General features: G+C 44.2%; 1 protein-coding gene and 1 long non-coding RNA gene across 2 annotated transcripts; one reads left to right on the top strand and one right to left on the bottom strand.

The window, feature by feature from the left end:
• Nucleotides 1–27,643: 27,643 nt before the first annotated feature.
• On the bottom strand, nt 27,644–31,722 carry LOC148703688 (uncharacterized). Its single transcript, XR_015977069.2, has 2 exons — nt 31,090–31,722; nt 27,644–30,051 (listed from the first exon to the last, which is right to left on the bottom strand). It is a non-coding gene; the product is annotated as an uncharacterized LOC148703688 (long non-coding RNA).
• A 24,909-nt stretch (nt 31,723–56,631) lies between these two features.
• Nucleotides 56,632–71,767, top strand: LOC103721286 (small ribosomal subunit protein uS8my-like). Its single transcript, XM_008811430.5, has 3 exons — nt 56,632–56,933; nt 67,142–67,302; nt 71,509–71,767. The coding sequence occupies exons 1-3, from the start codon at nt 56,804–56,806 to the stop codon at nt 71,605–71,607; spliced, it is 390 nt and encodes a 129-aa protein (XP_008809652.2). The 5' UTR covers nt 56,632–56,803; the 3' UTR covers nt 71,608–71,767.
• The last annotated feature ends 322 nt before the right edge of the window (nt 71,768–72,089 follow it).

The raw sequence follows: 72,089 nt of genomic DNA, 5'->3' as shown, positions 1-72,089 counted from the left end.
AGATAAAAATCAAGCTAATGCCTTAAAAGGGCATTTTGAGGCTACTGAAATCTGTATACAAGCCAGCAAAGACGTCCAGTAAGGTCATTAACAAGAATGGCAAGAAAGTGTTTGTGCTACTTTGACTTGCCAGGTTTGAGCATCAATTTCCACTCATGGCAAAGAAAGATACATAGGGTACAATGCTAGGTTACCACCTTATCATACAAGCTTGGCAGAGTCTTAAGGGGTTACAATGTTAGGTTTTGGAACTAAGGAAGGGACTTATCCAAGAGAGAGGGAATATCCATGTGATGCCTTTCCAATCCTCGCTGTCGATAAAGATTTGGAGAATTTTCATTAGAACTAATGCCATTCTTTTATGATTACCATTGAGTATATAGGTATTATATACTGAGATTTGAAATCATATCAGATGTATCAAATGACAACAAAATTTTCTCCATGTTGAACCTAAGAAACCAAAATTATCAAAATTAACTGAAAAACAAGGACAAACAAACTCTCTCGAGGACTCGCAAGTGTGCGACAATCATTCTATCTCACAGGGTTGGTGATAAGAACCTTAATGTGCATGATGAACAAAGTCTGTGAATTTTCATTGAAAAATTAGGATCTAACGCTTTGATGATAACTACATTGGTAATGATAGTTGGGACGGTCATTTGACATATCAAGCACACCTAAGTACGTATCCATGAATAATGTTCTAACCTTTTGGGTATATATAGATGGGATCAAGGCCGATTCTACTAGTACAATATGCTATCTCCACCTTTATATCTTTGACAATTTTTATCCACTTGCACTCACATTGAATGTCATGTATCCTATAACAGGCATGTTTGCAATTAATACATTTTCCTAGTTAGCATTGTTGGATTTTGACCCACAAGACTAAACGCGGGTGGTTGCTAGTTGGTTATAGTAACCACTTACAGAGAAGTTTACGTTGGTTATCCTTGATGGAAGGATAATTTCATGGGTCTCACTTTCTGCCTAAAACGTGAACACAAAATCGGTCATCATCACCGGGTGTTTGAATAGAGGTCAAGAAGGAGAAAAGAAGCGTTGATCATTCAAAAAATCCATGGATTCAGGTACACTACCCTTCATGGTTCTGTTTATGATCCTATTTACAGCATCTTACATGTGGTACTCAGAACCTGGTTCATTCTAGAACCAGATCACAGTAAAAGGATAGAACTAGATCATAGTGGAAGGCCTATTATTTGACATTCCATCAAGCCATGGACAATCCTCCACGGCCGCAGGGACAAGGCAATGGTTGCTTGGCCGGCTGTCACAAGGTCGGACCATCCCAATGCCGGATATGGCTGGCATATGGCACCGAGAGCCGACACGGGATCCAGCGTCGACTCTCGGCCATGGCTTCCATCCCATCCCAATGCCGAATCTAGCTGGTATATGGCGCCGAGAGCCATCAAAGGATCCGACGTAGCCGCCGGCCATAGCCTCCATCACACACTTCATAGATTATAAAAAAAAAAAACTTACGGGATAATCGTCATCGGGTGGCGGATTCCTGCGAGTGGCGATCACCGTCGGGCGGCAAATTCCTGCGAGTGGCGATCACTGTCGGGCGGCAGATTCCTGCGGGTGGCTCAATCGCCCGGGCAGTTGCCGTCGGCCGGCGTTGCATCCGGCGGCAAACGGCATGAACGCCGATCGCCGCTCCTAAGGGCCGACAGGTTTGGTTCGGCGGAACCCCAACCCACCAGCGTTGCCCCTGGTGGCATGCGACCGCCGGTGGGCTCGCCATCGAGCGGCAAGTTCATCGGAGGCAGGCGGCGCGCTCGCCGCCTGGTGATTATGACCGCTAAAAGAGGAGGAAGACGGGTTGGCCCGACCTGTCTTCAGTTCTTTTAAAAAAAAAATTAATTTATGGCATAACGGGTCCGGGTTTTGGGTTTCGACCCTAACCCGTAATTGTTAACCCGTCTGCATTTAAAAAAGGCATAATGGGTTCGGGTTTTTGGGTTTCGACCCGGAACCCAAATTCATTTGGCCAATAAAAAAGAAACTTTTAGTTAAACCCTTCTGAACATTTTATTTATGCAAACAGTCCTTACAGGGCTGTTAGAAGAAGTAATTATTTTAATTCCGTCCCTGTTAAATGGTACCCTTATCCATCAGTCCTTCCAGGGTTGTTAAAAGAAGAAAATGTTTCTGTGAAGCCCCTGTGAAACATTTTATTTATGTTGACATCTTTTCAGGGCTATAAAAATCAAAACTTATTTTGATTTAGTCCCTGTAAACATATTATTTGTGCAGATGTCCTCAAATATTTTAATTTAGTCCCTGTCAAACATATTATTTATGCAGAGGTCCTCAAAATATTTTAATTTAGTCCTCGTATAATATATTATTTATGCAGAGGTCCTTGTAGGGTAATGTGATAAAAAAATTTTGTCATTTATTCTACATTTTTATATATTTGATAGCATGATATGACACATATACTGATTGTGTAGATTAGTAAAATATTAGATACAAGTTTTATTTTATTTTGTCATATTATGAATTGTCAATAATGTGCAATATCATTATTTCAATTTGATGTCTATATTATGAAATAGTTTGGTAGTTGCCAAAGTCACCCAACTAGAATGTTTAATAGACATCAAGTCATTAAATGGTCTAATCCTAGGTATTAAGATAGTGACTTTGCAAATTATGACTTACAGCTTTTCAATTATGAGATATTATGGATTGGCCCAAAAGTGCACCACTTTCAAATGATTGATTTGCTGAGTTAGGATAATTAATGAGTATCCATGATTTAATAGGTATTGGATGCTCAAAGGCAACAGATCTATTTGAATTTTGGACCTATATCATTAATTATTCCTAGATGAATTGAAAATCAACATAATAGTAATTTAGTATTTCATAATTACTCCCAAAGGTGTATTATGGTAACACTATTTATGTTATTCATCATTATTGCTAACTCAAAGTGTTAATATTGTAAGTATTTTCTTATTGTCGATTTTCTTATTGTAGTATCTATTCCTGTTTCGCTTTATTCACAAGCTTCATCTGTTATGATCTTTAATGGAACTAATTTCTCAGAGTGGAATGAACAAGTCCAGTTTCACCTAGGTGTTCTGGATCTTGATTTAGCACTCCGATCTAAGAAACCGGTTGACATTACTGATTTGAGCAGCTCGGAAGAAAGATCTTTTTATAAGACTTGGGCAAGATTGAATAAATTGAGCATTATGTTTATGTGGATGAGTATAGCGAACAATATCAAGTCAACGCTTCCTGAATGTGACAGTGCTCAAATATTATTGAAAACTGTGGAAGAACGTTTCCAATCTGTTGATAAGTCTTTGGCTGGGATATTAATGGCTAAGCTTACCACCATGAAATTTGATGGTACTCGTGGGATGCATGAGCATATCCTTGAAATGACAAATATAGCTGCTAAGCTGAAGGCTCTTGGGATGGATATGAATGAATTTTTTTTAATTCAATTTATTTTGAACTCCTTGCCTCCTCAATTTGGATCATTTCAAATTCACTATAACACTATTAAGGATAAGTGGAATGTGAATGAATTGACCAGTATGCTTGTTCAAAAGGAGACAAGACTTAAGCAACATAGACATCATTCTGTCAATCTTGTAAGTCATGGAGCCAAGAAGAAATGGAAGAAGCCAAGAAAGGGCATGAAGAGTGGACCATCCAAGGGTAAAGAGCCTCATCATGATACCGAAGTTCATAAGAAGAAACAAAATAAAGATAGATGTCATTTTTGCAAGAAATTGGGACATTATCAAAAGGACTGCCATAAACGCAAGGCATGGTTTGAAAAGAAAGAAATTCCTTACAACCTAGATGCAAGATCCAATTGAGAGTTTATAGTTTTGGGGAATGGAGTCAGAATTTCTATAATAGCTGTTGGAACCTATCGTTTGTTTTTAAATACTGGTTTTCATTTAGATTTGCTTCAGACTCTTTATGTTCCTTCTATTTCTAGAAATTTAATTTCTATTTCTAAACTTGATGTTGAAGGATATTTATTTAAAATTGGAAATGGTAGTTTACGTCTTTTCAAAGACAATGTCTTCTTTGGTTATGGTATCTTGTGTGATAGCTTATATAAAGTAAATCTTGATAATCACTTTGCTGAAACTCTTATGACCTTGCATCGTAATATTGGAATTAAACGAAATCTGATAAATGAAAGATCTTCTAACTTGTGGCATAAAAGATTGGGTCATATATCTAAAGAAAGGTTAGAGAGATTAGTAAAGGATGGAATTTTGTCAAATTTAGACTTTACTAATCTCAATATGTGTGTGGACTGCGTTAAGAGAAAGCAAACCAGACACACAAAGAAAGTTGCCACAAGAAGTGAAAAACTTCTTGAAATTATCCACACAGACATTTGTGGGCCTTTGACTCCCCATCATTTGGTAGAGAGAAGTATTTTATCAACTTTATTGATGATTTTTCACGTTATGGTTATATCTATTTGTTGCATGAAAAATCTCAGACAGTGGATGTTCTAGAGGTATACATTACCGAGTTTGAAAGAAAGTTAGATAGAAAGATGAAAATTGTCAGGTCTGATAGAGGTGGTGAATATTATGGTAGGTATGATAAAACAAGACACCACCCTGGCCTATTTGTTAAACTCTTAGAAAAGCAGGCATACGTGCCCAGTACACTATGCCGGGAACGCCACAGCAGAATGGAGTAGCTGAAAGGCGTAATCGTACACTTATGGATATGGTTAGGAATATATTGAGTAATTTTCCATTACCCATATCATTATGGATGAAAGCCCTTAAGACCGTTGTATACGTATTAAATTGGGTTTCTAGTAAGGCAGTTCCAAAAACTCCTTTTGAGTTATGGACAGGAAAGAAAACTGAGTTTAAGACACCTGCATGTTTGGGGTTGTCCAGTGGAGGCCAGAATTTATAATCCACATGAAAAGAAATTGGATTTTAGAATGATTAGTAGATACTTTATTGGCTATTCCGAAAAATCCAAAGGATATAGGATTTACTGTCCTAACCATAGTACGAGAATTATAGAGACCGGTAATGTCAAATTCATTGAGATTGGTGGAACCAGTGAGAGTGATAAACCACAAAATGTAGAAATTCAAGAGTTAGGGTGCAAGTCCCTTTACCCATGACTTCTAAGAAAATTATTGTTCCTACAATTGTCACACAACTTAATAATAATGAACAACAAATTAATGATCAAACACTCCATGATGAAGTTATCACCACTGAACAAGTTGTAGAAGAATCACAAGGGATGACATTAAGGAATCTCAAAGAGAAATAGGATCTGCCATTCCAAATGATTATATGGTTTATCTACAAGAATTTGATTTTGATATAAGGACAAGAAAAGATCCGATTTCTTTTAAACAAGCCATAGAAAGTATTGATTCTACTAAATAGGTTGAAGCTATGAAAGATGAGTTGAAATAAATGAATCAGAATGAAGTCTGGGATGTCGTTGATTTGCCCGAAGGTTGTAAAATAGTTGGGTGTAAGTGGGTCTTTAAGACCAGCTCGACTCAAAGGGTAATGTTGAGCGACATAAAGCCAGACTGGTGGCCAAAAGTTTCACTCAGAAAGAAGGCGTTGATTATAAAGAGACCTTTTCTCCTGTATTTAAAAATGACTCATTTAGAATCATTATGGCTTTGGTTGCACATTATGATTTAGAGTTGCACCAAATGGACGTGAAAACTGCTTTTTTGAATGGGAGTTTAGATGAAGAAGTCTATATGGACTAGCCTGAAGGTTTCTCATTAAAGAAAAAGAACACATGGTTTGCAAATTAAAGAAGTCAATATATGGTCTTAAACAAGCTTCTCGGCAACGGTATCGCAAGTTCAATGATACCATCACTTCCTTCGGTATTAAGAAAAATATTGTTGATCGATGTATATACCTGAAGGTCAGTAGGAGCAAGTTTATCTTTTTGGTCCTATATGTTGATGACATATTGCTTGCCAGTAGTGATATTGGCTTATTGTATGAAACTAAGATTTTTCTCTCAAAGAACTTTGAAATGAAAGATATGAATGAGGCAACCTACGTGATACACATTGAAATATTCCATGATTGATTATGTGGATTGTTAGGGTTGTCTCAAAAGGCATATATAGACAGAGTTCTAGAGAGATTTGGTATGGAGAACTGTTCAGGCAGTGTTGTTCCAATTCAGAAAGAAAATAAATTTAGTCTCATGTAATGCCCACAGAATGAATTGGAACGTAAGTAGATGGAAAATATACCTTATGCTTCTGCAGTTGGTAGCTTGATGTACGCTCAGACCTGTACCAGACCGGACATCAATTTTGCAGTTGGAATGCTAGGTAGATACCAAAGTAATCCAGGGATGGATCACTGGAAAACTGCAAAGAAGGTGATGAGATACTTGTAAAGAACAAATAATTACATGCTTACATATAGAAAGTCAGATAGCCTTGAGGTGATTGGCTATTCGAATTCATACTTTGCTGGATGTGTGGATAGTAGAAAGTCAACATTTGGCTATTTGTTCCTATTAGCTGGAGGAGCAATCTCATGGAAAAGTGCCAAACAGACAAGCATTGCTTCGTCCACCATGGAAGCAGAATTTGTGGTATGCTTTGAGGCCACGGTTCATAGTTTGTGGCTGCGTAACTTTATCTCGGGACTTGGGATTGTCGACTCTATTGCCAGGCCACTGAGAATCTTTTGTGATAATACTGTAGCCGTTCATTTCTCCAGAAATGACAAATATTCTAATAGTGCCAAACACATTGAGCTTAAATATTTTGTTGTCAAGGAGGAAGTTCAGAAACAAAATGTGTCTATAGAAAATATGAGGACAGAGCTCATGATTGCAAATCCTTTGACAAAAGGTTTACAACCGAAGACCTTTAAAGAGCATGTTGAAAGAATGGGTCTTTGTTGTAACCCATGATGTTAATTGAAGATTGTATTATGTTTATTTCTTTGACACTTAGATATAATTGATTATGTTTCTGATTTTTCTCTTCTTCAAATATATGTACATGTATGAGTTTGAATGTATGATTACAGAAATTGACTATAACAAAGACATAATATTTGACCATTAAAGACACTTCTCATTTATGGACTGTGGTTAAATAATTTGCTAGATTGTGGTACTTGGAAGGAACTATGTCATTATGTTGATATGGAACTGCCTTGACTCGCATTAATAAGTTGTTTAATTATGGTATTATGATGACCCAATTAACTATGGATTGGAATGAGACGCGCCTAATGTTTATATCATTCTAACCAAATTATGGTCATATGGGCTAAGTGGGAGAATGTTGGATTTTGACCCACATGACTAAACGTGGGTGGTTACTAGTTGGTTATAGTAACCACTAACAGAAAAGTTTACGCTAGTTATCCTTGATGGAAGGATAATTTCATGGGTCTCACCCTTTGCCTAAAACGTGAACACAAAATCGGTCTCCATCACCGGGTGTTTGAACAGGGATCAAGAGGGAGAAAAGAAGTGTTGATCGTTAAGAAAATCCATGGATCCAAGTACGCTACCCTTCATGGTTCTATTTATGATCCTATTTACAGCATCTTACAAGCATTTTCCCCACTAAATAACCACACAATCCACACTAGCAGGCTTGTTTTGGATTAGTACATTAAATTTATATAGATTAAATCAGGAGTTGCATTAATCTATTATTAATCACCTATCCATGTCTTTAACCAATGATCAACTCATTTACCATGCTTGAAGTTGTACGCTCCTTTGAGGCATTACTTTTGTGGCTATAATGTCACGCCCCGAACCAAGCATTTGGGTCCGAAAAGCAACATGGCCATACAATCCCGAAGGGAGAGCCCTAAAAGTTATGCAAGGCTTGAAAATTTATCACAACCTCAATATTCGTAAACAAAAATGATCTTAATACATAACGAACAATAAAACTGATTCAATTATAGAATTTAATCATCCAACTAGTATAAGTAATGCTCTATTTATTTTTTTCCTTTCACCTGTGATCTTAATCATAGCTAAGTACTACGCAACCTGCAACTCTAAAAAAGAGAAAGAGGAAGGAGGTTGTGAGTTTTACAATCCAGTAAGAATCCTGAACCACTATACTATAAGTAATAAGAAAATAATCAATTAGCAATATAAAGTGAAGATCGTATCAACACTCAAAAAGCTCCTACAAATAACATGCACATAAGTTCTCATTAGTAAGAATATGTTTCTTATTAATTTTATTTCTATGTTACTTATTGATTAACTTCTGGCTTTGGACTAACCAACTTATGACTCAGTTCAAGACTGACATAATACCACGCATAAGCTTGGGGTGGCTATCCCCATGTGTCAACCCATGGCGCTATAAATATTCCAAGGAAAAGTGATAGTCAGTTTTAAGACCACGCAATAGCACGTATTTTGTAGGATAGTAATTGTGGGTATCGATCCACAGAGATTAGGGTACAGTTGTTTTCTTAAAAAAAAATTTGAAAAAGAGAGTTTGTGAAGACTATTAAACAAAGCAACTTGTTGCCCAGAGATGGTCACCCAAGAGGGGGGTGAATTGGGTGTTTTAAACTTTTTGTCTAATTAAAAAAAACAAAACACACAAGTGTATATGCTAAAGTGAAGATAAAGCTATAAGCACAGTCAATCGCAAACATGAAGATTTATAGTGGTTCGGAGCTTCCACTGCTCCTACATCCACTCCCCAAATACCTTTGGAAATTTCACTATAATCCGCGATTACAGTCCGGTAGTTTTGCGAGTGCACTACCCAACTCGTTGTTTTACACCGGGCTAACAACGAACCCTACAATCCCCCAATTTCACCTAGGCTTGGGATGCCTTTCCCTTGTTCCAAGTCCCTTGACTGGAACAAGCACAATAATGAAATGTTTTACAAAGATTTAAAAGCTCTTAATGAAGCAAATATAACAATGAGAAATATCAAAACCCGGAAGAACCCTTTTGCCGTTGGAAGCGTGGGTAATGGTGGCTCTTCCGATGTGGATCGCGTTGGCTTAAATGTGAGCTTTGAATGCCGAGTGGGAGTGAGTAGTTGAGCACGAAATCAGATGGGAAAGCTTGAAAGCACTTGATTTCTTCTTTTGAAAGCACTAACTTCCTTGAACCTCTTTCTCTTTCTTCTCTCTTGAATGATCTTGTGTTTGGTTGGTGAGAAGTTGTTGGAAGGCACTTAAAAGCTCCCTTTTATAGCCCAAAAAGCAATAGATCCGTTAGACACAAAAATATGACCGTTTGAAATTCAAATTTACCTGCAAAAGTGTGTCAGTCGTGTTCCAGGCGCTCCGGAGACGTCTCCGCTTCAACGCGAGACGTCTCGGCTGTATAAAATTTCTTTTGGCGTTGTTTGGAGTCGACTCGGCGCTTTACGGGGACGTCTCTGAAGAAGAACCGCTTGAATGCTTGTTTTTCTGTTATTCTGAGAGAGTCGGCTCGGCACTTTTACGGGCACGTCTCGGGATGTTTATGCTTTATGCATGGGGACGACTCCGCGACGTCGGGGACGACTCCGCCGTTTTATCAATGAAAAACACGTCCTCTGGAATCCCCTGAGAGAGTCGACTCCACGCTCTCTGGGGACGACTCGGGAAGTTCGCTTTTTACTCGTGGGGACGACTCTGCGTCCTTCGGAGACGACTCGCGCGCATCCCTTGAAATCGGCCTTTCTGCCGTCTCTGAGAGAGTCGACTCCGCAGAGTCAGGAGTCGACTCCGACCCTGCGAGACGCCTCGCCAGGTGCCGGGGACGTCTCCAGACGTGCCAATTCTTCCTGTTCGTGCCAGAGACGTCTCTGGGACAACCCGGAGACGTCTCGGCTGTCCCTGATCTGTTTTCTTCATCTTAAAAATTCTTCAAAAAATTCTTGAATAATATGGGAACATGCCTAGACATTTCTTACCAATATTTTTAGATAAACACCTGAAATCCTCAAATAAATTGTTAATACACAGGGAATTATACTCTAGTGTTTTGTATTCATCAAAATTCATTAGGGGGTCAACAATCTCCCCCTTTTTGATGATGACAAAACACTGAGTATATGCAAAATTTAAAATTTAAACATATACACAGTATTTGTTCAGATATACAAGTATTATGTTTTGGTTAGAGCTAGATACAGTGTGCATAATTCAATATAGTCAACTTTCAGTTCTATCCTTATGCATAAGTATTGATCTTAGTAGCTCTTGAGCAATTTTGGTATATCAACTGAATTTGAATCAAGTTAAATTGTAAATTACTAAAATATTGATGCTAAAGACAATTGAAAGCTAAATACTTTTTGACTCTCCCTTTCTTTTCCAGAAGGGCAATTGTCTTAAAGCCAATATTCTTCAATTTCATCTAATTCAACTTTTAAGTATGAGTGTAAATTTTGTATTTTGCATTCCATATATTTGCTCTAGGTTCTACTCCATATACTCTATATATTGGTTCTACTCCATATACTCCATATATTGATTCTACTCCCCCTTTTTGTCATCAACAATGAAGGGAACAAATTTTCCTTAGGTACCTAAAACACAATTTCTAGTAGAATTCAGCATATTACCATGAATCACTCAAGGATATTCAAGTTATGCTCCCTCTGTCCAAGTTATTTTTATTAATGAATTCAGCATCCATTTCACTCCCCCTTTGTTGTGGAATTCATTTCAGACCTTTTAAAAGTAGTTATCACAAGTTGTGCTCCCCCTGTTTCATATGCGTTGATAAGTTGTGTCAAATTTGAACACTTAAGGTATGTTATGAGATTTTTATGGCACATCACAGAATTACATACACAAAGTTTGATTCCACAGAATTAGAAACATACACAAAGTTTCAAAAGGAATTGTATGACATTCATATATCATTGCAATCATTTGAAGTCATTACAAGGTTAAAAAGAAAATCATTACAAGTATTGATTCCTAATACAAAAGAAGTTTCAAATAAGCCTAGGGTTTTACAAAAAGATGAACCCTAGATGTTTACAAAATGTCCTTCACCGGCGACGTTGCTCAATAGCTCTAGCCGCTGCCTCTATAAATCCATTTATTGAATCCAGTAGAGTTCTAAACTGATCTCCCTGAGATTGATGGAAGGCTGCCACTAGTGCTTCAAACTCAAGACTTGCCCTTTCAATTCTTCCTCTAAGTTGGGCAACCACGGTGCCCACATTGCCTCCAGGGCTCGTCAACTCTTGAAGACCATCTGATATGATCTTCAATTCACCCTGTAGCTCAATTGATCTTAAAGTTTGGCTGGTACCCACATGAACTAATTCTGATGCTGTAGTTTCTATCTGAGCTTTGGTTTCCTTCAATTCTTGTAGGAGAGCTTCATGTGAGGTACGGATGGGGGCCAACTCAGCAGAGACTATCGATCTCATCTCTTCCCTTATCTGCTGGCATATCACAGATGCTAGAGTGTGCATCTATCCATCTGATAGGGAGAAGGATCCACTGACTGGAGGAGGAGGAGGCACAGAGGTGGATGGTCCAGCCGAGCTGGAAGGTACATCAGGAAAAGCCATGGGACTATGTGGAGGTGAGAGGTGGTCAGGCTCCTGATGTGGGATCTCAGGCTCTATGGTTTGGGATTTTCTTTTAGGGGCCTTAACCCAAGATCCGTTTTTCTTGTGAAACTCCATCCTATGTAATGTGCTCTCATTGTAGTAGTCAGTGTTTCTTAAAGGTTTTGCCGGCTCATTTTCTGGAATTGGAACTTTAAAATGTTTGAACAGTAGGGTAAAAATCATCCCATATGGTATGCTAAATCTGGAATACCTATGACATATGGAGATGTAGTTCAACATGAGCCTAGGTAGGTTTAGGGGAATCCCTAGCAAGATATGGTGCATGATAGCTAAATCTCGCTCCGAAACGAAGTCGAAGCGACCGGTTTTTGGGAACAAGACCCGGTAAACTATGCTCAAAAGCAATCTCATCTCGGCATTGAGGTCTTGGGAGTTAACTACGTCAAGAGGGCCGCAGTCCTCTCTTCCTAAAAGTAGGTTTAGGGCAATCTCCCTTTGGGGATGTGAGGTCGGAGCCTCACCGTATTTAGGGATTTGTAATAAGCTAGATAGAATATCCTCATTGATTTCTATCAATGTCCCTCGGACATATCCAGTGTACCCCGAGTCCCCTAAGGCCATATTGCTAAACATTTCTCTAACTAGGCCGGGATAGGTTGAAATATTTAGGGAACAAAGATGTTCCCAACCTTGGGCACGGAGTCTCTCTCCAATAGAGAACCCCTCACTCGCTAGAAACTGGAAATCTATGAACCTACCCGTGGTTACTGTGCGATTTGCACAGAAAAGGGTCACGGATGGCGGAGCAACCAGAGGAGACGGCGCGGAGGGCTCTTCCCTCCGTTCTTCGTCGTCGTTCGCTACTCTAGGACGCCTCCCACCCGTTCGCCTAGCTTTCTTAGGTGCCATGGATTGAAAATCTAGGGAAATGGGAGAGATTTTGGTTCGGTTTGTGGTGGAGAGAAAATGGAGGCTAGGGTTTGTGTTTTCGTTGGGGACGAAGGAGGATATCTAGGGTCGGCTCGAGCTGTTTCGACCTAATTTAAAAGACTTTCATTCGGTCCCCGAGACGTCTCCGCGACTAATGCGAGACTCGTCGGGGGGACGTCTCTGTGATTTGCCAGAGACGTCTCTGGCACTGAAAAATTTCAGAATGATTTCTATCTTTTCCCAATTTATTTTATTCAGCCACAATAATCAGTGTGATTTCTTTTGGTGAATATAGAGTGAGTTTGCTGGTGATCCTTCCCTTCAATAATACATCCTATAAAAGTTTGATAATGATTTTTTTGAATTATCAATATTCAAAATGAGGAATGTTTGACCAAATTTCGAATGCCTATGAAATAGGCTCTGAAAATATCTCCATGAAGAGTCCAAGGGAGGGTAACCATCCTCCGGAAAGTCAAACAATTCGTCATCCAACTTTGATAGATTCATATTTTCACTTATTAGATACTAGGTTTGCTATTTGTCACCTTGAAGTGGATTATTAGTTTGAGTAGCAAAGCATTGCATTACAAGTTCAATTTATTTACTAGGATCATACAAGCACAAAGCATTCCTTAAAAAGTTGAACCTATCTTTACTAAGGGGCTTTGTAAAGATATCGGCCAATTGATTTTCAGTACATACATACTCAATCATCACATCATTTTTCAGCACATGATCCGTTATAAAGTGATGCCTAATCTCGATGTGTTTTAATTTAGAGTGTTGGACAGGATTTTTTGTTAAATTAATTGCACTTGTATTATCACATCTAATTGGTATATTGTCCATTTTGATACCGAAGTCTTCAAGTTGTTTCTTAATCCAAAGAACTTGGGCATAACAGCTTCCAGCTGCAATGTACTCAGCCTCAGCTGTGGATAAGGCAACTGAATTTTGTTTCTTGCTAAACCAAGAAACCAAATTAGCACCCAAGAATTGACATGTGCCACTTGTGCTTTTTCTGTCGAGTTTGCACCCGGCAAAATCAGCATCGGAATAAGCAATTAAATTTATATCAGATTGTTTAGAATACCATAAGCCTACATTAGATGTCCCTACTAGATATCTGAATATTTTTTTAACAGCTTGCAAGTGTGATTCCTTAGGACATGCTTGGTATCTCGCACACATGCAAACACTGAATAATATGTCTGGTCTACTAGCAGTAAGGTAAAGTAAAGAACCTATCATACCTCTGTACAATTTGCAGTCTATACTTTTACCTTTTTCATCTTTGTCAAGCTTGCAACTTGAGCCCATGGGTATGCTGATTTCCTTTGCATCCTTCATCTTAAACTTTTCCAACATTTTCTTGATGTATTTGGACTGACTGATGAAGATGCCTTCCTCTGATTGTTTTATTTGTAGCCCAAGGAAGAAGTTGAGCTCACCCATCATGCTCATTTCAAATTCTCCCTGCATAAGCTTGGCAAACTCTTGACAAAGACTATCATTAGTAGCACCAAAAATTATATCATCCACATAAATTTGCACAAGCAATAAGTCATTCCCTTTTCTTTTAATGAAGAGGGTTTTGTCTACATTTCCTCTCTTAAACTTATTTTCAATTAGAAAATTACTTAATCTTTCATACCATGCCCTAGGGGCTTGCTTAAGTCCATACAATGCTTTATGCAATTTATAAACATAATCTGGATGAAAGTGGTTCTCAAAACCTGGAGGTTGTCCTACATAAACTTCCTCCATTATATAACCATTTAAAAAGGCACTTTTTACATCCATTTGATAGAGTTTAAAATCCATGAAGCATGCATATGCCAAAAGTAGTCTAATAGCCTCTAACCTAGCAACAGGAGCAAAAGTTTCATCAAAATCTATTCCTTCCTCCTGATTATAGCCTTTGGCAACTAGTCTAGCTTTGTTTCTTATTACTATTTCATCTTTATCTAGTTTATTTCTATATACCCACTTGGTGCCTATAATTGAAACATTAGGGGGTCTTTTCATTAGAGTCCAAACTTGATTTCTTTCAAATTGATTTAATTCCTCTTGCATAGCATTTATCCAATTTTCATCCTTTTCGGCTTCCTCTAGTGATTTAGGCTCTATTTGTGAAACGAATGCAAGATAATTACTAGTATTTCTTAGAGAGGATCTTGTCCTTACCCCTTGTGAAGGATCACCAAGGATTAGATCCCTTGGATGACCATGTGCATACCTCCATTCCCTCGGAAGATCTTGATTTCTTGCTTGGGGTTGATCTTCTTCATCTTGCTGAATTGTATCTTCCTTGACTTCATCCTCAAGTTGTTTGTCTTGTATGGAGAACTCCTTCATTCTGTCTTCAAGTATACCTGCATCACTATCTTCTTCTTTTCTAGAAGAATCTCCATTAGCTTCATCAAAAACAACATGAATGGATTCTTCAACAATGAGAGTTCTCTTGTTGAAGACCCTGTATGCTCTACTGGATGAGGAATAACCTAAGAAGATCCCCTCATCTGATTTAGCACTAAATTTACTTAGATTGTCCTTTTCATTGTTTAAAATAAAGCAACGACAATCGAAAACATGAAAATAACATATATTTGGCTTCTTATTTTTCAGCAACTCATAAGGAGTTTTCTTTAAAATAGATCTGACTAATGCACGGTTTAAAATATGACATGCAGTATTTATTGCTTCAGCCCAAAAATATTTTGGTAGATCCGATTCGCACAACATGGTACGAGCCATATCTGCTAGTGTGCGATTCTTCCTTTCTACCACCCTATTTTGTTGGGGTGTCCTAGGGGCCGAGAAATTGTCATTGATACCGTTTTCTTCACAAAATTTTTCAAAATGCTGATTTTCAAACTCGGTACCATGATCACTCCTAATTGCTTTTAGTTTAAGATTAAGTTCATTCGAAATCCTATTATGAAACTTGATAAAAGCGAGAAAGGACTCATCTTTATGTGCAAGAAATGAAACCCATGTAAAACGTGAAAAATCATCAACAATTACAAGACCAAATTTCTTACCCCCCAGACTAGCAGTTCTAGTGGGTCCAAACAAATCCATGTGAATTAGTTCTAGGGATTTTGATGTTGAGACTATGTTCTTAGACTTGAAAGAACTTCTTGTTTGTTTCCCTAATTGACATGCAGCACAAATTTTGTTCTTTTCAAAGTCTATTTTTGGTAGTCCTTTGACTAGATCTTTTGTAATCAATTTAGAGATTAAATCCATGGTAGCATGCCCTAACCTACGATGCCATAACCAACTAGTCTCATTGACTTTGGCATCCATGGCTACAAGACATTGGCCATCCTTCATGGTGAGATCATCAAGATCTACCATGTAAACATTTCCATGCCTATGTCCTGTAAGTATGATCTCATTGTCAACTGGACTACTAATTATGCATAGTGAAGATTCAAACGACACTTTAAAGCCCTTGTCACAAAATTGACTTATACTTAATAAATTATGTTTTAGTCCATTAACTAACAATACATTGTCAATAAATGAGGAGGGTGATATGGAGATTTTACCAACACCAATGATTTGACCTTTAGCATTGTCTCCAAATGTGACTACTCCTCCTTCTTTTGACTTCAAGGTGACAAAAAGGCTCTTGTCACCGGTCATATGCCTTGAGCAACCACTATCAAGATACCACATTCTCTTTTTACTCCCGGCTGCAAGGCATACCTGCAAAATAATCATGTGAAGTTCTTAGGTACCCAAGTTTTCTTGGGTCCTTCTTGGTTAGTGTAGCTGGTTCCCTTAGGCACCCACACTTTAGTTGTATTTTTACCTTTTACAAATGTATTCTTGTTAGTTTGAATCTTTCTTTGAATGCAAGAATAGGCTTTATGTCCACTCTTCCCACAATGAAAGCATGTAGATTTTTCAGTCTTGATATCTTTTGCTTTCACAAAAAAATTCTTTAGATATTTTTGTTATTTGCTAGTTTTATATCCTAATCCGGCTTTATTAAAAACAGCTCTTTGATTGGATAGAATAAGATTTAATTTTTCAGAGCTATGTGTAAATTTTTCCACAATTGGTTTGTACTTATGTACCTCATTTTTAAGAACCAAATTTTCTTTAGCCAATTCTTCCTTATCATTTTTAAGGGATTCAACATTTTGCGCAAGTGAGGTATTACTATTGAGTAGGGATTTAACTTTTAGATTTAATTCCTTAATTAGTGTTTTTGCCGTTTCATTTTCAATGCTAAGTTTTGAATTTTTATTTTCTAGGTCAATGGTATTAACATTTTCAAAGCTCTCCTTCTCAATCAATAGGTTTTTAATGTCATCCTTTAGTTTTTGATTGGAGGCCTTTGATTCTTTATTCTTTGCTCCTAACATACTACAATCACTCATGAGCTCTTGAAAAGCTTCATATAGTTCTTCTAAAGTAAAATTTGTAGTCGAGCTTTGACATACCTCATCGTCGTCGAATGCCATGAAACACAAGTTGGCAGTCTCTTCCTTCTCTTCCTTGGAGGAGGATGTGTCGCTATCATCCCAGGTTGCTTTCAACGCCTTCTTCTTCTTCTTTCCATAGTGCTTCTTCTGTTGAGGGCATTCGGAACGGATGTGTCCCGGTCTCTTGCAATCATAACATATGATTGGGTCTCTTTCTTTTTCTTTTTCCTTTTCCCAATCATTTCTCCCTCCAAACTTCTTTCTTGGAAAGGGTTTCTTTCTTCTCATGAATTTCTTGAACTTCCTTACTATTAAGCCCAAGTCCTCATCTTCGCTTTCTTCTTCACTCTCACTGCTTTCTTCTTCACAAACACTTGAAGTAGCCTTGAGTGCGATTGTCTTCTTCTTTGGCACATCTTCTTCATGTTGCTTCATTGTGAGCTCATGTGTCATCAATGAGCCCAATAGTTGTTCAAGTCCCAATGTGTTGAGATCTTTAGCTTCTACGATCGTCGTGACCTTCGCTTCCCAAGCTTTTGGCAAGGACCTGAGAATTTTACTCACAAGTTCTGAGTTAGTGTAAGATTTACCCAAATTCTTTAGACCATTTATTATATCAGTGAAGCGTGTGAACATGCCTGAGATGGTTTCGTTGGGTTCCATCTTAAATAACTCATACTTGTGAACCAGAATGTTCACTTTAGATTCTTTGACTTGATTGGTACCCTCATGGGTAACTTCAAGCCTGTCCCATATTTTCTTGGCGGAACTACATGTGGAGACTCTATTAAACTCATTCACATCTAGAGCACAAAATAATGAGTTCATGGCTCTAACATTGAGTTGAACCATCCTACTATCATTCTCATCCCAATCCTCCTCAGTTTTGGGAACTTGAATGCCATTAACCATGTGAGATGGTTCGTGTGGTCCCTTGATTATAACCCTCCACAAGGCATAATCTTGTGCTTGAATAAAAATCCTCATTCTAGTCTTCCAATAGGAATAATTTGTCTCATTGAAGAGTAGAGGTCTATTGGTTGCCTGCCCCTCAGCAGGAACATTGTTGAAGGGTGTTGCCATCTAGATCTTTGGCTAAGACGGTTAGGTCTTCAAGAAATACACAGAGCACCGGCTCTGATACCACTTGTTGCCCATAGATGGTCACCCAAGAGGGGGGTGAATTGGGTGTTTTAAACTTTTTGTCTAATTAAAAAACACAAAACACACAAGTGTATATGCTAAAGTGAAGATAAAGCTATAAGCACAGTCAATCGCAAACACGAAGATTTATAGTGGTTCGGAGCTTCCACTGCTCCTACATCCACTCCCCAAATACCTTTGGAAATTTCACTATAATCCGCGATTACAGTCCGGTAGTTTTGCGAGTGCACTACCCAACTCATTGTTTTACACCGGGCTAACAACGAACCCTACAATCCCCCAATTTCACCTATGCTTGGGATGCCTTTCCCTTGTTCCAAGTTCCTTGACTGGAACAAGCACAATAATGAAATGTTTTACAAAGATTTAAAAGCTCTTAATGAAGCAAATATAACAATGAGAAATATCAAAACCCGGAAGAACCCTTTTGCCGTTGGAAGCATGGGTAATGGTGGCTCTTCCGATGTAGATCGCGTTGGCTTAAATGTGAGCTTTGAATGCCGAGTGGGAGTGAGTAGTTGAGCACGAAATCAGATGGAAAAGCTTGAAAGCACTTGATTTCTTCTCTTGAAAGCACTAACTTCCTTGAACCTCTTTCTCTTTCTTCTCTCTTGAATGATCTTGTGTTTGGTTGGTGAGAAGTTGTTGGAAGGCACTTAAAAGCTCCTTTTTATAGCCCAAAAAGCAATAGATCCGTTAGACACAAAAATATGACCGTTTGAAATTCAAATTTACCTACAAAAGTGTGTCAGTCGTGTTCCAGGCGCTCCGGAGACGTCTCCGCTTCAACGCGAGACGTCTCGGCTGTATAAAATTTCTTTTGGCGTTGTTTGGAGTCGACTCGGCGCTTTACGGGGACGTCTCTGAAGAAGAACCGCTTGAATGCTTGTTTTTCTGTTATTCTGAGAGAGTCGGCTCGGCACTTTTACGGGGACGTCTCGGGATGTTTGTGCTTTATGCATGGGGACGACTCCGCGACGTCGGGGACGACTCCGCCGTTTTATCAATGAAAAACACGTCCTCTAGAATCCCCTAAGAGAGTCGACTCCGCGCTCTCTGGGGACGACTCGGGAAGTTCGCTTTTTTACTCGTGGGGACGACTCCGCGTCCTTCGGAGACGACTCGCGCGCATCCCTTGAAATCGGCCTTTCTGCCGTCTCTGAGAGAGTCGACTCCGCAGAGTCAGGAGTCGACTCCGACCCTGCGAGACGCCTCGCCAGGTGCCGGGGACGTCTCCAGACGTGCCAATTCTTCCTGTTCGTTCCAGAGACGTCTCTGGGACAACCCGGAGACGTCTCGGCTGTCTCTGATCTGTTTTCTTCATCTTAAAAATTCTTCAAAAAATCCTTAAAAAATATGGGAACATGCCTAGACATTTCTTACCAATATTTTTAGATAAACACCTGAAATTCTCAAATAAATTGTTAATACACAGGGAATTATACTCTAGTATTTTATATTCATCAAAATCCATTAGGGGGTCAACACAACTTAATAAGAAATGCAATTAAAAATGATATAAGTAGAAGAACCTAGGGCAAGAAGTTCACCACTAATATAGCAACAATGATTAATTATATTTTACCTCGTTCTTGGATTAACATACAAATTGGCTACAAGCCTAATAAGCATTCAAATAGAAATTCACAAAAGTAATTTAAAAATAATTCATCTTTAGTTGGCATAAAATGTCTACCCTAATCTAAGGTGGTAGTACACCACATCTTCCTTAAGCATGGGCTATCGTATATTTACTTAGTGATCATGAAGAACAGTTGTATAAACGTCATACTTAAAATCACAGAATTTAAATATGAGATAAAAAAGAATATTCATTAAGATTGAACAAGTTCATGCAATTCCAAGAACAGAAATAAAAAAAGTACAAGAACCGTTGTTGCTTGTCAGGGCTTCATCCAGCCCTAGTGAAGAGATCAGCCTTCCATGCAACGGGCGATGGCAGCAGCAATGCAGAGGACTCCCATCACGGCTACCTCCTTCCTTTCTCCGTCTTCTCCCTCTTTTCCTCTCTCTGACTTCTTTGGAAACTCGGCGACAAGAAGAAGCTTGGTCAGATCCAAAGCACCTCCCCTGTTTCATGCCTGGGCCTTTTATAGGCTGCAATCTCTCTCTCCTCTTCCCTTGTTCGGAGTGGAGGATAAGGATGAAAGGAAGCGGGATAAGGTGATGATTCTGATCCTTGATCCTTGGACGCGGTGAATATATTGTTGGCTCTGATTCGGATGTTGAGAAGAGGATGAGCTGGGAGCTGATGCGTTGATTCGAAAGAGGAAATCTGGGATGCAGTTGTTCGAGATGTTCATCCGGCTGGCCACGAGAAATTTGGATATTTTTCTTCAGTGCGGAGGAAACGCAGATGGCTGGGAGCGTAGGTCGGATCCGTAGAGGATAGGGGAGAGGCTCAATTTGCTGGATCCGTGGTCGTGAAGTGATCCGGAAGAAGTTGTGAACACGTTGAACATTTGTGGAAGCAGGGAAGCTGATCACGAGCGTTGGAAATTCTGTTCTTCCATGGCAGATGCAGGGAAATTTGTTTGGATAAGGATGGAAGAGAGAGCTGAGCCGGACGCGTGGAAGATGCAGAAGAAGGTGATGATCCGTGGAGGAGATTAGGAGGAAAGCTGGAATCCATCTATGAAATCTGAGCCCTGTTCCGAAGCAGGGGAAACTGTTGGAGATGTGGACGACGCGGGATGCCTGTGGAGGCTATCCTGTGCATGAGCTCATGGAATTGATCCCTATGTGTCAGCCCATGGTGCTATAAAGATCGACACGAAAGCTCGTGGAAGCTATTCCACATATAAACTCGTGGAGGCTATCCTCATATGTTAGCCTATATCGCTATAAAAATTCTATGTATAAGTCCGTGGAGGCTATCCCACGCATAAGCTTGTGGAGACTATCCTATGTGTCAGCCCATGGGTGCTATCCTACGACGAAGTTAGTTCAAATCATATCTTGTTCGTCTGATTTATATGTTATTTTTGTCAAATCAATTACTACTTATACAACTAATTTCTCTTAAATTCAAGCTATCCCGTGGGTGCTAATCAGTTTTCACTCATCACATGCCAAACCAAATTTATCGATATAAATCTCACGATACAAATCCAGCGATACAAACCAATAAAATATATATATATGGTGATTGAATATGAGAATTCTTACATTTATCACAATCCAACACAGCTACAGCACTGCCAATCCACACCTAATATGTCCGGTCAATTTAATATCAATATAAAACCAACTTATCCCTTGTCAATCAATCGTCATATTAATGAATTAATTATTCAGTAATTACCAAATTTTAGAGTTCTAATATGTGAATTACCTATATTCTCTATTGTTCTTTGATTGAAAATTAAAATAAATAAATGGTCAGGGTCTTACCTTGATTTAGAAACTAGAGTATAAGATCTCGTTGGATTTCTTTCTGTCCAGATAATTGTAGCCTCATACAAAATCAGAGCTTAACTATGAAAATCAATTCGTATAGAAAGATATACAAGGCTAGTTAGATGACGATGTCTAATTGTTTGAATCAGTCAGCACAGTGTAACTTAATCCATCAGATCAAGAAGCATATATCCAATCAAGAAAAAGATGATAAATCAAGGATTATTAATTACGGGTTAATGGTAGCTGATAACAGTCGGATACAAGATGGATAGGGTCGACTAGGTAGATTTGGATCGGTCCGCTCTAGCTAATGAAATCAGTCAACTCATGAAACAAAAATCCGACCATGGTATAGGTAACACAATAGAAATTTATGATGATAGAATCCAACAGTACTCGGCGATGGTTGAGGTAAGGCTAGCGCAACGGATGGTCACAGCGACATTAGTCAAGAACTCTCTACTGGGTCAATTCGGTCTACAATAAGTACATATAGGACCCTCTTGTTGGGTCTATGGACCATGCGAAGAGAGAGAAATAGAGAAAAAAATCAAAAGAGAGAAATAAGAGAGAGAAGACTCTTTTCTTCTTTCTCAAAACAGGGGAGAGCTCGTCTCTCCTCTTTTCTTCTCGGATCAAAGGGGTGGTGCGACAGCAAGGTGGCCTGCTCTAGTGGTGGTGTCCTAGGGGGTCTTCAGTCGCGGTCATTAATGGCGACAACGACCACCATGACAATGGCCGAAGAAAGAAACTCGGCTCGAGTGTGGGTCCACAAGGAGGAGATGGAAAGAGGGAGAGGGAAGCCCAGGCGGTGGGGTTTCTGACAGTGCTGTGCGACAGCACCTTGCGGCAAGGCGGCCGACAGCGGCAAAACTCAGAAGAAAGGAGCCAAAATAGGACACCCTATTTTTGGATGAAATCCAGTGATTTGCTGGCTAAAATTCAAAGAAAACACAACTAGAGAAACTGAAAGAAGAAGAGAGGAAGAGCAGCTTGGTCCTACCTCAGTCCAACAACGATCCAGCAACATTCCGGCGAGGAAATAAGGAGGAGACTCGGAGAAGAAAACTTGGAATTGGTAGCAATTCTCGGCAATTCTAGTGATGAAAATCAAAAGAGGAGGGGAGTGAAATAGGTGTGATCCTAGAGTTCGAGTCGAACTCGGATTGTCTTGAAATTCTTTGTATTCTGGTGGGATCTTGAATGAGATTAAGGAGGAAGAAGACTCCCACCCCAAGTTTTCCTCCCTGATTTTCCTTCCATGTCGCACACGGGTCAGCCTGGGCCCGATTTCTTCGGGCCGGCCCACAAGCCCACGAGCTGGGCTAGTCATGTATTGGGTTGGGCCTGGCCGCTTCGGGCCGGCCCACGAGCCCACAAAATAGGGTTGGGCACGGTTGGGCTAGGCCTGGCCACTTCGGGCTAGCCCATGAGCCCAAACAAATCTGAGTTATTATGTCTAAGGATTGTAAAACCGCTTGATTCTACACAAACTATATGCCAAACTGAATTAAGGCAGAATTAGTTCACTTGGAGGCATGTCAAGGCAGTGCATGGGCAAACCACTTGAACCATTGTCGGTGGTTCCATGTCGTGACATATAGGAACTTTTTAAGAACTTTATACTGCTACCTTTTTCTCCTAATCCTATGGTTCTAACGAGCAGATAAGCATAGAGAGGGAGAGAGATGAAGGTGAGAGTGGAGAAGGGCTGGTGACGGGCGATGGGGGCAGTGGGAAGGGGATGATGGTTTTTGGAGAGGGAGGAGATCGATGACGAGAACGGCATCATCGCCCATTGTTAGCTCCTGTCATCCTACGACAGTGGCGAAGATGGCACGAGAATTTGAGTCTATGTTAGAATATATTTTTATTGATTTCATCTAGAAACTTATTTTTGCTAATATCTTTCTATAAGTTATTATTAAAATTATGACATTTTTTAAAAAAAAATGAATTTTTGCATGCCATTAAGACATTGTTATCATCCAAAACTACTTTTGTCGATGCTTTTTGTATGTCGTTACTAATTTATATTTTAAGTTATAGCGTTGACATATTTGAGAAGTCCTTTTGTAAGATACATTCTGGTGACAGCCTATGCAATGCCATCGGAAAAACTTATCATGGAAGACTATTTTTCCTTGGAAGTTGGTATTTTATTCAATATTGTAGATAGGAAATAGGAAGGTACGTCTCATAATCTCACAAAAATTCTATAATTATTTCAAAATCTGGCTAGTGCTTGAACATAGCTATCATTCTTATTATGCATATTTAATTTGGAAGAATGTTTTTGTTAGAATCCATTGATTGATTGATTATGCCAAATTTAGTAGGGTGACTATAGCATTTCTCCCACATGAGTGTTATTTCACGTGGGGGGCTCAATGGGTTTTTTGGGTGCTGTTCTTCTCCCCAAAGCCAAATGAGAATTCTTTTCCCTGTGGGCGCTCCATCACGTGGGGGTTCTCAGGCAGTTTTCTTTCCAAGCTAGAAGAAAGAAAAAGAGAAACCCTCTTCTTCCTATGGGTTCCTTTGTTCTTCTCGGTGTTCTCTAATATCTGGCAGCTCCCAAGGCAAGGGGGAGAAGGATCTCTGTCGCGCACCACTATCGACGCCTCGGAAGATCTCCTACCCGCAGGGGTTTGTTCTTCCACTGCCGCCTATCTCCTACCTGCAGATTCTTTTGGCTTCTGGGCCTTCTTTCCTCGGAAGATCTCGTTGATCTCGTTGTCGAGCTTTTTCTTCCTCTGCTTCTCTTCCTCCTTGGTTATAGCCATGGCCATGCACTCCTCCTCCGATTTATTCTCCTGGGAAGGAGTCGGCTTCTTATTTGTCAGCGTCGAAGCCATCGGACTCGCGGGGTTGAGAAGAAGGAACTAGATAAAGGGAAGCAGCTGTCGCCATGGTGTTGTACCGCACTGAGGACCTCTCGGGGTAGTGGGCCCACAACTTTTGCCATGCAAAGGCATCCAGCGAACCCACCAACTCCACCCACACATCTGCTCTCTTTCTCTAGGCCCATAGCCTCAAAAGTGTTGGAGCGGGCAAACCCTTTCCCTCCAATATAGCCTCGTTAGTTAGAAGCTTCAGGAGTCCCTTTGCTTCCCCCTTCAACTGTTCTACAAAATAGGAGTTGTCAAATTTTAGAGGTTCATTTGTCTAGGCACCTTCAAATCACGACCTCCCGAGCTGCGGGCCCATGACTTTTTCCATGTAGCACGTCATCCAATGGAACCTTAATTTCACGGAGATGAGGGAGTTAAGTTTTCTGAGCACCCGCTTCCGATGCTCCTATTCCTTCATATCGGTGACCTCCTCCTTTACAGTATCCAAACTCTAGCAGCAGCGCGTCAAACCGTACTGTTAAAAGCTTGGCGGGTAAACTTGGCAGACACGGTCTCACTTCAAACCTCAGCAGTAGCATGTCAAACCATACCATTAGAAGCTTGGCAAAGATAAACTTAGCAGGAACAGACTCGCTCAAAACTCCAACAGCAGCGCGTCAAACCGTACCGTCAGAAGCTTGGCGGGTAAACTTGGCAGGCGCAGTCTTGCTCCAAATTTCAGTAGCAACGCATCAAATTATACCGCCAGAAACTTGGCGGATAAACTTGGCAGACGCAGTCTCGCTCCAAACCCCAGCATCAGCGTGTCAAATCATACCGTCGGAAACTTGGCGGATAAACTTGACAAGCATAGTCTTGCTCCAAACCCTAACAGCAGCACGTCAAACTGTACCATTAGAAGCTTGGCGGGTAAACTTAGCAGGCGCAGTTTCGCTCCAAACCCCATCAGTAGCGCATCAAAACCGTATTGTCAAAAGCTTGGTGAAGATAAACCTGGCAGGTGCGGTCTCGCTTCAAACTCCAGCAGCTCCTACTCCTACTCTTCATCTAGTATGTCAGTTTTTCGGTACATTCGTGATTCAGTTTCCACGGCTGATCAGCTTGCATATGTTTTCACAAAGCTCATCCTCCTGGCATCTTTCGATCTCTTGTTTCTAAACTCAAATTGGTGTCCACTTTACCACCTTGAATTTGACGGAGGATGTTAGAATCTATTGATTAATTGATTATGCCAAACTTAGTTATGCCAAACTTAGTCGGCCTTACCAAATTTCGTCAGCCTCCTAGTCTATATAAAGGCTGCTCCTATACATTGTAACAAACAGACAGAAATACAATTCTCTTATTTTCTTCTTCTTCCCCAATTTTTTCAACAGTTTTTATGGTGGAAGTTCTTTGAACACTTACTTATTCTCTAGTTTATTTCTCATTTGCAAGCAGGTGCAAACCCTAGATCATGCTTAAAAAACAAACAAAAGTCCTCTTCTTCACAATCAAGTTTCCATTTTCATTAATGTAATCAGAAAATAAAAAAAATCTGGTTATAATGTCTCGAAGAGAAAGGAGGAAAAATGATATTCTACATCATATTCCATCATTTCACTCTGCTATGCACCACTTGCAAAATATAAGAAATAAAACTATTAATTAGAATATAGTGTAGCCTTTAATAAAATATAGGATCATATGATAAATTGCCTTTCTAATGTTAATATGAATTTCCAAATCGTATATTTGTAATTTTCAATATTGTATGATATATTATTTATATAAGCCTGCACATGAAATCATAACACAGACAGTTAACTAGTCCACTTCCTTTCTTACAAAAGCATAGTACTTAGGCAGAAAAACATTGTAAGAAACTCAAAACCAGAATTTAGAGAACAAAACTGGTTTTATCAAGGATTTTTGGGCATATCTGTCCATGCTCATGATTCCACTCATCGATTCAATTCTTTTTTTGGCATGTACCTTACCCACCCTTAGTTGATACAGGGTTGATCCTCAAATTTTCGAATCTTGGGTGAGAATACTAGTCTTGAGAAAGTATCATAAACTCAGCAAGAAAGAGAGCATCTAGTATGTAGTTGGAATGGCAAAATGAAATAGCTTGATCCACTAATGAATACCCATTAATTATGGGGAATCATAAACAGAGAAATCAAAGGTATGTCTTCAACATCAGATCCACATCTCCGCCATATTAAAAAATAAAAGAACTGGGTGCACAGTAGATTTCGAGTAAATCCAATGGAATAGCTTTTGTTCTGCTCTCGTTTTCGCATCCCTAAAAGAATGGGATGCATCTTGATTCTTCTTTTGTCTTCTTCCAATAAGCAAGCTGCAAATGGGTCGACATGTGACCCCATTCAGTCCCAATCTCGTTAGATCCAACCCGACTTGTTTTCAATATAAGGGTCAAGTTTAGTTAATTTCCAACATGATCCAGCCAGTAAAATATCCTAATCTAGTCCAAGTCAAGCTTTGACGCTAGGACCTCCCCCAAAAACTCCAAGTCATGTAAAACTACTCTCTCCCTCTTATTTCTTTTACTCACTTGTGTTTAAACATTCATTATTTTATTTCAATAGATACTTATATATAGTATTTTTGAAGCAGCTATTTGACTGGCAAGTTCTACTGAGATAAGTTTACAAAAAATAATTAAAACATGAATTTAATTAGAACATGCATATATTTCACATAAAGTAGTCACTTGGCTGTTTTCCATACAATTTGTTTTGCTAAAACCAGAAAGTTAAAAAACTTGGAAAATGAGTTTTATAAAAGACAACTTCTGTTTTTACGCTTCATAAAGCATGTTTGTTAGAATCATACTTTATATTTATTTGTTATTTATTCTAGAAAAGTTGCAGATTACCAAACTATCCCTACATTTAAAAATTATTTATTTTTGAAATTATGGTTGTAAATAATATTTTAAGAATGTTCATTTTCTTGGTTCACATTAAAGAAATTTTATCTTAATATATTAGCGATAGTTAAGTTGGCATTGCTTTATTTATATTTGAAAACTTTTAGCAAATTTATACTAATTATCAATTATATATTTTTGGATATAAGAAGATTATTACGTCCTAACCCAAAATCTAGCCTTGATATAACCATATACCCACTTAGACAAACATCTTAGGTTGGGTCAAGGTTATTGCTTGACATCAATCTAACATGAATGATTTGTGAGGTCTAAAAATCTTTCCGTGGAGATGACCCAACTTGATTCAATTACCCTACAAGCTAGGTTGGAGTCTAAGATTATGAACCAAAAAGCAACTAAGTCTGAGTAGGGGTCAAACTTGCCCTGGCCCCAAACCAACCCATTTGTAGCCCTAAGCAAAATGTCTTTTATTTTTGCCAAGTGTTAGGGTGGCATTTGACACCTCTAATGCTAAGGTCATGAAAGCCTTAGAATAAGGGTGGGCAATGATGATAGGGTAGAAATGATTCCGACCACTCTTACAGGTGAGTTATATAGTGAAAGCTAGTGTTAGAAATATGGTTGACCCACTCGGGATGACCTACTGGACTTATCATATATTAGGCTTTGTGGATCAAGTCAATTCTACCTGAAAATTTACAAAGCTTGCTTGACTCATCGATCTAGATAGTTCAATTGTTTGAACCACTCAATCGAACTAGGATCGACTTCTTGTTAACAAATATGGAATTTTTTTTTTCTTTCTTCCCCATCTCAAGAGATTTAGAATAGACGATATAGCTGGATATCATAGAAATAGAAGGGCAGCCAGATGCGTTGAAGATGGAAGTGGTCGGATCTCATGAGAAACGAAATAGTGGTGGCTAGATCAGAATGTGTATGAGGGCAGGTTAGGCATTGCAAGCGTAGAGGCAGGTGATGTAGGATGGGGGCATAGCACCAGCTTCAAAGTTACCCGACAAAAGTTTTAGCAAGCATATGCAATTAAATTAAACTTAATCCTGAATTTTTAAAATAACCATTAATTTAAAACTAATATTCAAAGGATCTAAATGCAAAATTAAAGCTAAGGAAAAGGGATAATTGGTAGTTTCTTGCATCGTAATCAAAAAAGCCTCATCATTGCCATAAACTCCACTAACTGACGTCTTCAAGATGCTCTACAATTAAGGACTCCACCAACTATCTGCTTGAAAAATCCTTAGAAGACACCAAAGTTGTCTAGAATCCACCATGCAAGAGAGAAAGATAATAATGTACCCAACAAAGGAGAAGCTTTTTTCAATATTTGAATAGAAAGAGGATATTTATAAGCTTCGGTAACCCTTAAAAGGCTAGGGACATCTAAATATCCCCCGAGTTCGAAAAGAAATAGAAAAATAGCTCTTAAGATACCCAGTTAGACTTTATCTCAAAAATAAACCACCAAGAAAAAGTTGTACAGATGATGACCTATCTACCCATAGTTGGCTTCTGACATTAGTTATGTCACCATAGGGAACTTATGTTAAATAAGTCTACCATCAGTTTCCTTCGTCTCACATTCCGTGTCAAAGCCCTAGGTCTTCAAATAGTTGCCGACTACCATCAGTTGGCTTCAGATGATGGCTTAGTTCACCATCATCGAAGTTATCTCCATCTCAAAGTTAGACTTGGTGTTGACCTTTTGGAAGCTTTTGCTCATTGCTGATATATTCTAATAGTGGATCTCCTTTTGAAGGTGACTAGTCTGGTCGCTGCCAGTTTCGAAAAGTACTAGTTCGGATGTGAAGGTTTGGAGTACGTCTTGTAGCCTCAAAGTCAGAATAGGTGACATCTACCACCTCTTTCAGAGTAACCAGCACTCGAGGCAGGACTGTGTCTGGATCTGGAGGCTCGATTTTTTGCCTGAGGGCAACCCTGTTCCCATAGAAGGTAGTTTATGACTGGTTGTCGACAAGATCTTTGCTGTGTGGTTAGGGACTAGGCATCCCACCTCAGTGCCCTAGGTGTCTGTAGGACGAGACCGTGGATCATGTTCTGTTTCAGTGCGAGCAAGCTAGGAGGGTTTGGAGGCTCATTGATATCTCGCTAGAGGCTCGGCACCATTTGGGCTCCTTCGTGCAGGCGTTGGGACGGCCGCCTCTAAGACGTGGCAGGTAGCCATCGTGGCAACTTATACCGCATACCATATCTGGCTAGCAAAAAATGCCTAGATATTTGGAAAGAGCAGCCCTACACCTAGGTTCGTAGTGGAGCGAGCTCGAAAGTAGATGGCAGAGATTATCCATGCAGGTCCATCGGATATACCTTTGATAGCTCGGGGCATCTGAGGTTCTACTTCTGCTCTTATAGCATCATAGATGGTATTTTTCACCTAGGAGCCCCTACCCTCAAGCTTCCTTAAGGTCAACTTTAATGGATGTGTGCTTAACAGTGGCAGGAGGGTTGGCGCAAAGTTTGTCATCAGAGGCCCGGACTCTAGGGTAGTTGTTGCTGGTGGGTGATAGAACTTCAACATTTTTGTTTTGGGGGCGGAGCCGACGATGGCTTGGGTTGGTTTATGTCGAGCTCGACTTGTCCTGCGAGCCAATGCAGTCATGCTAAACTATGACTCGGCAACTATTATTTTTTTTGGGCAAACCTCTTCAGCATTCCTTTTCCAGCAGTTTCCTTTTTGATTGTCCCAGATTTTCTCTTCGATTCCTGATCAAATAATACCAAAAGAAAAATCAAAAATTAGTAAGAAAGAAAAAGGACATAAGAAAAGTAACAAAAATAGAAAATATTTTTATTTTATTTTAAATGTATATATACATATTTTTATTTTTCTTGAAAGTTTTATTTATGGAAAGATAAACAACTTATGCTAGCAATCCCCGGCAACGGCGCCAAAAATTGATCGGTTCTTTCAATTTCAAAAGTAAACCACGCAATAGCATGTATCCTGTAGGATAGTGATTACGGGTTTCGGTCCACAGGGATTGGAGATAAGTTATTTTTCTTAATTAAATAATTAATTCAAAGGGCATAAGCTGGAGTAAAAAGAATTTTAAGTTATCGATTAATGAGAACTAAAAAGTAAGATGAATGCAACAGTAAGAATATTTTATGGGAAGAGATGTTTAGGGTTTGAATCCACCGATGGATTCGTAAGTGTGATGCTTTCAATGACTTAGATGCGTGTATGATCTGATTGCTCTTAACTACAAGTTAGGGCAATCGTACAAAGAGTTGAAATCTAACCCACAATATGAGTCATCTAAGCCTGGTACAAACTATCTTCTCTAAGGATAGGCATGGTCTGTCCTATTTAGCATGATTCATCTAATGATTAATTTCTCAAAAATAAATCTGGTAGTTGCATAACAATCTCCTCCAAACCATAGGTATTGGATTTGATTTCGATAAACTAGATTAATTCATGCAGAGGCGTTCTACAAGATAAATATCTTACACAAATTAACCAAGACATTTCAAGATCATAATTTCATTAAATATGCAACTGTTTTACAATGCTAACAATCAAAAAATGCAATATAAATACTCATCCAAGGCTCCATCAAACTCCTAAACCAAGGTTTAGCCACTCATGATGCTCGGCAACTTTGATCAGTTTGCTGAGATGCTCCACGCCAGGATGATTGATCTCCGCGCCCCCAGGATTGCCTCCCAAAATACCTTCCGCTCCCCCCCCTTTATAACATGCTAGGACCCTTGGTTCAGCAAGGAAGGAGATCTTACCGAATCGTGTCTGGTCAAATTCTCCCATGTGTCATGGAAAGAAATCCCAATCGGTTCGATGGAGATGGGAAAGACAGCTTTGAAGGAAAGGAGAGCTCCCGGCTGGCTTTGGAATAAAGCGGATCTTCCCCTGTTTTGCTGGCGATTTGCTGATTCGTTGATGAAGAAAGACTCCCCGATTCTTCCCGCTATTTGAAGGGATTTCCGTCGTCGAGTGCTGGAGAAGAAAGAATGGATTGCTGCTTGGTGAGATGGGATATTTCCCTTGCTTCGGATCGCAGCTGGGAAGAAGTCGAAGATGGAAAACTGCATTGGGTTGGACGATTTGCCGATTTGGGAAGAGATCTCCCCAATTTCGGACGCGGGAATGGAAAGAAAAATCAGGTTGGATGGCTGCTGATCTGGGAAGAGATCTCCCCTGTTTTAGACGTTTGGGGAAGGAGATGAAGATTCGGTTGGATGATCTCCGATTTGGGAAGAGATCTCCCCTGGGATGAAAGGGAAGATCAGCCGATTTGGGAAGGGCTCTATTTTGATGGGAAAATAGGCAACCACAGCGTTGGAGTTTTAATCGGGATGCTAAAAAAATCGGGTATTACGTGGGCTTGGGTGGCTGCCAATCCTGACTCACTGGGTGCAAAAAATTGCTTGCTGACTAGTTGGGTGAAGTATTGGATTTGAGATGGATCATGATCGTTGATTTGCTTGAATTTGTTCTCGAGCCCAATGTCATAGAATTTAAATTTGATTTTTGCTAAACTGCTTCAGACCGAACTCGACCGGATAAAATAAACAAGACTATAAACAAAACAAAACAAGACCGTGACTTAATCAAAAGGGTTAATCAAACCTTTTTCCTAAACAGGAATTAATACAAAAATAATTAATTATAACTTCCAGTCTAATCAGGACCAAAACCCATTTAATTATAACCTTACCTTGATTACAACTCCATTAGGTTACCAAACCGGATCAACACAATCTCATCCTTATATGTTTTCCTGTAGTTTTTATGAAAGATTGCAACCAAGAGAGACAAGTTCAGAGTCTGGTTTAAGGAAAGAATTATTTACCTCTTACCATATTTTAAATTTATTTTAATGATTATTCAATTTCATGGTAAAATACATATTTATAAGTTTAAGGACATTGATAAGTACTATGGAAAGATAACTAAATTATAAAATATTCAGCACTTATCACTCGGCCACGGTGATCGGCTGGATTCAAGAGGCACTGGTGGCGTGGGTGGGTGCCATCCTTTGCTTTGGGATATTCGGGCCATATTAAGTACAGATGTTGCATTCCAGGCTAAGCATGTATATAGAGAGGCCAATAAGGCTGCAGATTGGGTAGCTTTATTTGTGGCCGACCATTTTAGAGGAGCCCTATGGGTTGAGAAGAGAGAGTTACCTCAAGCACTCTGAGATTTTTTGTATTTTGACTTTTTTGGATATATTCACACCAGATGTGTATGAGTCATCCGTTGTAGCAAAAAAATAAAAAAAGATGACTAGTACATATATTGTTGGAAGGGTTTTGTGGGGCAATGGTATGATGGTTAGATCACTTGGAGATGAAGGCTTGGATGACTCAATCCCATTAGGAAGGAGATGGTGTTGCCAGAAATGATGACCTGATTTTATGTGTAGGAAGGTGCAGACAAATTGATCCCGTTGGGATGGTGGTGGTAGCATGTGTTGCTGGTGGTCCAAACCGAGAACGATTGGCACAGCGGTGTGAACGGGGTTCCGTTTGAGTTGCCTTGGTTGGTGTTGATTGCGCTCCACCTTCCACCGGGAAACCTGCAAGCAAGCCTCGCACCACCACTGGGGTAGTGGGGGCCCTCCGACGATCAAGTCAGAGGAGATTGGAGGAGAAGGAGAGATAATAGTAGCAAGTAAGAGAATGCTCTGGTAGTTCTCGCTTACCCCCCCTCCTCCCCCCAGCCGCATATATACCAGGCTGGGGGGTCTTTCAGGGGGGTTCGTCATCGTGGGGCACGATGGAGCTGCCACTGACACGGCCGTTACAGGGCGTCGTGGGGCAGCGCTGGGTACGGCCATGACAGGGCGTAGTGGAGCTCCGCCTTGTACGGCTGTTACAGGGGATCGTGGAGCAGCGCCAGATACAACCGTTGCAGGGAGTAGTGGAGCAGGAGGCTGCGGCGTGCCTCTGGGGAATAGCCTGTCGTTATCGAGAGATGTCCGACTCGGGGTCGGGCTGCGGAGACGAAGATGTCCGACTCGGGGTCGGATTGCTAGATCAAGGGGCAGCCGACTCGGGGTCGGGCTGCGGAGCCGAAGATGTCCGACTCGGGGTCGGATTGCTGGATCAAGGGGATGCCGACTCGGGGTCGGGCTGCGGAGCCGAAGATGTCCGACTCGGGGTCGGATTGCTGGATCAAGGGGCTGCCGTAGTCTTTCTGGGCGCGCGTGCCGGTCACGTGGGGCATGGTGGCTAAGTTCCCCCGTAACAGTAGCCCCCCACTTCCGAGCCCGGAACCAGAAGGGAAACGGGTGAAGGGAGTGATGCTTCGAGATTGCCGCCATCCCTCGGAGAGGCGCGCGCGCTTCGAGCTCCCCGCCTTCTTTATGGCGTATGGCGGTTGTTGCTGACCTGGCAGTCTGAGGATTTCGGCGGACATCCTTCCTTAATGGCGTCGATTCGCCTTTGGGGCGCGAGCGACCCTTCGGCAGCCAGGCGTCCTCTGGCGTCACCGAGGCGTCACCCACCTTTCCGCCTATTTAATCAGGGGCCCTCCTCCGTCCGCCTTTCTCTTTACAGACATCTTCGAGTTTCTCCTTTGCGCTGCCGTCATTGCCGTCGGACTGTTCGCTTGCTCCTCCTTTGACGCTCTCGGAGCCGTTCTTCCTTCTCTTCCGGTGAGTTGCCCCATTCTTCAATTTAAGGCTCTCCATACTTTCTCCTTTTGTATTAGTGTACTCCAGTCGTTCCGGTTCTTTCCCCCTTCTTGACCTCGTCCTGACCATAGATTCACTGGCCATTAGGGATGGGCGAAGTGAGAGCAGACCGCATTAAGTCGGAGCTGGTCGCCGAAGACCTAGATAGGTTCGTGGCTCGATACCACCTTCCCGAGGCCTGCAATGTTACGCTCCCGGGGCCTGAGGAGAGGATGTCCCATCCTCCTCCAGGGAAGGTTGCCATCAATGAGGGCATTCTTCATGCCGGGTTCCGCTTTCCCCCCTCGGACTTAGTCGTTCAGGTGCTTCGGGGTTTACACCGACGCAACTGGTGCCGAACTCATGGCGCGGCCTGACGGCCTTTCAGGTTCTCTGCAGCATGCACGAGGTTCCCGCCACCCTGAATGTCTTTTGGGAATGCTACGGCCTGAGCGGCCACCCCCAGGACAAAGGGTGGTGGTGCTTTGCGGCGCGGCGAGGGTGCGGCCTCGTCAAGGAGGCTCCTACCTCCATTCACGGCTGGAAGGGGCGCTTCTTTTTCGTTGACGCAGATCCCTCTTGGGGAATCAGGGCAACCTGGGAGACGCCGATGAAGTCCCCGATTGGCCTATCGAGGATGTCGAGGGAGGAATCCGATGGCGTCGCCGTCTTGAAGGGGTTGGTTGCCGAGGGCCGGCTCCCCCCGGTGGCTCGCCTTATTTCCGAGGATACCTTGGTGAACGTCGGTCTGAGCTCGGTCCCCGCTGACCGTGAGCCCGCCACCATTTCTTTTTTAGCTCTTTTCTCCTCTTTCGTCTCGTTCTTTCCTTCAGTTTCTCAACCTCCGACCACCTCGTCCTTTTTGCAGAGATCGACGACGTCATGCGGTCGGACAAGGCAATGGCTGTTGGTAGGACGTCCCTACTGGAAGCAGTCCGGAGGAAGAAACGAGCTCCTCCGAGCGGGGCCCCACCGGCGAAGAAGTCCCGCCGGCAGGTGACTCCGACGCCGACAGACGGGTCCGGACCCACCGATCAGGGGGACGCCGCGGGCGCGGACCGGCAGTTGACGCTGTATCAGCCCTCCGATGCCGAGACTACCGTTTCTCCGGAGGCATCACCCGGGCGCGCCCGAGATGGACGGGTCGGACGTGATCGGTCACCAGCCCAGCCTTCGACTCGGTCGGCTTCGGATGATACGAGGAGGGACGCGCCGAGGCCCCGGCCGAGCGGGACCCTGTCAATTCCAGGGGTGGTCCCCGCCCCGAGCATGGTCAGCATGACTCTTCCCCAAGCGATGGGTAAGGATAAGGCTGCAGAACCACCGTCCGACTCCGGGAAGAAGTCGGGGTCGGCCTTCACTTTCGCCGGCGCCCGAAACCTCATCGAGACGGTGCTGCTGGAGAAGGACCGCAGGCGGGTCCGGCAGATGAGGATCCCTGACGTCGGGGCTGCCAGCTGCGTCTGTCTTATGTCGGTGAGTGTTCTTTTGGTCGCTTTCATCATTTATAGGCTCTGTTGATCCCCGCCTGACGCCCTCGTTTTTCCTATCTCTTAGCTCGCCCAGTACATGATCCGCCTGGAGGAGTGCTACGAGGAACAGGCGAGGCTTCTGGCGAGGGCCGAGAGCCAACTGAAGGCAGTAGAGGAGGGAGGTCAGGCTGCGGCGGGGAGGACGACCAGGGACCTCGAGATGAGGCTCCAGGTGGCCGAAGAGCGGGCACTCGGCTTCGTCACCCTCGAGAAGCAACTGTTGGAGGCTCAGGAGCAACTCAAGGTTGCCTCGAGTCTCGAGGGCGAGATCAAGAAGGCGGAGGAGCGGGCCGAAAAGCAGTCCCGGAAGGCTGCCGACTTCCGGGAGAGGTGGGAGAAGGCCCGGCAGTCAGCCGACAACGCCCGCAACCGAACCCGGTCTCTTGAAGCCAAGCTGGGCGAATTGGAGTCGGTCTTGGAGGAGTCCCGCGCGAGCGACCAGGAGCTTCGTTCGCGCTTGGAGGAGGCCGAGGCTGCTCGCATTGCTGCCGAGGCGAAGCACAAGGAGGCTCGGGCTGATCTGCTGAGGGTCTCCTCCGAGGCGGACGACCGGATTGTGGCGAAGGTCATGGAGGCAAAAGCTCAGATTACGGAGCGAGCAGAGGCGGCGCTGGCCGAGAAGAGCGCGGAAATCGGGCGTCTGGCGGTACAGGCCTATCGTCAGTCCGCCGAGTTCACCCGTGATATGTCGGAGGCGGTACAGGCCTATCGTCAGTCTGACGAGTTCGTCCGTGACATGTCGGACGCGGGGTCCGACTCCTTTATCTTAGGCTTCGAGGAAGGCCTGACAAGGGTGTCGGCTAAGTACCCCGAAATTGACCTGAGTGGGATCTCTCTTCTAGACTCCTCTCCGGCGCCATTGCCTGCTGATTCTCCAACCGCCTCCCTACCCCCTGCGGACGTGCCCGGCGTTCCCGACCCGGGGGTTCCTCCAAGCTGACCTTCTGTATTTTTGTTCTTTTCTTTGTGTGTTGGCGTTTTGCCAAGTTGTATGGATCTCGGCCCTGAAACAATGAAAGTTAATGCAAATAGAGTTTCTTCATTTCACTTTCGTCCTTCTTCTTTTTAACTCTTGGTAGCGTCTCGCTGACTCCCGACTCTTGAAATTCTTCTGGCGCTAGGCCAGGTATCTGAGGGTTAGGCCTCAGGGAATTCTTCCGGCGCTAAGCCAGGCATCCGAGGGTTAGGCCTCAGGAACTTCTTCCGGCGCTAAGCCAGGCATCCGAGGGTTAGGCCTCAGGAAATTCTTCCGGCGCTAAGCCAGGCATCCGAGGGTTAGGCCTCAGGAAATTCTTCCGGCGCTAGGCCAGGCATCCGAGGGTTAGGCCTCAGGAAATTCTTCCGACGCTAGGCCAGGCATCCGAGGGTTAGGCCTCAGGGAATTCTTCCGGCGCTAGGCCAGGCATCCGAGGGTTAGGCCTCAGGAACTTCTTCCGGCGCTAAGCCAGGCATCCGAGGGTTAGGCCTCAGAAAATTCTTCTGGCGCTAAGCCAGGCATCCGAGGGTTAGGCCTCAGGAACTTCTTCCGGCGCTAAGCCAGGCATCCGAGGGTTAGGCCTCAGGAAATTCTTCCGGCGCTAGGCCAGGCATCCGAGGGTTAGGCCTCAGGGAATTCTTCCGGCGCTAGGCTAGGCATCCGAGGGTTAGGCCTCAGGAACTTCTTCCGGCGCTAAGCCAGGCATCCGAGGGTTAGGCCTCAGGAACTTCTTCCGGCGCTAAGCCAGGCATCCGAGGGTTAGGCCTCAGGAAATTCCGCTCGTTGGTCGGCCAAGGCTGGCGCAAGCCGAGGCGACCGGTCGGGGCTTCAGGCTAGTTTGCTCCCGGGATGATCATCGGGTTAGCCTGGCATCCGAGGGCCAAGCCTCGGGAGATTCCGCTCGTTGGTCGGCCAAGGCTGGCGCAAGCCGAGGCGACCGGTCGGGGCTTCAGGCTAGTCTGCTCCCGGGATGATCATCGGGTTAGCCTGGCATCCGAGGGCCGAGCCTCGGGAGATTCCGCTCGTTGGTCGGCCAAGGCTGGCGCAAGCCGAGGCGACCGGTCGGGGCTTCAGGCTAGTCTGCTCCCGGGATGACCATCGGGTTAGCCTGGCATCCGAGGGCCGAGCCTCGGGAGATTCCGCTCGTTGGTCGGCCAAGGCTGGCGCAAGCCGAGGCGACCGGTCGGGGCTTCAGGCTAGTCTGCCCCTGGGATGATCATCGGGTTAGCCTGGCATCTGAGGGTTGTCAGGCCTCAGGAAATTCCGCTCGTTGGTCGGCCAAGGCTGGCGCAAGCCGAGGCGACCGGTCGGGGCTTCAGGCTAGTCTGCTCCCGGGATGATCATCGGGTTATCCTGGCATCCGAGGGCCGAGCCTCGGGAAATTCCGCTCGTTGGTCGGCCAAGGCTGGCGCAAGCCGAGGCGACCGGTCGGGGCTTCAGGCTAGTCTGCTCCCGGGATGATCATCGGGTTAGCCTGGCATCCGAGGGCCGAGCCTCGGAAAATTCCGCTCGTTGGTCGGCCAAGGCTGGCGCAAGCCGAGGCGACCGGTCGGGGCTTCAGGCTAGTCTGCTTCCGGGATGATCATCGGGTTAGCCTGGCATCCGAGGGCCGAGCCTCGGGAAATTCCGCTCGCTGGTCGTGCGCCTGTCGCTTGCCGCCCGACGGGATTTCTCCGTGGCCAGCTGCGATCGTGTTTCTCCTCCTCTCCAAGCGTCGCCTGGGGAACACCAGATGGGCATTAAATGCTAATTGAGGGGTTACCTGGGAAATCGGATCGCCAGTTGCTGCTTGCGAGGAGTGTCAGTTAAGCGGCCGCGATACGCGCGTTCTTCGAGGCGGATGCGGCCTGGGCGCGAGCGGAGATATGTGGACCTAGGGGTACAGGCCATCCGGAGTGTCCTGCACAAAGAATGCGATTAAGGAGAATAACGCTTAGGAAATCGCGAGAAGATACGCCTCGAGAGCCGGATTGGCTCCGGATTCAATGCGCCCGCATTTATTGGAGCCACCCGCATCGGAACGACCGGGGGGCCGCAGTTTGGCTATAAATATTGGTGCAGGTGCGATGGAGCTTGCCAAGCCGGAGCTGTTCAGGTTGCCATGGATCGTGGGCCTCCTCTCCGGCGCATGGTTGAGAGACCCCTACCGACGGAACGGGAGGCGCGCCCTTCGCGACTTCCGCCACCTAGCCGTTTCATCTGGGATCAACAAGGAGGTTCTCCCCGGCGGAACTCCGCTCTAGGCGTTTTATCCGGGATCACGTCTCCCCTCCTTGAAGTTCAGCCTCCCGATTGAGCTCCGCGCCAGACGCTTGATCCGGGACCGCGCCTCCATATGCTCTTCTCCCTTGTATTCCTTCTCTCCCCTAACACTGGGGAGGACCGGAATATCCCTTGGAGGTGGCGTTCCCCTGGAGGCAGCGGGAGCTTCTTCTGCGGCGGCTCCTCGTCTTTTTCGTGAGGCGTGGATGGCGCCTCTGGGTAGGAGCAGTGTGGACTTCTCCTTCGTCCACTTCTTCTTCATCCGCGCTGGCTCTTCGTCTTTTTCGTGAGACGTCGATGGCGCCTCCGGTTGGAAGCACCCACTTCCGGTGGGATTGCAGCCGCTTCGGATGGAGGTTTCGGGATCCCAGATCTTCAGCTCCTCGGAGTCTCCACCTCTTCTTTACTTTCTTTACACCCTAATTCCCCTCTGGGAATTTCTTATAATCACACGAGCACGCCATTGTAACCAGAAATTATTGAAATGAAAAGTGTTATACATTTTTGAACTGTCTTTCTGGCATTGTCGTTCTACTGGTAATACATCCGCAGGTTAGCGGAATTCCAGCTCCTTGGAATTTCTCGACCATCTAGGGCCTCCAACTGGTAGGAGCCAGGTCGGTTTACCCAGCGAACCCTATACGGGCCTTCCCAATTTGGCGCTAGCTTCCCACCTTCCGCAGGTTGAGATGCTTTAGCTCGCCTTAGCACCAGATCTCCGATTCTGAAAAGCTTCGGTCGGACCTTGGAGTTGTAATATCGGGCCACCCTCCGCTGATACATCGCCATCCGAACCTGCGCCATTTCCCTCGCTTCTTCCAAGAGATCCAGGTTCCCTCGGAGTTGCTCCGAATTGGCCTCGGGTCGGTGCGCGGCCACCCGAGGTGAGGGGAGTCCGAGCTCCACGGGGACAACGGCTTCCGTGCCATAGGTTAGGCTGAAAGGCGTCTCCCCGGTAGGGGTCCGATGCGTGGTCCGATACGCCCAAAGGACATTCTCGAGTTCTTCGACCCAAGCTTGCCCCGTCCGACCGATTCGCGCTTTGATTCCTTGGAGGATTGTCCGATTTGTGACCTCGGCCTCGCCGTTGGTTTGGGGATGCGACACAGATGTGAACCGATGCTCGATCCCGAACTCCTCGCAGAAGTCACGGAAATGCTTGTTGTCGAACTGTCGACCATTATCCGAGATGAGGACCCGAGGTACCCCAAATCGGACAATGATGTTCTTCTTCACGAACTTCCGGACTTGCGCTTCCGTGATAGTGGCCAGCGGCTCTGCCTCCACCCACTTGGTGAAGTAGTCGATTGCAACAATCAAAAATTTCCGCTGAGCTGAAGCGACGGAGAATGGTCCGAGGATATCCATTCCCCACTGGGCGAAGGGCCAGGGTGCAGTGATTGGTGCCAAGGGGACAGAAGGGACTCTCTGGACATTGGCGTGGCGCTGGCAGGCGTCGCATTTCCGTACATGATCCTTTGAGTCCTCCAACAAGGTAGGCCAATAATAGCCTTGCCTCATGATCTTGTGCGCCAAGGACCTAGCCCCCAAGTGTGATCCGCAAACGCCTTCGTGGACTTCGCCGAGGACGTAGGCCGCTTCCGAGGGGCGGAGGCACTTTAAGAGGGGGGCGGTGAACGAGGTCCGATACAGCCTCCCTTCATAGAGTACGTAGTGGGCGGACTTCATAACAAGTCGCCGAGCTTGATCTTCGTCTTCAGGGAGGATCCCTTCGGCGAGGTAGGCGACAAGCGGGTCCATCCAAGACGGCTCCGGATCAATCGCCATCACCGCTCCAGCCTCGCCGATGCTCGGGGCATCCAGGGTCTCCAGGTAGATCGCCCTCGACAAGTTGTGCGCGTCTGCGCCCACTAAGCGGGACAACCTGTCGGCCCTGGCATTTTCACTTCTTGGGACCTGCTGGATGTCGACACTGCCGAGGTCGGGAATGAGTGCTTGCACCTTCCGGACGTAATTCTGCATGGTCGGGTTCCGGGCCTCGAACTCCCCACGGACCTGCCCGACCACCAGCTGGGAGTCGGTGAAGACCTTCAGGCGCCGGATGCCGAGCTCCTTGGTGAGTTTGAGTCCCGTGACTAGGGCCTCGTACTCCGCCTCGTTGTTGGTCACTAAAAATCCGAACCTCAAGGCATACTCGGCTATTACTCCATCAGGACTGGTAAGGACCAGCCCGGCCCCTCCACCTTCGGGGTTCGACGACCCATCGATGTGAAGCGTCCAAATCGGGAGGTCGAGGCTGGGTGTTTCCGGCGACCTAGGTTCCGCCTCCTGCACCGTGCACTCAGCGAGGAAATCCGCGAGCGCCTGGGCCTTGATGGCGGGTCGGGGCTGGTAGCGGATGTCGAACTCACCAAGTTCTACTGCCCACTTCACCAGCCGTCCCGCATTCTCAGGATTGCTGAGGATCTGCCGCAGCGGTTGATCGGTCAAGAAGGTGACAGAATGGGCCTGGAAATAGGGGCGAAGCCTCCTGGTCGCGGTCAGCAGCGCGAAGGCGATCTTTTCAGCCTTCGTATACCGCGTCTCGGCATCCCGTAGGACCCGGCTGATGTAGTACACAGGCTTCTGGAGCTTTGCCTCTTCCCGAACCAGTACCGCACTGACTGCGGTTGGGGAGACCGCTAGATAGAGGTAGAGCATCTCCCCTTCTTGCGGCTTGGACAGCAGGGGAGGAGACGCCAAGTATTCCTTGAGCTGGTCGAATGCTGCTTGACATTCGGCCGTCCAGAGGAAGTCTTTCGGGCGTTTCAACACCTTGAAGAAAGGTTGGCAGCGTTCGGCCGATTTTGCCACAAATCGTCCGAGCGCGGCGACCCTCCCAGCGAGCTCCTGAACCTCCTTCACTTTGGTCGGAGGGGACATATCTTGGATGGCCTTGATTTTGTCCGGGTTGGCTTCGATCCCCCGCTGGTTGACAATGAAACCGAGGAACCTCCCGGCCGAAGCGCCAAAGGCGCACTTCGCTGGGTTCAGCTTCATGCGAAACTTCCGCAAGGTGGCGAAAGTCTCCTCCAGATCCGCGATGTGCTAGTCTGCATGGCGGCTCTTCACCAGCATATCGTCCACGTACACCTCCATGTTCCGGCCGATTTGCTCTTTGAAGATTTTGTTGACGAGGCGCTGGTAAGTGGCGCCAGCATTCTTCAGACCGAAGGGCATTACCTTGTAACAGTACAGCCCCCGGTCTGTTATAAAGGCAGTTTTCTCCTCGTCCTGTGGAGCCATCATTATCTGGTTGTAGCTGGAGAAGGCGTCCATGAAAGACAGCAGCTGATATCCGAAAGTCGCGTCGACCAGTTGGTCTATCCGCGGAAGCGGAAAGCTATCCTTGGGGCATGCCTTGTTCAGGTCGGTGTAGTCGACGCACATCCTCCACTTTCCGCTCGCCTTCCGGACAAGTACGACATTTGCCAGCCATTCGGGGTAGCTGACCTCCCTTATGAATCCTGCCTCCAAGAGCTTGTCTACCTCCTGGTCGACCACTCGGATCCGATCCGGGGCACAGTGTCTCTTCTTCTGTTTTACCGGTCGGTGGGTCGGGTCGACGTTGAGGGCGTGAGAAATGACTTCCGGATCGATCCCAGGTACATCGCCGCCGACCAGGCAAACACATCGACATTGGCTCGGAGGAATTCCACCAACCGGGCCCGAGCTCCCGGGTCGAGATTGGCGCCGACCCGGATCGTCCTGTCCGGGCGACCTTCCTCGAGGGGAACTTCGATCACACCCTCGGCCGGCTCCCCGTGCCGCAAGGCCACCTCGTCTCTGGCGTCGAGGGACTCGACGCTTAAGGCTTCTACGGGCTTCTTCCCTTTGAGAGTTGCTAGGAAACATTGCCTTGCGGTCGGTTGGTCACCTCGGACCTCTCCAATCCCGGCCGCCGTGGGGAACCGCATGAGCAAGTGGTACGTAGAGACCACCGCGCGAAGGGCGTTCAGTCCGGGTCGTCCGAGGATAGCGTTGTAGGCCGAGGGAACACGGACGATCAAGAACCCGAGCCGCACCGTGGCTTCTGCGGGTGCAACGCCCGCAGTCACAGGCAGCTCAACGACACCTTCGGCCGAGATAGCGTCACCAGTGAATCCTATGAGGGGGGTGGATGTTTTGTGCAACAATTGTCTGGACAAGCTCATCTTTTGGAAGGCCTCGTAAAACAAAATATCAGCTGAGCTTCCACTATCCACAAGAACACGCCTTACATCATAGTTTGCCATAGTGAGGGAGATCACCATGGCGTCATCGTGGGGGGTCTGAACCCCCTTTACATCTTCATCACAAAAAGTGATTACATTACCGACCCTTTGCCTCTTTGCGACGGCTGCCCCTGACGCTTCAGTCGAGCCCCCTGCGTTCCTCTCGGGCCGGGGGCAGCCCCCAGTGATAGTGTGGATCACGCCCGCGACGGGTCGATTCTGCTCCCGAGGCTCCTGAGGGGCCGGGTCGGCCGGACGCGGGTCTGCGGGGGGACGTCGGTCGTTCACATATCGACCGAGACGCCCTCGGCGGATGAGAGCCTCGATCTCGTCCCGAAGCTGGAAGCAGTCTTCGGTGTCGTGGCCGTGGTCCCGGTGGTACTCACAGTACGCCCGAGAGGGCCTCCTCCCAGGAATCTTCTTCATCTGTCTCGGGACCGGGAGGTCCTCCCGCCCCTTGATTTCCATGAGGATCTGGGCCCGGGGAGTCAGGAGAGGAGTGTACCGGTTGAAACGTCGGGGCGGAGAACGAGGGCGTAGGGCGCCGTGGTTCCTCGCCGGCGACAGGCTTCTGCGCCGACGTTGAGGCGTCGGGCTCCTCCTCTGGCGTGCCTCTTTTCGCCTTTTCTTCCCGAGCTTTGGAGGGATCTCGGCGGCCTCCTTGCTCCGGTGGGCGGCCGTCTCCTCGGCGTCCGCATACTGGTTCGCCCGGGACAACAGCTCCGGGAAGCTCCGCGGCAGGCGTTTGTCCAGGGAGAAGGTGAGTCTGCCCTTTCGGAAGCCACGCTTCAGGGCTGAAAGAGCCACCTCCTGGCTCAGGTTTCGGACTTCCAGCATAGCCTTGTTGAAGCGGGTAAGATAATCCCGCAAGCTTTCTCCCTCGTTTTGCCGGACATCAAAGAGGGAGTCGGAGACCAGTCGCCGCCGGCTACTGACGGCGAAATGGGTGATGAAGAGGCGAGTAAACTGGTCGAAGGACTGGATTGAGTTAGCCTCCAAGCTGGCGAACCACGCCCTTGCCGGGCCACGGAGGGTCGCCGGGAAGGCCTTGCAGAGGAGAGGATCTGATGCTCCATGGAGGAGCATAAGGGTCCTGAAACTCTCGACGTGATCCCGCGGGTCCGCCGCCCCGTCATAGGGCTCGATCGCCGGCATTTTAAACCCCGGCGGATTCGGGGTCCGCAGGATCCTCAAGGCAAGCGCCGGCTGGGAGGAGATCTCCAAGTCGGCGAAGGGATCTTTGGAGTGGCCCTTCAGGACCTGGAGTTGTCGGTGGAGATCGTCCACCCGCCGGTCCAGGGAGCGCGACCGATGGGTGGGAGACAAGGAGCATCGAGAGGGGGACCGACTGGAGCGCGGGTTCCTTGAGGACTGGGGGGTCTGGGTGTCACGCCCCGGACCCGGATCCGTGACACGGCCGTGCTATTGCCGACTATCGCCTACAGTAGCACGCAGCCTCATACAGGGGTAACAGGTAGCCAAAAAGGATTCATCCTTATATATATATTAAAAGTTTGCAGTACAACCTTCAAGTTTGAAACCCAAAAATACAGAACTTCTATGCTATTCATATGTACAGAAGTATAAAAGCTTCTCCAAAAATACGAAGCTCTGTAACAAAATAAAAAAAAACATATCTGATGGCGATCACTGGTGAGGATCTGAAAGAAAACGAAACATAAACAGATGTGAGCTACACGGCTCAGTAAGTAATCCTGCATAATCCTACCGGATCAACCAGTAGACTAAACATGTAAATCAGGGTTTTGAGAAGCTGACATGCATATTTATCTAATAATCATCCTGGCATAATAAGTATGCAATTTAAACAAGGTAGTAGTGCAAATCACAAAATTTTCATAATATATGCATATAAAACCATGCCCCCGGCATGCCGTGGTCCTTTTTCTCTCGGATGCTACTGCGAAGTCAGACTCAACCACTGGCGGGGCCAGCACAGTTACTATTCAGCCACTGGCGGGGCAGGCTCAGTTACTATTCAGCCACTGGCGGGGCAAGCTCAGTTACTATTCAGCCACTGGCGGGGCAGGCCCAATTCCAATTCAGCCACTGGCGGGGCAGCTCAGTTACTATTCAGCCACTGGCGGGGCAGCTCAGTTACTATTCAGCCACTGGCGGGGCAGCTCAGTTACTATTCAGCCACTGGCGGCTCAGTCATTCTCAGTAGCATCTTTAAGCCCATTATAGTGCCTCTGGGCTAGCTAAGACTTTATAAACTTACATGCATGATTAAACTATCAGTATCATCATGTTGCATACATAGCCATAGCTTCTGAGATCATGCAAGTTACTTATGCATTGTAACATATCATGCATGAAACATATATACTTAAAATAAATGCTTAGGAAAACATTAATAACATGACATGATCCATAACAGGATTAGGACAGGTTACTTACATTCTTCACTAATCATGCATACAATTCAAATTGTATAAAAAAAACACTGGTTCATCTTATAAAACGTAAAACAAGATCTACGATAGGATTAAGACAGATTACTTACTTCAATTCGCTTTCCAAATTTCTCAAGTCCAGGTGACAAATCCTTAATCACCTAAAACAACACCATAGGGATCACATTATTCCCCATTTATTTATTATAAAATTTCTTAGCTCATCATACTATGAACTTACTTGCTTGGATCCCATCCAAGGATCTAGCCCAAGTCCAATTTACCCAATTTAGAGCCTTTGGGGCTCGATTTTTAAACTTAGCCTAGTCTAATTGGGCTTGGGTTAGTCAAATTTGGCTAACCCATTTCATTTTTTTTTTTTTTTCTTTTTCTTTCCTTTCCTTTTTCCTTCTTTTCTTCTCCTTTCTTTCTCTTTTCTTTTTCTTCTTTTCTTCTCCTTTCTTTCTCTTTTCTTTTTCTTCTTTTCTTCTCCTTCCCGAAGCTTCTCTTTTCTTTTTTCTTCTTTTCTTCCCTTTCCCGAAGCTTCTCCCGACTCCTCTCTTCCTTCCGCCGCGAAGAGAGGAGGGTGAGCTCGGGAGGGGTTGAGCCCCGGACGGCCGGCTCCCGCGACCGGCTCCCGCGGCCGTCACCCGCGGCCGAAGCCCGCGACGCCCTCGGCCGCGCTCGCGGCCGACGCTCGACGCCCGCATCCCCGGCCGGCCTGCGGCCGAGGCTCGTGCCGGCGGCGCTCGCAGCCGAAGCCGGTGGCCGCCGCACGTGACAATAACTGGTGAGTCCCTGTTCCCTCTCTCTTTTTTTTTTTTTTTTTATTTCCTCTTCTCCTCTTTCTTTTTTTTTTTTTTGTGTGTGTGTGGGAGCCGCGCCGCCACCTCTTCGCCGGTGGAGAGGCGGGGGCTCGGCGGAGGCTGGCGGCCTCGGGGCCGCGCCGGTCGCCGGTACGGCCAGACCCGGCGACCCCTTGGCTGCCCCTCTGCCCGAGGGCGGCCTTGGCCGGGGTCGGTCATCCGCAGGCCGAGTCCGGTTGGGCTCGGCCCGGGTGGCGTTGGGCTCGGGTTCGGGCCGTTCTCAGGCCGGCCCGCGGCCTGTAGGTCCGGCCTGCAGTCCTCCTCCTGTCTCTCTCTCCCGTGCCGGTCTCCTCCTCACTGTGCCGGTCTCCTCCCCTCTGTTTCATCAGTGAAACAGAGGGGAGAATACCCCGCAGAGGGGTACCTCCACCCTGTCTCTGCCCAGAGATCTATTTACAGAGCCTTACCTTTTGTGGTCGGTTGAAGCTGTGGGGGATCACCTCGGTTCACAGTCCCTCCTTCCTCTCCTGGGCTGCAGGGTCCCTTCCGCCTCCAGCTCCAAGGCTTGGCTCTCTGGCGCAGTAGATCCAGAGGGTTAGAGGTTTAGGGAGGGTACATTCAATTCGGGGTTAGCAAATCTCAGGGGTTTTAAATACAGGGCTTATGACTTGACCCCAAAGGAGAGGTGGCGTTCTCTCCTTCCTCACTTCTCCGGGAGCCACCAGCTGCCCCTCCTCCTCAGGCCAGCTCACAGCTCCGTTGCCCGAGGGGGAGGAGGTGGCGGGCTCCTATTTTGCATGCCGGTGGGGGTTTCTCCGTTAGCCATCTGGTGGTCTTGTCTTTTCAGCCCTCAGGCGGGAGATTATGGCCATCTTGGGCCAGCTAACCCCTCCCTGGCCCAATACTATTCAACTGGGCCCTACAGTATTGGGCCCGGTCTGTATTGGGCCCGGACATTACATCCTCCCCCCCTTAAATAAATTTCGTCCTCGAAATTAAGCATACCTTGGTTCTCGAAGAGCTGAGGGTAGCATTGTCGCATCTCCTCCTCCAATTCCCAGGTAGCTTCCCTTTCAGTGTGGTTGGTCCACTGGACTTTAACATAGGGAATGGTGCGCCTTCGGAGGATTTGCTCTTTTCTGTCTATGATGCGCAGGGGAGCCTCCTCATAGGTTAAATCTTCATTTAATTGCAGAGGCTCATGTGGCACCACATGGCTGGGATCCGGAACATACCTCCGTAACAAGGAGACGTGGAAGACGTTGTGTACGCCTGATAGCTCCGGGGGTAGGGCCAATTTGTAGGCAACCTTGCCTATCCTGGCAAGAATCTCGAATGGGCCGATGTAGCGAGGACTTAGCTTGCCGTGTCTTCCGAATCGGGTAATGCCCTTCGATGGAGAAATTTTCAGGAAGACAAAGTTCCCCTCCAAAAATTCCAAAGCCCTTCTTCCTCTGTCAGCCCATCTTTTCTGTCTATCCTGAGCAGCCTGAAGCCTTTGCTTAATCAGTAGTACCTTGTCCCTGGTGTGCTGGACCAATTCGGGGCCTAGCATTTTTCGCTCCCCGACTTCATCCCAGTGTAAGGGGGATCGGCATTTTCTCCCATAGAGGGCTTCGTATGGGGCCATCTGGATACTGGAATGGTAACTATTGTTATAAGCAAATTCCACCAGTGGTATATGACTGTCCCAATTTCCACCTAGGTCCACAGTGCAAGCCCTCAACATGTCTTCCAGAGTTTGGATTGTCCGCTCTGACTGGCCGTCGGTCTGGGGGTGGTATGCTGTACTGAGCCTCAGTCCGGTACCCATGGCCTTCTGAAAGCTTCCCCAGAATCTGGACACGAATCGGGGGTCACGATCAGAAATGATACTCACTGGTACTCCGTGCAGGCGTACAATCTCGTCGATGTATAATTGGGCCAGCTTGTCTAGAGGAGTACCAGTTCTGAATGGTAGAAAGTGGGCCGATTTTGTGAGACGGTCAACTATCACCCATACCGCATCATTCTTCCTTACTGTTCTAGGAAGTCCTGTAACAAAATCCATCGTGATGTGCTCCCACTTCCATTCAGGAATTTCTATTGGTTCTAGCAACCCTGCCGGCCTCTGGTGCTCTGCTTTTACCAGCTGACAGGTCAAACATCGGGCCACAAACTCAGCTATCTCTCTCTTCATCCCCTTCCACCAGTAATGTTCCCGAAGGTCCCGGTACATCTTAGTACTGCCTGGGTGAATAGAGAAACGGGATTGGTGGGCCTCTTCCATGATTTCCCTTCTTAGGTCAATATTTGCCGGTACACACAGTCGGTGGCCAAACCTTAGGGTGCCATCGGGGTGTATTTGGAGCTCGGGTCGCAACCCTTTCTCCACTTCATCCTTGAGTTGGCAGATGTGCTCATCAGACTGCTGGGCAATCTTTATTCTGTCGATCAAGGTTGGTTGTATACTCAAGGCGGCCAGCAAACTTCTTGTAGTTCGGGTAACCACCTCAACCTGCAGTTTATCGAGATCTTTCTGAATCTGTGGTTGAGTGGTGAGTAATGCGGCGGAGCTCATTACTGACTTTCTGCTTAGGGCATCAGCCACCACGTTGGCTTTTCCTGGGTGGTACTTAATACTCAGGTCATAATCCTTCAGGAGTTCCAACCACCTTCTTTGCCTCATATTCAATTCCTTCTGGGTGAATATATACTTTAGGCTCTTGTGGTCGGTGTACACTTCACAGTGTTCGCCATATAAATAATGTCTCCAAAGTTTCAAGGCGAACACTACTGCGGCCAACTCCAGGTCATGTGTCGGGTAGTTCTGTTCATAGGGTTTCAGCTGTCTCGAGGCATAGGCTATCACCTTGCCATCTTGCATCAGCACACAGCCTAGCCGGTTCTTGGAAGCATCACTGTAGATGGTAAATTCTCCAGTTAAGGACGGCAATGTTAAAATTGGGGCAGAAACTAACCTTTGTTTAAGCTCCTGGAAGCTCCTCTCACACTTGCCGTCCCAGATAAACTTGGCCCGTTTCTTAGTCAACTGGGTCAAGGGGGTAGCTATTTTGGAGAACCCTTCCACAAATCGCCGGTAATACCCGGCTAATCCCAAAAAGCTTCTTATTTCCTTGGCGTTGGTAGGACGAGGCCAATCCACCACCGCTTCTATCTTCTTGGGGTCCACTGACACTCCTTCCTTGGAGATTATATGGCCGAGAAACGCCACACTGTCCAGCCAGAACTCACATTTGTTCAGCTTGGCGTACAGCCTCTTCTCTCGAAGGATTTGTAGCACCACCCTCAAATGGTCTTCATGTTCCTTCCGGCTCTTTGAGTATATCAAAATGTCATCGATGAAAACTATCACGAACTGATCCAAATATAGTTTAAAGACTCTGTTCATTAAGTCCATAAATGCAGCCGGGGCATTGGTCAATCCAAAAGGCATAACCAGAAATTCATAATGCCCATACCTGGTTCGAAATGCAGTTTTTGGCACATCCTCAGATTTGATCTTTAGCTGATGGTAACCCGACCTCAAATCTATCTTGGAGAAGACTTGGGCGCCTTGCAGCTGATCAAACAGGTCATCGATCCGGGGTAGGGGATATTTGTTCTTTATGGTTATCTTGTTCAATTCCCGGTAATCGATGCATAGCCGCATACTCCCGTCTTTCTTTTTCACAAACAGGACAGGAGCTCCCCATGGCGACGCACTGGGCTGAATGAACTTTTTATCTAGGAGTTCTTGTAGTTGTACCTTCAATTCCCTTAACTCAGCAGGGGCCATCCGATAAGGAGCCTTGGAGACTGGCCCCTCTCCTGGTGCGAGGTCGATAGTGAATTCGATCTCTCGATCTGGGGGTAATCCTGGTAGTTCCTCCGGGAAGACATCCGGATATTCTCTGACTACTGGAATATCTTCCAGTTTGGTCTCTTTCTGGGTATCCACTACACAGGCCAGATAGGCCATACACCCTTTTCTCAAAGCCTTTCCAGCTTTCAAGGCAGAAATAAAGTGTAGTGTAGGAGCATCTTGAAGGGGTATATCGCCCTGAAAGAAAAATTCTTGTTCCCCAGGTATCCGAAATACCACCCTCTTGTGGTAACAATCAATGTGGGCGTGATACTGTGACATCCAGTCCATGCCCAAGATAATATCAAAGTCTTGCATGTCAAGCTGTAAAAGATTTGTCTCTAATTCTTTTTCCCCTATCTGAATTATGCAATCTCTATATTTAATGTCAACAATTACGGTTTTCTGAAGGGGTGTAGCAACATGCCATGGTTCCACTAATTTCTCAGATGTGCTATGTAGTTGTCTGGAAAAGCTAACTGACACGAAAGAATGCGTAGAACCAGAATCAAATAGAATGAGGGCAGGAACCGAGTTGACCAGAAGTGTACCTGTCACCACCTGATCGCTAGCACTGGCATCCTGTCGAGTCAGTGCGAAAACTCGAGGGTTACCTCTCGATCTCTGGTCCTCTGGTGCAGTTTGTCTAGGCTCGTCCTTCCTTCGGCTAGGGCAGTTGCGGGCGATGTGTCCTGTCTGCCCGCAAGAATAACAAGCTCCAGTCTTCTTCATGCAGGTACCCTTGTGGTTTCCGCCACAGGTGGGGCAGCCTCTGCTCTGTCTCTTCTTGGGCACAGATCCCTTGCTGCCTCCAGACCCACTACTCTGAGCTCCCGACGATCGGGTCCTCTTCATGTCTTCTCTCTCCCTCCCGGACCGTATTAGGTCAGCCTCAACCTTCAAGGCTCGGTCCAGTACATCCTTGTAGCTTGAGAACAGATGGGAGGATATTCGGGATCGAATCCCGTACCTCAATCCCTGTTCAAACCGGTTTACCTTACTTCTCTCCTCCTCCATGAACTGGGGGCAAAATCGTCCCAGCTCGTTGAATTTATTGGCATACTCCAGAACAGACATCCGGTCGGTCTGGGTCAGCGCCAAGAATTCATTCTGCTTAGACTGGTTGACTGAATCCGGAAAATATTGGTTGTAAAACAACCTCTTGAAGTCCCTCCATGTAAGTCCGTCGACGGCATAGGCTGTCTCCATGGCCGTCCACCAGAACTCGGCGTTTCCTGTCAGCATAGAGGTCGCCATCTGGACCTTCACCTCATCGGGGAAAAGAAGAGCTCGGAACATCTTCTCTATTTCCCGGATCCATGCTTCTGCTGCCATAGGGTCAGGCCCACCCTCAAAGGTCGGAGGGTTTAGTCGACGAAACCTCTCATAGCAGGTGCCTGCCGGTGGCATAGCGGCCAGCTGCATCATCTGCTGCTGTTGCAGCACTTGTGCCATAAGCTGGTACACTCCGGCTAGGCCTGCCTGACCTGCTGCAGATCGTGGAGTATCTGGGGGAACCGACTGCTCACTAGGCTCCGGGGAGGGTGGTCTCCTGTCGTCATCCATATCTCTCGAACAATCGCCTTGCAGTCAAAAATTTTAAAGTGAGATTATGATAAACTAGCATATTATAACTCTTTCTATGACAGTGACATTCTTAACTACCCCTTTCCTTAGGCATTTTATGGTTATTCTTTTGTTTAACCTGGCTCTGATACCACTAGATGTCACGCCCCGGACCCGGATCCGTGACACGGCCGTGCTATTGCCGACTATCGCCTACAGTAGCACGCAGCCTCATACAGGGGTAACAGGTAGCCAAAAAGGATTCATCCTTATATATATATTAAAAGTTTGCAGTACAACCTTCAAGTTTGAAACCCAAAAATACAGAACTTCTATGCTATTCATATGTACAGAAGTATAAAAGCTTCTCCAAAAATACGAAGCTCTGTAACAAAATAAAAAAAAACATATCTGATGGCGATCACTGGTGAGGATCTGAAAGAAAACGAAACATAAACAGATGTGAGCTACACGGCTCAGTAAGTAATCCTGCATAATCCTACCGGATCAACCAGTAGACTAAACATGTAAATCAGGGTTTTGAGAAGCTGACATGCATATTTATCTAATAATCATCCTGGCATAATAAGTATGCAATTTAAACAAGGTAGTAGTGCAAATCACAAAATTTTCATAATATATGCATATAAAACCATGCCCCCGGCATGCCGTGGTCCTTTTTCTCTCGGATGCTACTGCGAAGTCAGACTCAACCACTGGCGGGGCCAGCACAGTTACTATTCAGCCACTGGCGGGGCAGGCTCAGTTACTATTCAGCCACTGGCGGGGCAAGCTCAGTTACTATTCAGCCACTGGCGGGGCAGGCCCAATTCCAATTCAGCCACTGGCGGGGCAGCTCAGTTACTATTCAGCCACTGGCGGGGCAGCTCAGTTACTATTCAGCCACTGGCGGGGCAGCTCAGTTACTATTCAGCCACTGGCGGCTCAGTCATTCTCAGTAGCATCTTTGAGCCCATTATAGTGCCTCTGGGCTAGCTAAGACTTTATAAACTTACATGCATGATTAAACTATCAGTATCATCATGTTGCATACATAGCCATAGCTTCTGAGATCATGCAAGTTACTTATGCATTGTAACATATCATGCATGAAACATATATACTTAAAATAAATGCTTAGGAAAACATTAATAACATGACATGATCCATAACAGGATTAGGACAGGTTACTTACATTCTTCACTAATCATGCATACAATTCAAATTGTATAAAAAAAACACTGGTTCATCTTATAAAACGTAAAACAAGATCTACGATAGGATTAAGACAGATTACTTACTTCAATTCGCTTTCCAAATTTCTCAAGTCCAGGTGACAAATCCTTAATCACCTAAAACAACACCATAGGGATCACATTATTCCCCATTTATTTATTATAAAATTTCTTAGCTCATCATACTATGAACTTACTTGCTTGGATCCCATCCAAGGATCTAGCCCAAGTCCAATTTACCCAATTTAGAGCCTTTGGGGCTCGATTTTTAAACTTAGCCTAGTCTAATTGGGCTTGGGTTAGTCAAATTTGGCTAACCCATTTCATTTTTTTTTTTTTCTTTTTCTTTCCTTTCCTTTTTCCTTCTTTTCTTCTCCTTTCTTTCTCTTTTCTTTTTCTTCTTTTCTTCTCCTTTCTTTCTCTTTTCTTTTTCTTCTTTTCTTCTCCTTCCCGAAGCTTCTCTTTTCTTTTTTCTTCTTTTCTTCTCTTTCCCGAAGCTTCTCCCGACTCCTCTCTTCCTTCCGCCGCGAAGAGAGGAGGGTGAGCTCGGGAGGGGTTGAGCCCCGGACGGCCGGCTCCCGCGACCGGCTCCCGCGGCCGAAGCCCGCGATGCCCTCGGCCGCGCTCGCGGCCGACGCTCGACGCCCGCATCCCCGGCCGGCCTGCGGCCGAGGCTCGTGCCGGCGGTGCTCGCAGCCGAAGCCGGTGGCCGCCGCACGTGACAATAACTGGTGAGTCCCTGTTCCCTCTCTCTTTTTTTTTTTTTTTTTATTTCCTCTTCTCCTCTTTCTTTTTTTTTTTTTTGTGTGTGTGTGGGAGCCGCGCCGCCACCTCTTCGCCGGTGGAGAGGCGGGGGCTCGGCGGAGGCTGGCGGCCTCGGGGCCGCGCCGGTCGCCGGTACGGCCAGACCCGGCGACCCCTTGGCTGCCCCTCTGCCCGAGGGCGGCCTTGGCCGGGGTCGGTCATCCGCAGGCCGAGTCCGGTTGGGCTCGGCCCGGGTGGCGTTGGGCTCAGGTTCGGGCCGTTCTCAGGCCGGCCCGCGGCCTGTAGGTCCGGCCTGCAGTCCTCCTCCTGTCTCTCTCTCCCGTGCCGGTCTCCTCCTCACTGTGCCGGTCTCCTCCCCTCTGTTTCATCAGTGAAACAGAGGGGAGAATACCCCGCAGAGGGGTACCTCCACCCTGTCTCTGCCCAGAGATCTATTTACAGAGCCTTACCTTTTGTGGTCGGTTGAAGCTGTGGGGGATCACCTCGGTTCACAGTCCCTCCTTCCTCTCCTGGGCTGCAGGGTCCCTTCCGCCTCCAGCTCCAAGGCTTGGCTCTCTGGCGCAGTAGATCCAGAGGGTTAGAGGTTTAGGGAGGGTACATTCAATTCGGGGTTAGCAAATCTCAGGGGTTTTAAATACAGGGCTTATGACTTGACCCCAAAGGAGAGGTGGCGTTCTCTCCTTCCTCACTTCTCCGGGAGCCACCAGCTGCCCCTCCTCCTCAGGCCAGCTCACAGCTCCGTTGCCCGAGGGGGAGGAGGTGGCGGGCTCCTATTTTGCATGCCGGTGGGGGTTTCTCCGTTAGCCATCTGGTGGTCTTGTCTTTTCAGCCCTCAGGCGGGAGATTATGGCCATCTTGGGCCAGCTAACCCCTCCCTGGCCCAATACTATTCAACTGGGCCCTACAGTATTGGGCCCGGTCTGTATTGGGCCCGGACATTACACTGGGAACGCGCCCGGGCCCGCCTCTCGTACCCCGCGCAGCTCCGATGGGAAGGTCCCGGCAGAATGGACCGTGCTCGAGAATCTTCCTCGCGCCGGCGCTCCTCCCCATGGGAGAGGAAGGAGCGCAGGTTGAGGAGGACAGGTGAGCGCTCAGGGAGCAGCGGCTCCTGGGCCCGCTGCGGCGCCCGAGACATCACACCCTGCAGGTTCTGCACTGCCTCCGCGAGGGTGCGAACCTGCTGGGCTAACTGGTCGAACTGAGCGGCTTCGACCATCTGAATGGGAGGTGGAGCGGTGGAGTGTTGCTGAGAATGTGTTGGAGACGCAGCGGCCTCCCGGCCGGAGGCGCGAGAGGCCCCGCGACCGGAGGCATTGGAAGCTCCACGACCACCTCGCCGTGCCATTACGATCGCTCTGAGATTCGTGCCCTTCCTCTAGCGCCAACTGTTGCTGGTGGTCCAAACCGAGAACGATTGGCACAGCGGTGTGAACGGGGTTCCGTTTGAGTTGCCTTGGTTGGTGTTGATTGCGCTCCACCTTCCATCGGGAAACCTGCAAGCAAGCCTCGCACCACCACTGGGGTAGTGGGGGCCCTCCGACGATCAAGTCAGAGGAGATTGGAGGAGAAGGAGAGATAATAGTAGCAAGTAAGAGAATGCTCTGGTAGTTCTCGCTTACCCCCCCCTCCTCCCCCCAGCCGCATATATACCAGGCTGGGGGGTCTTTCAGGGGGGTTCGTCATCGTGGGGCACGATGGAGCTGCCACTGACACGGCCGTTACAGGGCGTCGTGGGGCAGCGCTGGGTACGGCCATGACAGGGCGTAGTGGAGCTCCGCCTTGTACGGCTGTTACAGGGGATCGTGGAGCAGCGCCAGATACAACCGTTGCAGGGAGTAGTGGAGCAGGAGGCTGCGGCGTGCCTCTGGGGAATAGCCTGTCGTTATCGAGAGATGTCCGACTCGGGGTCGGGCTGCGGAGACGAAGATGTCCGACTCGGGGTCGGATTGCTGGATCAAGGGGCAGCCGACTCGGGGTCGGGCTGCGGAGCCGAAGATGTCCGACTCGGGGTCGGATTGCTGGATCAAGGGGCTGCCGACTCGGGGTCGGGCTGCGGAGCCGAAGATGTCCGACTCGGGGTCGGATTGCTGGATCAAGGGGCTGCCGTAGTCTTCCTGGGCGCGCGTGCCGGTCACGTGGGGCATGGTGGCTAAGTTCCCCCGTAACAGCATGTATCTTGCCTCTTCCTTCTTTTCATCTTCTTTTACCATGCGACACCATAGTTTGCAAATGGGGGGAAGGTTCAAGTAGGAAAAGAGAGAGCATGCTCACGTAAGTGGGCCAATTTACAATTGAGAGTCTGAGCTGATCACGAGCCGGGCCTCGAGCCTGAACTCTATTCATTTTTAATCGAGTTTCGAGCCAGGCTTATTTATAATTTGATCTTTTCTGTGCCCAAGCCTAGCCAATGATCAGCTCTAGAGGAGAAATATATAACTAATGGGGATTAGATATTTGATTCATTTATCGGTTGACTCGTGGTCAAACCGGAAACCCATGACAAAGCGCTCTCTGTAATTCAGTCTAGTTCAACAGTTTTAGAACACACTGAGTGGGTGATCATACGTTAATTTGGACCTGAAATCTTTACTTCAAGGAAGGTTGCAGAAGAGGAGATCGATCTATAATTCCATCGAATTCAGCAATACATACGTTATCTATTTGCATGAGCTAAAATTTTTCATCCTATACACATATAGTTATTGGTACTGTCTCCTTGGTAGGAAACGCAGGGGATTGACGATCAATTGACATAATTTGTTGTGCAAGGAGGTTAGAAGCAGTAGAGCAACTTTACTTTCATGAAGTTAAAATAGATAGTTTTTTGCGGACTTTTACAAATGTATACAAGCTCAGTGGCTGGCTTGCTGCTGGTTGAGGCCGGAGTGCTGGGAAAAGCAAGTATAGGTTTGGCGACAATTCGAAACACCACTCTAATTTGAACTTCGGGCTGGGCCTCAATTTGGGCTCGAATAAAACCATGAACATATATATATATATAAACCTTCTGCAGGCGAGCTAATAAATCGCGTCGCTCCCGGCATCGCATCCCCCATTCCCCACGGCAATTTCAAGCCGCCGCCGCCGCCCCCGCTCCCCACTTCCGTCTACTCACCAAAAAATCGCGGAATCCTTCGCAGCATCGGAGCGAAGAAAAAAAGGGAAGGAGGAAAGAAGAAAAGGGCGGGGAGATGGGGCGGAGGATACTGAACGATGCGCTTCGGACCATTGTGAACGCGGAGAGGAGGGGGAAGGCCACCGCCAACCTCCAACCCATCTCCACCGTCATGACTTCCTTCCTCAAAATCATGAAATATCGAGGTTACATTCTCACCCTTTTTTTTTTTTACTTTCTTTTTTTCTTCTTTATACTTTTGCTCGCCGGTTGCTGTATTCTTGGGTTTTTTTTTCTCTCGTTTCTTATTAATTCTTCCGCTGAAATTTTTTATTTCAGATTTATACTGTTTTTAATCGGAGAGTAAGTTGGAAGAATATCGACAATCTTGATTATAAGAGTTAGGCATAAATTTAGGGCTTAGGAAAGTTTGTAACCATACAGATTTTGAAATAGCTTTTTTCACACTTCCTACCTCGGAGTGGACGCGATCATCACTTGAATGACTGGTTCGTGAGGTAGTCTTGCTATGAAAATATTTGGGGTGGGATAATGTGCATGCAAAAAATAGCTCATAGAGGAATTCTTGTCCAATTTATATCACTAGCTTGTGGTTTGTGCTGAAGAGAAGCCTTGTAGGCTTCTTGATTCAATAAGCTTGAAAGCCATAACCAATAAGGTTAGATCAGCTACCATCCAATTTGGCCTTTTAGGCTAGCGATAAGGGAGGTTTCCTACCCTTGGAATGGTATATTAGGCTTTTAGCATGCTCCTTTTTTGGCACTGACATCGCTTTGATCAGGAATTCCACAATGACTTATAAAGGATTGGTGTCCGGTCGGAAGCTGGTTTAAAACATTTTCAAACTTTGGTGGCCTATACCTTGGTAATAAAAGTTGATCCCATATATAAGGGCTATCCCTTATGCGTTCCTGTGCACATGCGTTTGTTCATTCATTTACATGTGTCTGTGCTTGCATTTGCATGTCTTTGCGTGTACATGGGGTATACACATTATATGCTGTCATCCTATGTATATGGTAGGCTTTGTATGGATGATGATATAAATCCTTACATGTTGTAGTAGTAGATGATTCAAGACAGCACATGGAGTGCAATCCTATTATGTAGATGCATAAGTAGAAGTTTCTATATGGGTGATGGATCTGATATTCCATTTTTCCTCCAAGGAGTAATTTGTATCTTCAGACATGCATGTACGAATCAGTGTTCTAGAGTGTAACTGGTTCTCCATGTATTCTTGAAAAGAATCTACACTCAGACATCATGTCATCATCTTTTCCTCATATGTAGGCTGTTTAGTTAGCTGCAGATGAACCACTTGCAACTGCAGTTGCATTAGTCTAGTTGTAGGCTGTGGTAAGTTGCTTATACATCATTTCAATTGCAGAATCAAGTATATGATGGAAATATGCAATCTTGGATGTCCTTAACTGATGTATAACCTCTTAAAATAGTTTGAATTTCTTTCTAATTCAAGTCCTGCGATCATCCCATTCTCTTGTGCATATTCATCATACATGGATTACGATTATCTCTTCTAAAGAGAAAACTTGACTCCATCTACCAAGTCCAGTCTAACAAAAGTAACGTTTCCATACATGTATAGTGGATGTTAATTAAACAAGTAATGCTTTGGGCATTCTACATTGGATCAGCACAAAATTCATCTAGGAGCAAGTTTATGACATTATTCATTCATTTTCCTCTGTAGTTGGTCTTTTAGAACATCCCCGCAAGAACAGAAATATTTCCCTTTTGTTTGTCTCTTTTAGCCAAATGGAATCAAGCTAGTAAGTATCCAGTCATTCCAAAGTTTCTGCGAGCAGCAGATGTATAACCAAATTTAGAGTAACTTTGGTAGGTTCATTTCAGAAATAATTCTCTAAGGAATTGAGTGGCAGCTGGAGAAACATCCTCTTCCCATTACCAATTATTTCCTATTTTTGATTTTTTCCTGCAAAACAGACAACCAGAAATCAGGATTTTTGTTGAAACCTTGTTATCCAGGCCTTTTTCCCTTGCAATCCAACATTCCTGAAGCAAATATCTACTTGCCCAGCTACAATTTGGTTATCTTAGCTTGTTGGAATTTTGAGATCATACACAAAATTTTTAAGAATTATTTATGATGATTTTATTTTATTCTGAAGTTGGAAAATGAACTTTGTAACAGATACCATAGGAGCTGTCAACTCAAAATTCTGAATTTTTTGGTCATAGTCAGATGCACCAATTTTTTCTCTCTTTTTTTTTTCTTTTTATGGTTGGTTACTTTTCAATAGGCAAATTTTTCCATCAAGCTTAACATGTTGCCAAGAGAATTTTGTGTTCCTTCAAGAAGTTATTATACTGTGTTATAATGATTTGTTTTTTCTTTTTCCCATTGTGATAGTTATGTATTATTTGTTCTATACTGCGGTTTGCTTTCAGTCCATGCATTTGAACCTAAACGATCAAGCTTTGCCCCTAAAAGTTGAATTAGGATTGAAAAAGAAAAGCCCACTCAAATATTTGTTTGAAAAAAGAAAAAAGCAGAAGAAAATGTTTTTCTGACTTTGAATGGGCAAAGTATGTGTATCTTGGTCATACAAAGAGATATGTAGGGTGTTGAAGCTTGCCGGTGGCCAAAATTAGATCTTAAATTTGCAATTTTTTTTTTATGGTGGATGTTATGATATATCTCGACTTGTGGTGAGCTTCTCATCTCTCTACTTCTTGTTCTTCCCTTTCTTTTATTTCCTTTTGTCTTCTTACTTTATTGCACAAATGCATGCAATCTAGAAAAGTCCAATTTAACCTTGGTTTTTAGCAAATATGACCTATTTCCCCACAATTTATCTACTTTAAACATTCTTTTTGGTATCAGAAGGAATGCCCCTGTTCTGTCAGTAATAAATGTGTTAGAAATATTGAGCAGAGTGGTGTTATAGAGCATGCATATTTAATATGTTGCCTATATGCAATCTTTTTTTCTTATGAGGCAGATGATTATAGTATCCTATTCATGGGTCTCTGCGTTGATCCTTTAATGCATTGTCTTAGACAGTAGGCGCAAATGCTTGTCACGAAATGTGTTTAGCTTAATGTCATGTTATTATGTTGGATTTAGTTCAACAATTTCTAAGCTTAATGGTACTGAAGCACAAATTCATCATCCCTTGCCTCCACAGAGATGGACTTAGTTTCTGAGATATATGGCTAATACACAGATTTATTTGTAGTCATCTTCTTTCCACTTTGCAACCTTGACCAAAATAAATGTGGAGAATCAGCATGCACCAATATCAAATGATGTGTTATCTGCCTCTACTAAGAGGTTTGTCATATATTGATCATAGGGCTCTTTCTTCCTTCTCCTTGTTTTTCTCTTTTGGCGAGTGCAAGTGTGGTTGGTATGTATGTATGCATGCATGAATGCATGCATGTATTTATATATGTGTATGTATGAATGCGTGTACGTATGTATATGTGTATGTATGTAATACGTACATATATGTGTATGTATGTATGCACTTATGTATGTGTGTATGTGTATATCTATGTATGTATGTGGGTGTGTGTTTAGGGTTTAGGGTAGGTACGTATGCATGCACGCATGCATGGATCCATGCTTGTATGCGTGTTTTTAGTGTTTAGGGTATGTCTGAATGCATGCATGTGTTTATGTATTTTTGCATGTATCTATGTGTTCATGCATGGATGTAACTATTGGGGGGCTTCACGGTAGGGGGAATAGCTTATACCCATTATTTCATCACCTTGAATACCCTTTTTTTTTTAACAAACATACCCCATTGTTCCTATGGTTTTATTTTTTATGGGCTATTTGATCTCTTGATATCTTTTTCATTCATTTAACTGACCACCTACTAGAAATTCTGTTATCTTGTCTTAGACAGCACTTTTTTCTATGTTTCAGCTTTGATTTACTAGTTGGATTAACTTCTTGAGTATTTATCAGGTTGGTCAAGCTTGCTTACTCTTAACCTTATCCTAGTTACAGCATATCCTTATCTACCCAACTCAAGCAAATATGGTTCTGATCTATGATTCATGCCTTATTATTTTATGATAACAACATCAAATCTCGTATTTTGTGTTTTAACTACAGTTTTGGAGCATACAAGCTTACAATTTATGTTATTTGATTAATTAACTACCCTTTTTTTTTTACTGTTTTAGTTTCAAATTCTTTTAATTCTTCCTTTTGGCTCCTTAATTTTTGATATGTCTCCTCTTAGTGTTTCTTCATATTTTAGCCTGATTTAAAACTGTAAGATCTTTCGTCGCCATTCACTTGTTAATACTTTACATTTTGGGTGTCTTCAAATCTTCTTATTGTCTCTAAGTTCACTATCCTGGATGCTACTACCTCGTTAATTTGTTGATCTACTGTAACACCTACATTTTTGAGCTTTTCATCTATTTTTTGTTTGCGTTCAATTCATCTAACTTATTGCCTACTTCAGTAGACTGATTATTTTCCTTTCCTGTTGGATCATCTGGAACGAACATCCAGTTAAGTGTGATCGCTCCATCCAACTCAGTTCTAGGTTTTCCTGACTCGAATTTATTTAGGTTAGGTCGATCCTTACACTTACGTAGGTTCACTTGTCTTATGTTCGTTTATTTGTTGTTGCCCATCTCAAGTGCTTTCTAACCCATTTCATGACTTCCTACTAGTACTTCATGGTTAGAGCACTGTCTTCCGAAGATCCTTGAAGCTTTCACTTTTATCCCTTGACTCACATTATTGTATTTTGATCTCCTGTTTTTTTGGTTGTCAATTTACTGTCATTGTGCATACTTGGATCATCCTACTTTTCTTCCTTAGATTCTGAAATCTTTGACACATCTTTCAACTGTTATGGTGCCCTTCTCTGGTTGGCCTCCTAATGGAACAGTTGGTTTTTTTTTTTACCTAGCTCAATTTTTACTCCATTTTCTCAAGCCGCATGGTGCTTTTTTTACCACCATGCCTAGTAGCCTTAATTTAGTCAAATTTGCTTGTACTTAAGGACGAGCATTTTTATCTGTTTACTTCTCAAGATTACTTATGTGCATTCTATGTTAGCTGTCTTACGTCTCTAGCCTTGATATTCCATAACTAACCAGTTACACTCCATGTGCATGAACGCGTTCTATGGTATTTTTTTCTTCAGACTGCTTCATTGTACTGAAATGCTTGCAATGAGAAGTAGCTAGTCCTACCATGTGTGACCGCTATTGGTGTCTTGGTTTGCCTTCACATTGCTTGCCTGCATATTATACCAATGTTTGCTTATGATTTTGAATTAATGCTTTGGAATGGCTAGTCTATCTAGCTGCTAGTTGACTTTGCCAACTAGCTAACTTTATTGCTGGCTTAATTCAAGGTCTTTAAATTTGCAAGGCTTTTTGCCATCTAGCTAGCTTGTAATCCTAACATAACATTGTTCAATTCAAAACGTTCACTTGGACATCTAATTTATTGCTTGAGGCTTGTTAATTCCACATGAACTTATCTGGTTGTGATACATGCTTCATAAAACTCATTTCCACATTATTCCCTCTAGATTAAGGACTGATTGTTGTTCTGCCATTGCATGTTTGATTTGTTGCTGGTTGCCCTAGTGCTTCCGATTACTCTCACTTCTTATCATTGGCTGTCACATCCTTTTAGCATGCTGTCATCACCTTTTTGCAGTTCAGCACCTTAGCCATTTTCCCGTTCACTCTCTTCCTTTGTTTCCTAGATCCTCTCGTACCTCATGTCCATATTCTACTGTACCTTCTGGTCAGTTCCTACTTCCTGTGGTGAACTACTGGTGTAAGGTTCATCTTGAATTTGAGGTGTTGTTATGGAAAGTATACAAAGCCTACATTTTTTTTTTTTTTTGCTTAAAACGGGTTCTTCAAACAACGCGTGTCCGAATACACCCAAGAACATCAAAATACAAAATCTCGCGTAGCGCCGATGGCAGCTCCCGCTCTCCTGACCACAGGGCGTAACCCGAATGGTGTGCTACATATGTAGCTACCCAGTCAGCCGCCCCGTTGGCCTCCCTGTATACATGCTTAGCCTCAAAGGCCACAACATCCCTCACCATCAACCTAATATCCCGGATCAAAGGATGGTCAATGCTCTCCCGCCGAATCCACCCAATGACAGTGGATGAGTCGCCCTCCAAGATGATCGAGCTAGCCCGCAATACCCGCCGCGCATGGCAAAGGCCGGCCCAGGCAGCTCGCAACTCCGCCGCTGGCACTGATATGTCAAATAGCCGGCAACCGCCCGCTGCCAGTACCCTAGAATGAGGGTCACGTATGACAAAGCCGGCACCGCCTCGTGTACCACTGTCTAGTACTGAACCATCAAAATTGACCTTGAGGAAACTCGGGGGTGGGGGCTCCCAGGTGAAGAACACCGTCCGAAGAACTGCCGGAGCAGAGAAAGAACCCCAGGTGTCCCGAGCTATCAAGGTCGTATCTGAATGGCTGGTAGGTCTGGACTCCATCGCCAATACTCGAGCGGACTCCGCAACAAACCTCGGCGACATCCTACGCTCGCCAAAGGTGCGAGTGTTCCGTGCCAACCAAATCTGGTGGGCGGTGCAAATCGCTCGGGTAGCCTCCAGACATGTCCGGGGGCTAGCCAGCCACTGACGAATCATCTGTAGAAACAATCTCCTCTCCCGCCAGACCTCCTCTGGGATCCCCGACCACTGCCATGTCTGCCTCGCCCAAAAGCATGCAAATAGTGCATGGTCAACTGACTCATCCGCACCGCAGGCCCCACACTCCGCAGGGATCCCCAAACCGCGTCGGCTCAGCACAGCTCTCGTCGGAAGGCGGTCCCACATCACCTTCCATAGAAAAAGTGCTGCTCTCGGATGGAGCCTAGACCTCCAAATCCAGGCACCATCCCATCCACTCTCATGCTCGCACTGAATCACCCGGGCCAGATCACCCAGCCCAACACTAGCCCTGCATGAAGTGCTCCAAACCCTGACATCTGGGCCCTCGCATCCTGGTACTGGGAGAGAAAGGATCCTCTCTGCTAGGTGTGCTCTGAACAACTGATGGAGTCTGTCCACGTCCCACTCTGCCCTCCCTGGTACAAAGCCTACATTAGGAAAAAGGATATACTTAGTATGCTGTCAAAATGGATTGTATGTTGCAAGATTTATTCCTGGGTTTTATACACAAAGACATGCATTTCATACTTCTGATATCTGCTTGGATATAGTATTATAGCGCATATTTTGGCTATTGGAGCATCGCTGAATTACAGGATGCATATCAGCTTGAGAAGGTTGATGCTATCTAATGAAGTTGGTCCCAGTTAGTGGAAAATTTCAGACTGATTGCTGATGCTAACTAAAGAATGGGCAACTTTACATGTAATTACACTTTTTGAGAAGTTTACTAGGTCACATATCTTGTAATCAGGATTTGCTACCATTACCCTAATTTCTTGGATGGGATGGAGGGTGGTTATCTTTACTTATATGATTTTTAAAAAATTGTGGTCTCTGTCTCAGATTTTTATGAGAGCACGCTTCTATATGGTATTTTCATAGTCAATTTTCCAGTCAACTAGGAAAGAACAGAGATTGTCATTTTGTCCTTGAATTCAAGAATGAGTCCACTCTAGCAGATTGGATATGACAGTTCCATTGCAAAATATTTGACATTTTTGGACATTAAAGCTCAAGGTCACAAGCTCCATCCCCCAAACAGAAACTATTTCTTCTTATCTGATGTTGGTTATCTTTAGTTGGTAAAGAGAATTTCATGCTTGTTGCTATTCTCAGGATGAAGTTCATTTTAGGATGACACTGATTCTTTTAGGTTTTTGTCTTGTAATTTCCTTATGAATTAAGCTAGTAAAGCTTTTTTTTTTTTTTTGACAACAAATCTCTAAAATATATTTAGTGGCTGAGATTATTTGATTGGGGATAGCATTTATACAGAATTTTTGCAAGTAACTTGAAGTTTTTTTTCCTATTTTTGAGAATCGATGGGATTAGTTATTCTATCCGCATGTGGTACTGCATGTGTAAGATAATATTTGAACTGGCTCTTTAACGAAGCATTTATGCCTTATAGTAAATATGATACTCAATATAAGAGTTTTACCATTTTTTACTGTTTCTTCATCAGTATGCTTTTAGACCCCTGGTTGGTTGTCCTGTTTGCTAAGCTTAAATAGTTATAGTTAATATTCTGGGACTTCATGTACCCCACCTTCCGGGGCCCCCTCCTCTCCCCCTTCTCCCTACCCAGGGAAAAAATCCCTCTCTAGTACTCAAACATAAGAAGGGCTAATTCACCCTCTCTAAAAAGGGCTAATGTCAGGTTGACTATGAAGTCTTGAAATATTTGCAAGGTTGGTAGATCAAACTTTTATCCATTTAGCTGGCCACATAATCCACCCTTCACTTCTCTCTTGAGACCTCATTTTGTACTCCTTTCCACATTCTTTCTACTATAAATATGATCTGTAATAGATTGAATTTATCAGGACCTTTGACCTACTTCCAGCAGTTGGATTATTCTGTATCGGATTGCTGATCTTTCAAAAATGATTGGATTCAAAGGTTTAGAGGAAGGTTTAAGTCAACATATTGAGTTAGTCTTAGTTTCTTAGAATAAAAAAAAAAGTTGATCTAAGTTAAATGTGTCTTGAATCTGGATTGCACTCAGGAAATGTACATGAGGAATGTGCATATGTTGAATAGTTGCTTAACTTCTTCAGGAATCAGGAACACTGTCTGAATATCAAAGCAAGAGAGTTTATTTAGTTGGAAGAACTTGATGATTTGCTCCATATAGTAGGAGTAAACAATGGTATAAACTGAAATCGAAGTCTTAATTTTCTATGTTTTGAGAATTGTCAGTATTGTTATGACTTGCAACCCATTAGTTGGAGGGCATATTGATCATGGTTATGGTGGATGACGTTCAAGGCTTGAAGATATTGGATCACTGTTGTGACTATCAAGAATCTGCGGCAAATAAACATTCTCAGCCAGCTTAGTGAGGTGAAAACAAACTTAGCTGTTAATGCCATGTAAGAAAGTTTTGCTCAGTGGTTTGGAACATTTATATGTACCTTGTTTGATCATTAGTTAGACCACAAAAAATCTTGTCATATCTGATGTGAAGGCATTTATGCTGGGATAATCTTCTGCAAGTCAGAGTTTGCTTTCGAAAGAACCGAGCAAAATGTCGAAGGAATCACATCTAATTATAGTTTTAGCTGTGCAGAGAGCGTAAAACCTGCTCGTCCAATTCTCCACTTGATCTGCTTGATCTTGGATATTGTGTTAAATAACAGAAGATCTGTATATTAATGTGTAGCTTCATCATTTCCTGTCCTCCTTGTACATGAAGCGTTCCATGTATCTTATTGTGAAGTTTGTTTTGTATGAATAAATAAAGTGGTCAGAGTTTACTTGCTCATTCATCGATAATGAGTTAAATATTATTCTTGAAGTATACATTATATCTTAGATAGCAGTGCAAGACTAGGTCCACAAGTTCCAAGTTGATCAGGATCTTCTTAAATGGTGTAGATTATTGAGGCTTTGGCCATGACAGTAGGTTTTCTAATATATAAATTAATTTCAACTGTTTGTTAGTACTAAAGGAGAATAGATAATGACCAACACAGAGGAGACGAACAAGTGGCAGATTTGAAGGCTCTGAGAACCTGGCTTCTAGCAATTAAATAATCATCCAACCTCATCAACTATATTTAACGGGAGAAGGTTAGGTAGCCGGACCCCTATTCTGTAACTAGACCATTATTTATAGCCTGATTATTTTTTAATTTAAAGGACATATATTACATCCCTATATAATTAAAAGGACATGAATTATAGTCCCAATGCAAATAAAATAGAAAATAGAAAAGTAGGTTTTATAACTTATCTCACATCCTCTACCCAAGCAGGGAAAGAGGAAGTCTCTTTCACCCTTCTATCCCCTTCTATCCCCTTTTACTCTATTTCTTTTTCCTTGGAACAAATCACACGTATGGCATGTTCTTGATACTGGTTAGCTATAAGTTACAAATAGAGGTCCTGACTCCAACTAGGATCATTTATGAGAGCAAATGCTCAAAATGATTGTCTGGTATGTTTGAAGTTACAGCTTTATCTCAGATTTACCATTTTAATCAAAAGCTTAACTGATATTTGTAAAATATATCTGATTACCTCTAGAGGAATGTCACTTGGAATTTGAAATTCCACACTCGAGCTGGTGATCTTGCATGGAAATGCTTAACCACTTCTTAGCCTTAGATTCACACATTCTCATTGTGTTCAGGCAAGTTCAAGTCCATTCTGTCCATATAATTAGTTCAAGTTTGCATTTATGAGAATTTGATTATTGTTTGCAGGATATATCAAAGATTTTCAGGTATTTGATCCACATAGAGTGGGAAGAGTCAATGTAGAGTTGCAAGGCAGGGTAACTGATTGTCGAGCACTTACCTATAGGCAGGACATCAAGGCTAAGGACATAGAAGAATACCGATTGCGCATACTTCCAACACGCCAGGTTTGTGTTATCAGTTCATTTGTCTAACATGTCATTTATTTGTTTCATTTTAGGAACACATCGAAACATTCTTTTATTCTTAACTCCTGATTAATTATTGTGATATGTTAAAATCGTAGAATTATGTGGTGTTAGTTTAACTTATCCTGCATCTCACCGGATCTATGTGGTTTTGGCACTTCTAAATAAAACTTTGTACTGGTCTTTCATGAAGAAGAGATGGTTTTGGAGGTTTATTCAAGTACCTTGACATACGATAAATAAAGAGGTCCACAAGGAAAAAAAGCATGAAACAAAAGCAAGGCCTCAAGAAGGTCCTGTCTCTAATTGGAGATTTTCCTCTTGTGACTCCAAGTGTGTCAGAACTAACCACACCATCCACATTTATCAGTCTAGAAAATGAGTGGTTAACCTTCTGTTTGTTTTTCTAGATAAATCTCCTGTATTTATTATCCTACTTATGTTACTCATCAAAGCTAAGGGGTTAAGGTCCATAGGGCACCAATCCAGTGCCCCCATGGCAATTTGATGCCCACCTAAAGGGGTTTTATGTTTATGTTGGGTGGCTTGGTCGGTTTGCATAGGTGCCAATAATTCCGATCCATTATCACAAGCCTAAAAATGTAGTTATCCTTTCCAAAACCTCATCTATCTTGAATATGAAATGATTGAAGTCCAGCAAACATTTATCATGGCTTTCTTTTGTATTGTCGGTTCCCTGCCTTGCGCGCTATTCACCATTATGTCCCTTATGTTTAATTTTACCTTGCTCACAATGGTACTCACAACATTTAGTTGTACATAGCTAGGTTATTTTAACCCTTTTTTTAAGTGTTTCATGGCCAATGCACTTATTGAATTGGTTTGTTTTTTTAATTCATAAAAAAAATTAAACTATAAAAAAAATACTCTTATTTAATGTTCAATTTCTTTTAAAAAGGTTTATGTTGTAGACAAGTAATGATTAAGTTTAAAATTAGTCAAGTTTATTTTTTTTAATTTATTGTTGTTGGTTGTAAGCATTAACATTTGAGTCTTGGATGTCTTTTCACTTTTTTTATGTTTTGGATATCTTCTCAGGCATGGACAGTGTTTATATTTTCTTGTTATCTTTGTATTGAATTCTGTGGCAATCTTGAGTGGGTCTTTGAGTTATATATTAAGTTTATTTGGTGCCTTTTAGTCCTACTATTGGCCTGTGTTGATTAGGAAATTCTTAGAGATGATTTTTAGGTATAATTTATTTTTAAGGTGATTTGTATGGCTTTTTATTGATTTGATTGTGGTAAAGAAGAGAATTTCTTTAATCTACTCAACTCAGACCTCTCGAAAAGTAGTAGAAAAGAAGGAAATTGGTGAAAGTAGGGTTCTAGATCCTCTTTTCTTTTATTATCTTTGTGATAAAATAGATTATGACGTCTCTATTTATATTAGTTAGGCCTGCCCTTGCAAATTCAAGTCGGATTCCTTTTTTAGTTGGTAGAGATTAGAGCTGTCCTAAGATAGATATGACTCAAAAAAATAATCATGAAAAGTTAAAATCCTTATGGAGCTAAATTTTGACTCCTACATCAATTTTGTTTTCAACTGCATTTTTTTAATTCTTTCTGGATTGAGAGATATACTCAGTCAAAGTCTTTTCTAGAAAAAAAATTTTTTTTCTATGATCGGCCCTTTTCTAGGCCCTAACATCATTGTAGGCCCCCAATTGGTGTGTGCATGCAACCCTTGGGGAGTCGATGCACTATCATAGTACTCATTGAGACCTTTGTTTTAGTGGCTAGCATGACAAAAATGGTTGTTGGATGAGAAAGTTATGATCTCCGAAAGTTAAGGTTCATAATTAAATCCTAGATTTGGTGGATCTTGCTCTTGGACCTTGTCCAGGCCTACTGGGTTGGCTAGGATGGTCCACAACGGGCCTGGTGATCCTCCTAGATGATTTATATAAGTTTACATGGAATCTGGAATTTGTTATTTTTAATTCTCACTTGTATTGGATAAGAATTAAAGGTTCCTAGTTAGGAGATGAACAATCTTGGAAGACATTTAGTTTATAAATAAAGCTTTATATTGCCATATCATCTTTTGGACTTATATTTAGCTGTGGCATATGAACTTCCTTTTGCCTTTGGCTCTCTCCTTACAGTTCAAGGGATTTCGAAAAGCACATACTTATATCACTTATAAGTGGCCGAGAAGATCTTTCTCTGATTTCACAGCCCCTATTATATATTGTTTTGATGTTCCTTTGTCCTTTCTTTAGAAACCAAAAATCAGACTGCATTAAAGGATTCTAAAAGCATTAAAAGAAAATCTCTATTAATTTTGGTCATAAAAGTTATATCTCAATCATGTTGAATTGTTGAATGCACTAAATTAACTTTATTCTTTGTTATATCCATAATATTTAGAAGATTGATATAAATTGCTGACAATCATGAAGTTGACTGGTTGCCTGCCCACTGAACATCATTTTGATCCATCTCATGCCTTTTTTCCTCTAGAAATGATATGTCTTGTTCATTTTAATGAGGGCAAGTAGGTTGATGAGAATATATACCTTAAGGAAAGAGAAACACGAGGATTAGGGCACAGCTAACTCAAGAAGGACATAAACACCGCAAGGAAATCCAATATTTGAAACCACATAGACAGTGTTGCATGGACATGGATATGAGCATTAGATTCACACTGTGTTCAAGTGTCTGCTTGGCAAGGGGAAGAAAAGAAGATACTGGGACATGTAGAAAAGATAATTTTAACTAAATTGTATTTATTTTTAAATATTATTAAAACTATTAGAAGATATTATTTGTTAAGGTCCTTTACTATATGTGTGTGTATATATTTCTTAAACTTCCTAATTAGCTTTGGACTATTCCTATGAAAAGGGATATTTTGCAAAGGTGGTTTGATATCTACGTTCTTGGCCAATGTCTATATAAGGGAAAAGGGGTAACTTTCATATATAATGTCTGTATGATTGGTAGAACTCATTACGGGGAGTGTCTAATTACCCACCTATCTCTAGAAGCTGCACAGGGAGAGAGAGTGAGAGAGAGAGAATCCAGATGTCTGTTGCATATCTGATTAGCGTACATATCTGACATGATTCCTGTAGCCAGACTCGGGTGTCTGAGTAACACAGCATATAGACATCCATCCTTGTAGACAAGTTCCCAAATACATAGTTTGAAGAAGAATAACAACATAAGTCATTTTCATTTGTTCTGGAAGTTAACCCAGCAAAGGTCCGCTGTTTTCCTTAAATGAGTTGTTAAGTGGGTATATATGGATTTACCCTTTTGTGGCTGGACCTTCACAGAAGCCACATTGCTTGTGAACCTGCTAACTTTCTGGAAGGAAAAATCTATTGGAAAGAGATGAGATTAATTACTCCACATATTCATCATTTGTAGTCGCAGAAAGAACATTGTTCATCTAGCATATGAGTAACACTGCTTTCATCTCTAGTTGCTTAATTGTTGTAATGGAAGCAGGTTAAATGGGTTTACCTCGCTCACCACAAATCTGTAGGTTCCCAAAGTAAATCACGCTATATAAACTGTTATGTCTATGCATGCATGTTGACTTTCAAAAAAAGGCCATATATTTGTCACGTAAAAGAACAATAGGGTTTAGTTTTCTTTGGTTTTACATAATATATTTTGTTATTTTAATGTTGATAATATTACTTGTGGCACTACATAGGAGTAAGATTTTGGTATTTATTTGTATTTTCGAAGTTCAAAAGATGCACTGTGGTGTGGCGGTCATGCTTATCTATCTCAACTACCAAGATGATATGTGATTTTTGCTTAATTTAATTGATTCGGGTAATGAAAAGGCAGCAAAGATGATGCTTGCCTTGCACAGATGGACTGCATTAAAGTGCAAACTCATTTGTCTAGTTTATGTCTGTCATTGCCAAATTATGTTATTTTATAGTGCCTTTTGGACTAACTGATATGTCTATGTTTTTGTTCAACTTATCCTAATGTTTAGATGCAGCCAACTGTGTTATGCTATGTTAACCAAGCAATGAGTTTAGGGCAAATACTTGAAATGTTGATTGCATATTCTAGTCATGCCTTATGTGGATACTCCGAAAAATATATTGCTTGTAGATAATGATATTGTATTTTCCCATTTAACGATGGGAGAGATGATCAATAGTTTGAATTTGATTTTGCTTTTCTGCAGTGGGGATATGTCGTGATCACAACCCCAAATGGTGTTTTGGATCATGAGGAAGCTATCAGACAGAATGTAGGTGGTCAAGTTCTTGGTTATTTTCATTGACATCTTGTTATTTGTGTTTCCATGCCTATAAAGGCATTTGGAATCAGAAACTCAACATTTATCACCATCTACTACAGCAAATGCTCTCTCTTTCTGTTAGTTATGATGTAACGGTTATCTTTTTCCTTTTTATGCATGGATTTCTTTCCGTTGGTGGAAACTCCAGGGTATGATAACAAGTTTAGATGGACAAATCAGCTTGTTAGAACCACAGGAGTTCGATTTTGAAGATCTTTTTATAGGCACTCTGTAACTTACTGCCATTAGCAACCTCTCATGCAAAATTGAACAATTTAGCAAAAAAAGTAAGGTCTGCCGAATTAGGCCGAATCGCTCGATTCAGGCAGTACCAAACTAACCTAATATGAAACTAGATCGGTTCGTCATTCATATTTGGTTCTGGTCTCTATCAACGAGAAATAATATTGGACCGGCCAAAATCGATGTTGGACCGGTCGGAACCGGTTCTTTATTGTCTGAAA

The sequence above is a fragment of the Phoenix dactylifera genome, chromosome 4 (genome assembly GCF_051530095.1).
Source record: "Phoenix dactylifera cultivar Ajwa chromosome 4, Ajwa_hap1_PhDact_Kaust_v1.1, whole genome shotgun sequence".
NCBI lineage: Eukaryota > Viridiplantae > Streptophyta > Magnoliopsida > Arecales > Arecaceae > Phoenix > Phoenix dactylifera.
The sequence above is the reverse complement of the archived record's forward strand: the minus strand, read 5'-3'. Positions and strand labels throughout refer to the sequence as shown.

What these genes read in the sequence shown, in the direction of transcription:
- LOC103721286 (XM_008811430.5), top strand. Translation starts at nt 56,804, where the DNA reads ATGGGGCGGAGGATACTGAACGATGCGCTTCGGACCATTGTGAACGCG. An exon ending in CAAAATCATGAAATATCGAG is followed by an intron (nt 56,934 to 67,141) that starts GTTACATTCTCA and finishes TATTGTTTGCAG; the next exon opens with GATATATCAAAGATTTTCAG. An exon ending in GCATACTTCCAACACGCCAG is followed by an intron (nt 67,303 to 71,508) that starts GTTTGTGTTATC and finishes GCTTTTCTGCAG; the next exon opens with TGGGGATATGTCGTGATCAC.